The sequence below is a fragment of the Rhineura floridana genome, chromosome 4 (genome assembly GCF_030035675.1).
Source record: "Rhineura floridana isolate rRhiFlo1 chromosome 4, rRhiFlo1.hap2, whole genome shotgun sequence".
Lineage (NCBI taxonomy): Eukaryota > Metazoa > Chordata > Lepidosauria > Squamata > Rhineuridae > Rhineura > Rhineura floridana.
The window spans coordinates 173,346,167-173,418,255 of NC_084483.1; the positions used below are offsets into that span (position 1 = coordinate 173,346,167).

Sequence of the window (72,089 nt, forward strand, 5' to 3'; positions counted from 1 at the left end):
CCTCCAATATAGGCTGAACCCCTAAAATGAGATCTCTTAAATCACAGCTTCTCTACCAGTAAAAACAGGATTAGGACACATTCAGGCTCTATACAAGCCAGATTTGGGGAAAATGTGTGAGGTATAGTCAGACCAACATGGCAATTATCACAATGGATTTATGATCTTCAGTTTTCTGAGCTTGTAAACTTTTGTATATTATTTTATCTTATTTTATTTTCTTGAATACTACTTTAGTAACATTCATTGTAAAGTGGTTTATAAATCTATAGATAGATAGATAGATAGATAGATAGATAGATAGATAGATAGATAGATAGATAGATAGATAGATAGATAGATAGATAGATAGATAGATAGATAGATAGATAGATAGATAGATAGATAGATAGATAGATAGTCTAGCATGGACACAGACATGCAAAATGTGAAGTCAGAGCTCCATTGTAAATATGTTTTAAAAATTCCTGCAGGGGTGAAACTGTTCTGGGAGCATCAAGGGGTGAGCTTTTTCCACCTGCCTTGCCTTCTTATCCCTTCTCTATCTGACATCTTTCTGGGGACTACCCTTTCCCAGGAAGATGAATATATTTGGCTTTGGGATTTTTTAAATTTTTTTTTTAAAAAATGTTGTTTTAATTGTCTTAAATTTTTGTAATTTGTATTTTTTTTACTTGTATTTGGTATTTATGCATATTCTTTGTGAGTCACCTTGGGGGCCTTTTTGGCCAAAGGGCACCATAGAAATAAACTATAATATAATGTAACGTAAGAAGAATTTGCTGGATTATGGTCCATCTAGTCCAGTATCTTTTTCTCACAAAGGCCAACTAGATGTCCATGGAAAGCCTGAAAGCAGGTCCTGAGTGCACTGCACTCTCCCTTCACGCATTTCCCAGCAACTGGTATTGAGAAGCATACCACCTCTGACCATGGAGGCAGATCATAGCCATCATGGCTAATAGCCATTGATACCCTTCTCCTCCATGAATTTGTCTAATCCTCTTATAAAGCCATTCAAGTTGGTGGCCATCGCTGCCTCTTGTGGGAGTAAATTCTGTGGTTTAAATATGTGCTGTGTGAAGAAGTACTTTCTTTTGTCTGACTTGAATCGTCCAACATTCAGCTTAATTGGATGTCCGCAAGTTGTAATGTCTACTTCCCCCTATTATATGCATTTTTAAAAACATTAGCTGGAGAACTGCATTGCAATATTCGTATAAGCTGAAATTTTGAAGAATGGCTCTGTTTCAGTTCTCATATTGTTTTGGAAAGTGTGAATTTGATCAATTTTACTTTAAATGCAAACAGAATCAAATTTTACTTCCATCCTTACTTGCTATAGAAGTAACACAAGCAACTTGGCTTTGGTGTGTGAATGCATGCATGTGTGTGCACGCTTGTGTGTGTGTGTGTGTGTGTGAGAGAGAGAGGTCACATCCACAGCATACATTGAAAGCAGTCTTATACTGCTTTAAACAGTCATGGCTCCCCCCCAAAGAATCCTGGGAACTGTAGTTTGTTAAGGGTGCTGAGAGTTGTTAGGAGATCTCTCTTCCCCTCACAGAGGTACAATTCCCAGAGATCCCTGGGAAGAGGGACCGATTGTTCAGTCACTCTGAACAGTGTTGCCTGACTGAAGCATTATAGTAAATATGAAAGGGCTTAGTTGAGACCCTGCAAGAACTGATAACAGGGGAAGGCACAGAAACTTCCTGTCTCAGTTTCTTCACCATTCCTGAGAGATAATTCACATAGATCATTCCTTGTGTTCAGTGAATGTGTGGTTGGGGAGTGTTTGCCCTGCCCATGACATTGTGTGCATCACCAGTGCTGACATCTGAAAGGAGGAGCCTATGGGTGTATGGCAGTATGTGTGTAAAGTTCCCTTATCAGATGTGCTGAATGCATAGTTGGTAGAGGGTGGAGCATGAGAGCCAGTGTCTCAGAATTGGGTTTCTGCGTGAGGAGTCCATTATCAAATTAGTCATAGGTTGGATCCAGACTTAATGCTTAAGCAGACCCATTGAAATTGATGGAATTTATGTTAGTCGTCATGACTAACTTAAACTCTCTTGATTTCAGTGGGTCTACTCTAAGCATAATTCAATCTGAATCCAACTTCATAAAGCCAATTCAGTGGCCTTAGTGTAAGTAAGTGATTGTTGTCCTGGCTCTAGGGTTGCCAGGTTCCTGGCCTGAGACTGATCCTCTATCTTTAGGAGAAGAGAACATCAGCCAAGTGCAGGTGTTCTTGTAACCCTATAATGGGAAAAACCACAAGGTGGAATTCTTCCTTCCCCCTGCACAACTTTTAAAGATACAGAAGACCTCTTGGTTGCCAGGCCTGGCCTCCAAGAGGTCTTCTGTATCTTTAAAAGCTGTGCAGGGGGAAGGGAGAATTCTACCTTGTGGTTTTTCCCATTAGAGTGTTGCAAGAACACCTGCACTTGGCTGACTTTCTCTCCTCCTAAAGATACAGGATCAGTCTCAGGCCAGGAACCTGGCAACCCTACCTGGCTCCCAACCAGAGAAGCAGACTCAGGACTCAGAGGCTGGGGTTTTCTGCATAAAGCTTTATTCCAGAAATCAGAATAGGATTAGGCATCTCATCCTAGGCCTAAAGTGGGATTCAAACAGCTATAGGCATGCTAGACGTCGGAAGCAACAGCAGACAAGGCGTTGCAATAGCAAATACAAGCAGTGCTATTTCTTATATACAGAAAAAAAGGTAGGCACTTAACACTATGAATTAACTCAGGCTCTTTTCAGCATGAGCTGCAATGCAGAGGCTATGCTGGGGGGCATGAACATGGCAATCTCTGCCTTTGCTGAATTACTTTCATTTACTGCTGTTGGAGACATTCCAAAGTGTTCATTAGGGATTATCTCTTCACCCATTGTGCCTGGCCTTGATGCCAGTAGAAAGTTCCCAGCACCAGCTTTGAGGCTTCTAGAAACACATGCCCTCATTTCCTTCATCAGTGCTGGCAATGTACTCCCCAATGTTGTCCTCCCCTTCTTCATTCTCCCAACCTTGCCAGAGATTCTCCTTGGGGCCCATGACAATTGCCCCTCAGCATAGAGTTTGCGAAGACAAAATAACATTATGTATGATGTTCCTTGTTAGAAAAGATGGGACATAGTTGTGATGAACATGTAAGCGGACAGTTGATGAGGGCTGGTAGAGCTGTGTCAGTGTTCCACCCAATTCAGAAGCCAAATTGGCAGGGATCCCGCCAATATTTTTAATTGTAGCTGCAAGCGCAAAGTGATATAACACATTCAACAACCTTGTCCAAAAAGGGGCATTATTAATAAGCACATGTGACAGTCAAGAAGGCAAATCACAGAAGAGGGAGGGGGGAGAACTCGATGAATGAGAAGGTATGTTGGCAACTGTTGTCCTTCCTTAACATCTCTGAAAACATAGATTTTAATCATCAATGTGCTGCTGCTGATTGATAGATGGGTAATACAGGATCTAGAGTACAGTTAGAAAAGGACTCATCTTGCTTATATCCAGTATGTTGAATTGGTTCAGGACGCAATAGGAAACAGCGTGATGAGCCATTGTCCCTGCAAAATTATAATGACAGCCTTGCTAACTACTGTATATTTATTATGCGAGAAAGGAAATGTCTGGTAAAATTCAGCATAGGTTAATAACACCCATATAGTCCTTCTTTTCTAATGTCTTGAATAGACCTCCGACTGACTTTTACTAGATTATTAGCGTTAATTGCATCAATTGCAATATAATTGATTCTTAAATACTATGTAGAAACCTCATACAATTATGGAAAAACAAAAGTCATCTAGACATCTCAGATTTAAAATTCCTACACATTTAATTCCCGATAATCACCAGTCAGTTTGGATGTTAAGATTGCAGGGTCTCTTGTTTTCTTTCAGATAGGTTTTGACAGAATTGATAGTTTTGCAACATTTAACACATTGCACATGGAAATAATAATATTAAGCCTTCAATATAGTTTGTAAAAAAAATAACTTTATTTCTTAAATGTGATGTGTGTTGAAATATAGCATAGAACACACACACACACACACACACAGAATTCTGTATGCAGTTGTGGGATGATTGTTATTTTACTTGAAGGACTGGCATAAGGATTATATAATATGCACCAAAAAACCATATAAAAGTTAAGTGTCAGGCTTCTTGGTCTAGAGCAGGGATGGTGAACCTATTTGCATGCAGATGTTGACTACAATTCCTTCATCCTTTACCATTGGCCAATGGCTGATGAGAGCTATAATCTAACTTCTGGAGGGCTGCATGCTTGCCATCCTTAGTCTAAGGCTTTGAGGGTGAAATGCTTTGCCTGCAGATGGTGCCAGCTTCGATCTCTGGCATATCCAGGTGGGTGCAGTGCTGGGAAAGACCCCTGCCTGAAACCCCAGAGAGCCGTTGCCAGTCAACGTAGACAATTCTCAGCTAGATGTACCAATGGCATGACTCCATATAAGGCAGCTTCCTATCAGGTGGTTGTTTTTTTTTAGGTCAAAAATGAGATGCTAGTAATCATATCTTGATAAAAGTGTCGTGGATGCCAGCACAAAACAGCTGCCATGGACAGCAAAAAAATAAAAGAGGTGACGGTATACTGTGCTATTGAGTACCGCCATAACCCTTCTCCTACTGTTTTCTATTATTGATATATGAAATTAGAAATCTGTATTTCCAGATAATGCTTGATGAACTTATCAAAGGCTTTCGGTGTATGACATGAAACAGAAGTGAAGTTCTAATGCCTTGGAGGCAAGAGTTCACTGAGGCATTAGTTCACTGGGTAACTTTGACATTAGCAAAAAAAGTTCTGAAAGATTGTCCAGCATTCAAGATAAGGAGGGATCACATAGACTGTTGGGAAGATATATCCTTGGAGGCATTCAGCATTATTAAGCAGGGCCGGCATCAGCCATGCTGGAGCCCTTGGGCACCAGCCTGCCCCAGGCCCTGGCACACACACATGCCCGCACACACGCCCCACCTACCTGTCTCTCCTGTCTTTTGCAGCTGCATGCGCTGCACGCACAGGGGTCCCATTAACCAAGATGGTGGCTGAGGTTTTCCTAAGGGGCTGAAGCCTTTGCTGCCATCTTGGTTGATGGCAACCATGCATGCTACATGCACACATCCGTACCATCAACCAAGATAGTTCTTTTTCCATCCATCTTGACTCACCTATGGATGTTCTGTGGTATATGGAGCTTCAGGGACTCAGGCTCTTACACTTGTTGGAGTGAATATTAGCTAGAGATTTCTATGTCATTAGCTTCAAGCAAACATCCGAATCCAACAGAGAATGCAATTGGAGGCTCACTAGGACTTTGAAGGAAAGGTACTGGTGGGTTCAGTGATACAAGAGCCATCCTTCTTCACCAAATATGTTGTGTCCAAGAGGCGAGGCAAGAACCACCATGTTGGATGAATCCCTGTTGGAGAAAGGAAGTCTTGTATAGCAGTGATCTGCCCATCATTCTGACTTAGTATTGGATACATCTGCACCAAGACTCCTTGATGCAGCTTACCCTACAGCTAGCAGGTGCAGGAGAATCTCAGAAGCATCCCCATCATCCAGAAAGCATGGTCCCATCCCCTAACCCTGACTGACTGGGGAATATCATTTTTATTGTATTTTTATTGTATTTTATACCTGTGTTTATTTTTCTTTGTAAGCTGCCTTGAGGGCCTTTGGCCGAAAGGCAGGGTATAATATAATAATAATAATAATAATAATAATAATAATAATAATAATAATAATAATAATAATAATAATAATAATAATAATAATAATAATAGTGGCAGGGGCATCAGCACCCTAGGGAAACCTTGGCTGCCATCTTGGTTAATGGCAGCCCTGTGCAGACAGCACACTCAGCCGCAAAAGACAGGTGAGACAGGTAGATGGAGCCAATGAATGGGTGGGCAGCTTAGAACCTCCCTCCCTGCGATCCATGGAAGCAACTCTTCCATGATCACAGAAGGGGAGCGCTACTCCTCCCCCACTATATCAAGGGACCCTCGGCCAGAGCCTGACCTGGTTGCCCTTTGGCGCCAGCCCTGTTATTAAGCATCAATTACAGTCTGACAGACGTGACGTTTCTTGGCTTGCTGCTCATCCTGGTTATGATTCCTGATATGTGTGTAGTTGATTTGGTGATGGGCTTTCTTATGGCTTCTGATTGGCCTTCCAGGAAGCATGAGGTGTGTTGTACAAGTTGGCTTTTTTGTGTTCATGTGTGTTATGCTGTTAACAATCTCTACAAGGCTAAATTCAACACTCTTTATGTTACTCTATGACATTTAACAGCACTCATTTCAGCCGTTAAGAAGAAAAGGCTTCAGTCACACACCTCACCCTACAAAGCACTTCATAGGAGCAAGCTGGGTTAATGTTGTTGTATTCTTGTGTGATGTGTTATTATTTTGCTGCAAATGGTCCACCTTAATCTATGTCACTGAAACATGCTGCAAAGCAGCCCTGCGGTCAAATGGTTTCCCTAAGGAAAAATTAAGCCCTTACAGCTATCAATTATTCAAACACTACATCTAAGGGCACCATCCACCTTGTCATCCAGCCACTGCCTGAAGTGTTAAATAAATCATAACATCCTGTTCATCGTGCCGTCAGTGGGAGTAAAAAAAGTCATCGTAAATGAGGTCAAAATCACAGGGTTGGTGCCGGCGTCCAAGTTTTTGTTTGCAAGAAGTAGTTACTCAAGACATTTTGATAATTCAGGTCCTCAAGGAAAGCCTTTTTTCCCCTATCTCAACTACTTCCTGTTAATATGGAACAGGGAGGAAATGGTCATTAACCACAAGGAAGTGCCCACCCTTTTCCAGTCGTGTGCCTAATTTGTCAGGTGTAAAATTGGCACCTGAAGGCTTGTTTTGGCTCCTCTTCCATCCTTAATGAGGAAGTATCAAAATACTTGTAACCTGCTGTGTGAGGACTTCAAAGCCTTTTGTCATTGTAGATGGAGACTTAAACATAGTTTTTTTAAAAAAAGAGGAAAGGAAAATCTTATGACATTAGCTTTATAATGAATTTTTGAAAACTGTAACAGGGAGCAGGGAAAGGAATTAGGTAGCAACAGCCTATTGAAAACTATGTTTGCAAATAATGTTCACATCACTAGGAGTGATGCATCCCCATCTTGAGGATATTTTGTTTCAATATATGTAAGTTATGCTTTGACAGCATTTGACAGTTGTCAGGCAAGTCTAAAGTACTCCATTTTCATGATGTTTCAAATACCGAGGTCTAATTTGAGAATCAGAATTCATATTAGATATGCTAAGGGATTTCAAAACAATCTACTCTTGGCTCTTTTATTTTCTGCATTTTGGGTTAGAGAATACAAACTGATTAATGATTAGATGTATCAGACCCAATCATGTTACCAGGTCTGGGGAAAGGCCATAGCTCAGTAGCAGAGCATCAGGCTTGTAAGATCATAGAATCATAGGATAGTAGAGTTGGAAGAGACCTATAAGGCTATCAAGAACAATCCCCTGTTCAATGCAGTAATCCATATTAAAGCATACATGACAGGTGGCTGTCCAGCTGCCTCCTGAATGCCTGCAGTGTTGGAGATCCCACCACCGCCCTAGGTAATTGGTTCCATTGTTGTGCCACTCGAATGATTAGGAAGTTTTTCTTGATGTTCAGTTGAAATCTGGCTTCCTGTAACTTGAGCCCATTATTCTGTGTCTCGCACTCTGGGATGATTGAGAAGAGATCCTGGCCCTTGTCTGTGTGGCAACCTTTCAAGTACTTGAACAATGTTATCATATTTCCCCTCATTCTTCTCTTCTCAAGGCTAAACATACCCAGTTCTTTCAGTCTCTCCTCATAAGGCTTTGGTTCCAGCCTCCTGATCATCCTTGTTGCCCTCCTCTGAAATCGTTCCAGTTTGTCTGCATCCTTCTTGAAGTGCGATGTCCAGAACTGGAAACAGTACTCAAGATGAGGCCTGACTTGTGCTGAATAGAGGGGAACCAATACTTCACACGATTTGGAAACTATACTTCTGTTAATGCAGCCTAATATAGCATTTGTCTTTTTCACAGCCATATCACACTGTTGGCCCATTTCCAGCTTGTGATCAACAACAGTTCCAAGATCCTTCTCGCCTGTAGTATTACTGAGCCAAGTATCCCCCATCTAATAACTGTGCATTTGGATTCTTTTTCCTAGGTGTAGAACTTTGCACTTATCTCTGTTAAATTTCATTCTGTTGTTTTCAGCTCAGTGCTCCAGCCTATCAAGATTCCTTTGAATTTTGTTCCTGTCTTCCAAGGCATTAGCTGTCCCTCCCACTTTTGTATCATCTGCAGATTTGATAAGCATTCCCTGCACCTCCTCATCCAAATCATTAATAAAAATGTTGAAGAGCAATAGGTCCAGGACCGAGCCATGCGGTACCCCGCTTGTTACCTCCCCCCAGCTTGAGAAGGAACCATTAATAAGCACTCTTTGGGTATGATTCTGTAGCTAGCTGTTTATCCATCTGATAGTTGTTCCATCCAGCCCACATTTAGCTAACTTGCTAATCAGAATGTCATGGGGCACTTTTCAAAAGCTTTGCTGAAGTTGAGATATATTATGTCCACAGCATTCCCACAGTCTACCAGGGAGGTTACCCGATTTACCTTGTTTTTGTTTGTTTGTTTTTTACTGGAACCCAGAGATCCACTAAATGGTGACAGATGCCAAATGGTGGCTGAGGGGGTGGAGCCATATACTGGGATGACCCACATATAAAAGTCTATATTTGATTTACTATATATCAGCTATTCTAATTATCTAATTTAGAAGGGGAAGCGTGTTTGTTGCTGCCCATTGTTAAACAAGAAGTCAGAAACTTTGTGATCTATTGCAAATCATCCAGTTATTTATCAGCAACCTATCTTCATAAGAGCATAAGAAGAGTTCTGCTGGATGAGGCCAAAGGCCCATCTAGTCCAGCATCCTGTTCTCTCAGTGGCCAACCAGATTCCTGTGGGAAGCCTGCAAACAGGTCCTGAGTGCAACAACACTCTCCTCACTTGTGATTCCTAGCAACAGCTATTCAGAGGTGGTTTGGCGGTAACAACTCTGTATAGCTATGTTAGAGACCAACATCACACTCCACAATGGTGGGTGAGAGCTCCCAGTGGCCTTTCTTTCATTTTAGGCTTTACAATATGTTTGTCTCCAGTGAGGCCCAATTTAATTACTTCTTTCAATTCATGTCTCTCTAAAGAGCAAGCAAAAGAACCTCAGAGGATTCCCACATAAGACATTGCTTGTAGCACCATAAATGTTAGTCATCGTCATTGTGCAGCAAGGTACAGCTGTATATTGGCAACTTAATCTGTATTTCTCTGCAGTGTCTTTCCTATCATGTCAATCATTGCAGTTGTGTACAAACAAACAAACAAACCCTTCAGGGGATCCCTGACAGCTACTATAGTTTACACCTGCTCAGATTTCTGATGACACGGAGCTCATTCTAGGTCTGCTGTTCTTCCTGTAACCCTTACAATGTGAGGTTTCCAAAGCCAAGAGATAAGTGAAGATTGCTGATTTCTAGTATTATATTATAGTATAAGATCTTGCATTGGTTGCATTTTGCACCTACTAGGTCTCTCATCTGGTAAAGTTCTGATAAACAAGTGGAGCAGACTTTGGTTGTGTGTACACATCAAAGTGTTAATGTGCACATGGATCACACAGATCTGACCTTTCCATGTGCGGTTATTTGCACTCTCATCCACACAGGAGCTCTTCTCAGTGTTTCCCGTCCACACTAGGGGGCGGTGCTTGATGGGATATATGCACACTGTGTTTTGTTCTGCCCTCCCCTCAGTTAGTACTTCCCCCACCCTCCCTGAGCTCTGGAAACCTACAGTTCATTGTGGGCATTTGTTTAATTGTGTGCAGTCAATTTTGTAAAACTTTTTGAGATACAAATTTTCTGAAATACCAGACATGCACAAAACAGCGGGTTAATTTTCTTTTTGAAGTATGTCATGACCAGCCCCACCAGCAGCCTGCTGAGGTGTGCCTCACCAGTGACAGTAAGGTGTATGGTGATAGATGTCACCCAGCAAAATGTCACTGCACACATTTGAAAAAAATAGTCCCCCACACTATGCGCTTCAGTATATCCACAGTTGGGTAACATGCTGACTCCACCCTCACCCACTATCCTGAGCCACTATTTTGCACCTGGCTCTGGTTGGTTTTAGCAGGGAAATGTTATTACCTCTGAGCTTGTGCATTCAGTTTTGAGTGAAACACATACACTGCAGTTCTGTGTAACATAGCCCATGCTGTTCAGGAATAATTTGCACAGCCCTCTGAAGAGGTCTGGAGGCTGTGGATCAGTGGTAGGGCACATACATTGAATGCAAAATGTCCCAGGTTCTATCCCAACAGGGCTGGGAAAAACTCCTTATCTGGAATCCTGTAGTGCCTCTGCCAGTCAGTGTAGACAATACTGAGGTAGATGGACTAATGGTCTGACTTAATATAAGGCAGCTTCCTATTTTGGGGGGATTACAGGGGGTTGTGGAGGAGAGGGAGGAAGGGGAGGATTGGTTGCTCCAGCCGCCTTCCAGGTGTGCAACCGTTAGATACAGGCCTATATTTTTATGCTGTAAATTACAGATGAAATGGCAAAGTGCAAATATTAGGTACTTCTAGAAATTGTCAGTTTTGTCACTCAGATTTTGAATGTGAGATTTCAAATTCAAAAACTGAGTTTGCATTTTGAGCATGAACTTTTACCTCAAAATGTGAGTGTTAGGCAGCCTGCTTCTATGCATATTTACTTGAAGGTAAGCTTTATAGTGATACTTTAAGGACTGCCTGAGCCTTTATAACTCAGCCCGATCACTGAGATCATCTGGAGGAGTGCTATCAGTTGTCTCGCTTGTTAGAGAGGCCTGATGGGACTCAATCAGAAGTTGGGCATTTAGTGTTGCCTGTCTCATATTGTGGAAAACACTTCCAGCAGAGATTCGTCAGGCATCCTCACTTTAGTGTTTCAGGTGTCTCTTGAAGAAATCTTTTGTGCTGACAAGCCTATGCAGCTATATAAAAATTCTCTTGAATAGCCAGTCATTTTAATGATTGTTTTGAATTACTTTTTTGATACTGCCCTGATGTTTTGTAAGCGTGTGGTATATAAATACTATTATAAATAAAAATTAATAAAATAAATAGAGCGTTTTCTCTGGTATGTGTGCATAGGATTGCAGCCATGCAGTGCACTCCTAAGGATGTTTGCTTAGAAGTAAGTAAGTACCACTGATGTCAGTGCAACTTACCCTAGGATAGCTGGGGAACTTGTAGCACTCCCAATATTGTTAGACTTCAACCCCATCAGCTACAGCTAGCATGGCTAATGGTCAGGGATGATGGGAACTGGAGTCCAGCAACTGATTCCATACTCCTGCTCTATAAAAAGTGTGTTTAGGATGGTAACTTAGCCTTGGCATCTCTTGATAGGCTAGGCAGGCATTTAATTGTTGTAAACCGCCCAGAGAGCTTGGGCTATGGGGCGGTATACAAATGTAATAAATAAATAATATGTAAATTTGCAAGTTCTGTCAACTGTCAAAAACTACAGAGCACAAAGTGAATGTCCGCTACCAAATACTATTGCATACAAAATATTAAATATTGCCTGTTATGAAATGCTCTTGTGTATCAGCTATTAGAGGGCTTCTCCTGATGCCCTGTTTATTAAGCATTCATCCTGATCAATGGTTACATGGAGGTTAGACTTTGCCCGATCTTTAATGAGCATTTATTTTGATTGGTTTGCAGGGAGGTTATACATAAGAACAGAAGACGAGCCTACTGGATCAGGCCAGTGGCCCATCTATTTAAAATGAGTACCCGGCATATGCTGGGGGGTAAAGAAAGGCCGGGGAAGGAACTTTCAATCCCACCCCATATATACGGTCTGCCTTGTAAACGTCACAAGATGTCACCCTAAGAGTCGGAAACGACTCGCACTATAAGTGTGGGGACACCTTTACCTTTTACCTTATCACAGTGGCCAACCAGGTGTCCAAGGAAAGCCCACAAGGAGGACCCCCCTGCGGCTTCCAGCTACTGGTTTTCCGAAACATATTGCCTCCGACTATGGTGACAGAGCACAGCCATCATGGTTAGTAGCCACTGATAGCCTTATCCTCCATGAACTTGTCTAATCCCTTTTTAAAGCCATCCAGGTCTGTGACCATCACTGCCTCGTCTGGGAGCAAATTCCATAGTTTAACTATGGGCTGCATGAAGGTACTTTCTTTTGTCTGTCCTGAATCTTCCAACATTCAGCTTCATTGGATATCCATGAGTTCTAGCATTATGAGAGAGGGAGAAAAACTTTTCTTTATCCACTTTTTCCATGCCATGCATAATTTTATACATTTCTGTCATGTCACCTCTAACTCACTTTTTCTCTAAATTAAAAAGCCCCAAATGCTGCAACCTTTCCTTGTAAGGGAGTCGCTCCATCCCCTTGATCATTCTGGTTGCCCTTTTCTGAACCTTTTCCAACTCAACAATATCCTTTTTGAGTTGAGGTGACCAGAACTGTTCACCGTATTCCAAATGTGGCCACACCATAGATGTATATAATGGCATTATGATATTGGCAGTTTTATTTTCAGTACCTTTCCTAATGATCCCTAGCATGGAATTTGCCTTTTTCACAGCTGCCACACACTGAGTCGACATTTTCATTGGGCTATCCACTATGCCCCCAAAGTCCCGTTCCTGGTCAGTCACAACCAGTTCAGACCCCATGAGCATACAGTGCCTTGCAAAAGTAATCAGAATCCTGACCATTGCTCTCACATTACTGAATTACAAATAGTACATTGTAATTGCATTCTGTATGATATTTTATTTTGAAACACTGAAACTCAAAATCAATTATTGTAAGGTGACATTGGTTTTACGTTGGGAAATGTAAGAAACATAAAAAACTGAAACATGTTGCTTGCATAAGTATTCAACCCCTGTGCTGTGGAAGCTCCCAGTTTACACAGATGAAAGAAATTGCCCTATCAAGGACACAATTTACCATTGGTCTCCACTTGTGAACCATTGAAGTTGCTGTTACACTGTCAGGAGAAACCCCCCACTGTTGAAGGATCATTGTTCAGGCTGTGGATATGAAGGAAAATGAAGACCAAAGAGCATTCTGCAGAAGTGAGAGATAATGTAATACAAATGCATAGATTAGGAAAAGGGTACAAAATAATATCCAAGTGTTTGGATATCCCAGTGAGCATAGCTGGATCAATAATCAGGAAGTGGAAGCTGCACCACACCACCCAGGCACTGCCAAGAAAAGCCATCCCTCAAAACTTAGTGCTCAAACAAGAAGGAGACTTGTGAGAGAAGCCACAGAGAGGTCAACAATCACTTTGAAGGAGGTACAGAGTTCAGTGGCTGGGAGTGAAGTAATGGTGCACCAGTCAACTGTATCAAGAGCTCTGCATAACACTGGCCTATATGGAAGGGTGGCAAGAAAGAAGCCGTTACACAAAAAGTAGCATCTGAAAGCACATCAGGAGCTTGCCAGAAAGCATGAGAGTGACCTAGCTGTGATGTGATGAGACCAAGATAGAGCTTTTTGGCCCAAACTCAAAGCACTATGTGTGGCACAAACCTAACACTGCCCATGCCTCAAGACACATCACCCTTACAGTGAAGTATGGTGGTGGCAGCATCATGTTACAATTGTAAGCACGGTTCCATGGCAAACCACCCTAATGAGAAAAGGAGTCCAAGATGGGTGGGAGTTTCTAAAAAAGGAAATTCTAAAAGCGTAATGGCAAGCAATTCCAACAAGGAAAGAAAGGGGGCGGGAAGCAGAAGAAGCCAATGTGGCTTCACAAAAAGCTTAGAGATGACCTGAAAACAAAAAAGGACACATACAGGAAGTGGAAAGAAGGCCAGGTCACAAAGGAAGAGTACAGGAAGGTATCACGGAATTGCAGGGATGGCGTCAGGAAGGCTAAAGCTGAGAACGAGCTGAGGCTAGCGAGAGATGCTAAAAGCAATAAAAAAGCTTTCTTCAGGTACGTCCATAGTAAAAGACAGAGAAAAGAAACGGTGGCACAGCTGCTCAATAAGAATGGCAAAATGATAACAGCTGACAAAGAAAAGGCAGAAGTGCTCGATTCCTACTTTGGCTCAGTCTTCTCCAAAAAGAGGGTCTATGACCCTCCCAGGAAACATGAAGTAGACGGGGTAGGATTGGAGCTTGAGATTGATAGACAAATGGTCAAGGTATACCTAATCACTTTGAATGAGTTCAAATCGGCAGGGCCCGATAAACTGCATCCTGGAGTATTGAAGGAACTGGCTGAAGAACTCTCAGAACCTCTGTCTATTATCTTTGTGAAATCATGGAGGACTAGTGAAGTGCCGGATGACTGGAGGACAGCTAATGTTGTCCCTATCTTCAAAAAAGGGAAAAAGGAGGAACCGGGGAACTACAGACCAGTCAGCTTGACATCAATCCCTGGAAAAACTCTGGAGCAGATAATAAAGCAGTCAATCTGTAAGCACCTTGAAAACAATGCAGTGAGTACTAGGAGCCAACATGGATTTACGAAGGACAAATCCTGCCAAACTAATCTTATCTTGTTTTTGATTTGGTAACCTCCCTTGTAGACTGTGGGAATGCTGTGGACATAATATATCTGAACTTCAGCAAAGCTTTTGACAAAGTGCCCCATGATATTCTGATTGTCAACCTAGCTAAATGTGGGTTGGATGGAACAACTATCAGGTGGATCCACAGCTGGTTCCAGAATCATACTCAGAGTGCTTATCAATGGCTCCTTCTCAAACTGGGTGGAAGTAACGAGTGGAGTACCACAGGGCTCGGTCCTGGGCCCAGTGCTCTTCAACATTTTTTATTAATGACTTGGATGAGGAGGTACAGAGCATGCTTATCAAATTTGCAGATGAAAGAAAATTGCGGGGCACAGCTAATACCGTGGAAGACAGAAACAAAATTCAAAGGGACCTTGATAGGCTGGAGCATTGGGCTGAAAACAACAGAATGAAATTCAACAGGGATAAATCCAAAGTTCTACACTTAGGAAAAAGAAACCAAATGCACAGTTATAAGATGGGGGATACTTAGCTCTGCAATACGACATGTGAGAAGGATCTTGGAATTGTCACTGATCACAAGCTGAATATGAGTCAACAGTGCGATGTGGCTGCAAAAAAGGCAAATGCTATATTAGGCTGCATTAACAGAAGTATAGTTTCCAAACCATGTGAAGTATTAGTTTCCCTCTATTCAGCACTGATTAGGCCTCCTCTTGAATACTGTGTCCAGTTCTGCTCTCCGCACTTCAGAAAGGATGCAGACAAACTGGAACAGGTTCAGAGGAGGGCAACAAGGATGATCAGGGGACTGGAAACAAGGCCCTATGAGGAGAGAGTGAAAGAACTGGTTATGTTTAGCCTGGAGAAGAGAAGATTAAGGGGAGATATGACAGCATTCTTCAAATAGATGAAATGTTGTCACACAGAGGAGGGCCAGGATCTCTTCTCGATCGTCCCAGAGTGCAGGACACAGAATAATGGATTCAAGTTGCAGGAAGCCAGATTTCAACTGAACATCAGGAAAAACTTTCTGTTAGAGCCATACAACAATGGAACCAATTATGTAGAGATGTAGTGGGCTCTCCGACACTGGAGGCATTCAAGAGGCAGCTGGACAGCCATCTGTCAGGAATGCTTTGATTTGGATTCCTGCATTGCTCAGGGGGTTGGACTTGATGGCCTTATAGGCCCCTTCCAACTCTACTATTCTATGATTCTATATTGTGGGGCTGCTTCTCATCAGTAGGGACTGGGCATCTTGTTAAAATTGAAGGAAGAATGGATGGAGCAAAATACAGGGAAATACTGCAAGAGAACCTGCTTTAGTCCACTAAAAATTGCAGCTTGGGAGGAAATTCACTTTTCAGCAGGACAATGATCCCAAGCACCAAGCCAAAGCAATATTGGAGTGATCAAGAATAAAAAGATGAGTGTCCTACAGTGGCCCAGTCAAAGTCCTGATCTCAATCCCATTGAGAATCTGTGGCGCTCTTTGAAAATTGCGGTCTACAAGCGACATCCAACCAACCTGAATGACCTGGAGTGAATCAATCTGCCAAGGAGAATGGGCCAAAATCCCTCTGACACTGTGTGTAAAGCTGGTACATACCTACCCCAAAATAAAAGCCAATATCACCTTACTATAATTGATTGTGAATTTCAGTGTTTCAAAATAAAATATCATACAGAATGAAATTACAATGTACCATTTGTAATTCAGTAATATGAAAGCATTTTTCAGTGTTCTGATTACTTTTGCAAGGCACTGTATATATGAAATTAAGGGGGTTTTTTTGCTCCAATATGCATAACTTTACACTTGTTTACATTGAATTGCATTTGCCATTTTACCGCCCATTCACTCAGTTTGGAGAGGTCCTTTTGGAGCCCTTTGAAATCCCTTTTTGTTTTAACAACACATAACACAACACATAATGCAACAGTGAGCATCCATCCTGATTTGTGTGTGGAGTGTTTGTCCATCTTCCTATTAAACATTTGTCCATCCCACACTTTTCAGTGCATTTTGCTATTACTCCCCCAACCACAAAAGGTCTTTTTTTTTAAGTGGATATGTTGTGCAAAGGCAACAGAGCACTTTCATTTGCTTTAATTGCTTTAATTATTATTATTATTAATTGTGCAAACCTAAATTTCTCGTATGCTCTTGAATTCCTCTCACAAAATACTTATAATCTGGAGGCACCCGGATTCTGTCAATTGCTAACTGTGGTACATGGTGACATTCCAATATAGCCAAATATCATACATTGACCCCAATATTACAGGATGTCACATATAGATTTTATTTGTGTGTGTGTGTGAATATTCAACATAGGTTCAAACATTCAGAGACAAGGAGGAGAGGTATTCTATATCTCCATCACCAGTGCCAGCACCAGGAAAGAATACAGTGAAGGGTTTCCATACCAAAGAATTTATGCATTAATGACAGACAAATTTTGTCCTACACCTTAGATTTCTACAAAAGAGAAATAATAGTAGATTTCACGTTCATGCTCCCAACCTAAAAATATTTTCTCCAAAGTAAGCTCAATTGAGTTGGATAAAGCTAAACTTTCATGTAAGTGTGCTTAGGATTGCTACCTCATAAAAATGTCCAGATGATCATTGTGTTAGAATTTGTATGTGAAAAGTGCCGTTCTTTCAAGAGAGTTGGGGAGGGGATCTCCTTGTCTGGAAACCGTTTCTCTCCCTTCTGGCACCATCTATAATATTTACAGAGGATAATTTTTTAAGAACTTAATGGGTTTCAGGCCTACAAAAAAGTTTGTAATATGTAAATACGTTATCATTATTGGCATTACTTGTTACATTTTTAACCTACTGTTCCTCCAAGAAGTTCATGGGTGTACATAGCTTCTCCCCCAATCCTTTACAGACCAATTCAAACCCTCTGTGCACTGGGCTGTGGGGTTTGTGGACTGGGTGGATATATCTCTCCACTAGGCCTGCCGGAGCAGCCATCAACTGTGGGGCTATGCCACTGTGGTTGTACTTGCATGGAGCTTCCCCTTCTGCCCACCAAAAGTGCAGGTAGTGGAAGTGCCACTGGTGGGATCCCTGTCAGTGGCAGCCAGTGGAAAGTCCCAAAATAGGGCTTTCTGGGGGTGGGATGGAGCAGCACCGAGCCAGCCCAGGAGCCATTGGATGGTAAACTTGCCCTCATCTAGGGCTCATCGCTGCACCAGGCTTCCCATCTTTCACCCCAGACTCCATCTGCAGTGGGGCTGCAGATGCGGCAGTGGCCCCACCTCTCTGTAAGCTCACTTGGCCTGGGGACGGGACTTTGAATTGTTGCCTTGGTTTCTCAACAGCCATGTGAGATGGTTTAGGCTGAGAAAGTGACTGGCTCAAGGTCGGACTTTTATGTCCAAGCAGGGTGGATCCTGCTATTTCCTGGTCTTTGGTGACACTCAGTCAGTGCATTGCTGAAGATGGCACACAGCTGCATAAAGCTGGTAAGAGCCAATGTGGTGTAGTGCCTCTTGCTAGCTTTATGCAACTGTGTCGCTTCTTAAGCAATTAATTGATTGAATAAAATCTCATATGACTTACCAACTCAATTGTTTTTAATTAACAGCCCTGTCTTTCTTATAAGTGTATATGGCATATTTTCAAGAACAGTGTAGCAACTACTGTGGCAACTGAGTTCCTACTGGGAGAAAGGGCAGGATATAAATCTAATAAAAATAAATAAATAAATAAATAAATAGTAAACAAACTACTACCATTCCTTTCACTGCCTTAAAAATCCATGTATACCCCCCTCCCCCAGTAGTACAGGAGCTTTTACAAGCTAATATTTACCAAGCAAATCCCATCTTTTCCTGCCAGCTGCCCATGCATGTTGGTTTGGCACCTGCACCAAATTCACCACACAGGATAGAACGATGCCACTAAACGCCTATCATTCCTCAGCCCATTTCCACCAAGCAGGTGAAAAGTTTCCTGACATGATTCATCCTGCTATGGTTCTTTTGTTTGCGGAATGCGATTTGGAAAGAGTACTCTTCCACTGCTGTCCCCCCTTTTTTGCTTTTTTAAAAAATCCTTGTTTCAAGAGGCAGCCGTCAGCAACAAAACCACAAGGCTAGTCTTGGCTGGCTGACTACATTCAGCAGCTGCTGTGTTCCAAGTTCTGGGCAAGCCACAGTTATCCAGATTCCCATTTGTCCTGTGCATCTTCTGTCTCAGTTGCATTACAGCATCTTGAGCAAGACGGACCACTAATTGACCAGCCTGGAAAGGCTGCCAGTGTTTCAGTAAAGCCCGTTCCTAATCCCCAGCAGACCATGCCTGCCCTGTCACACAGCATTTCCCACCCCTGTTGATCTGAGGCCTGCAACATCTTCCAAGTCCTCCTTGAATGCAAGACTCCAATTTAGCATGTGGTATGTGCTGTCTGCTTTTTTTCCAGCAGGCTGCTCATGGTTATTGTATCTCGACCAAAGTAAATGTTCCGAGTGGGTATGTTCTTTCGGCAGTTATATTGTAGCAGACTAGCAAGGCAGCACCAAAAAGCAAAAGCCAATTTTTTTTTTCACAAACAAAAGCAAAAAACATCAAGCCCAATCTTTGGGCTCTACCACAATTATTCTGAAAGTGCCACACATACAAAAAATGTGGATGGCTATATATTTATCTATACTTTTCTTAAAACAAGAGATAAAATGCTGGATGCATTTCACACCCACACCCCTCCTGACTAAAGTCGGAAGCCTATTCAAGTTAGCTTCAGTGCATTTCTTCATTGTGTTGTGCTGACATGATTTGTTCAAAGAAATTGTGCTTTTGGAAGGAAAAGGTTAAAGTTTGCTACTGATATTCATCAGGAGATGGATATTTAATCTTTAATCTCTTGTTCTAGGCCCCTACTTTGGATCAACTCATTATCCCAAATAAACGATGTGTCATTCCCATTATTTATGTTTCATTGCAGCCAAAGTATCTGGACCTCGTTTGGGTAAGCACCATTCATTTTGACCCATTCAGCATTAATCTCCCTGCTAACATCTTTCCTGTCCTATGCACTGTCCCGTATTTGCTTTTATGTTTTCTGTGGAGTGTTTATAAAAGGGTAATGTTTTACAAAGCAGGCAGAATTTTTGTATGTGTATAAACTGCTGGGCTTGAATGCCTCATTGATGCACCATCTAAACTGAAGTGTTCATCAAGATTAGTGCATCCAGTGAGCTACTGAACTGGGTAAAAATAAATAAATAGAGGAACTGCGCCTTTCTTTATAGCGGGGGAAAAAAAGGTTGATGATTCCGTTACCATTCCAGGGGTATACTTTTTAAAGCAGATGGACTTGGAGAACAGGAAAACATTTGATTTTTTTTTTTTTAAAAGATACAGCCAAGGAGGTCGCTTATGGTGGCAGAGAAAAAGGAAAAGAGACAACAGCCGTATTATTTTTGTGGATTCTGATTTGCTGGGGAGTGAATGTCAAGCTGGAATGAAGCCATGGAAATCAGCAGAATGACTCCTTCTACATCATGGTAGCTGCAATCAGAAATTGCCCTCTAGCACAGCTAAATACATATGACTTTTGCTGGGGAGCAGAAGCATGTCTCTCTGTAGTATGGAAATAGGGTAATTATTTTTTTAGAAGAGAGATTCATAGATGCATTAGTGATGCATTTTGCCATCAACTCTCTCTGCCCCCCCCGCCCAATCTGTGCACTTTACGCAGCCATATCTTTGGGGCTGTTGAATGTTGGGTGCTATTGACAGACATCCCCCTGTGCAACGCAAACACTTTTTTTTGTTTTTGTTTAAAGAACACAATATGCAAGTGCTTTTCTGCCCATATTCCCCACATTTAATAGGGAAAATTCCAAAACAGACATGTGGTGGTATCATTTGAATGGCATAGATCCTTAAATACATTTGTCACTTGGTGTGCTTGCCAGATATTTCTCAAATATCCACACCATCGAAAACACTCCAAATTATATCCATCATGACACTGTCAACATGTAGCACTGTTTAGCGTTTTATTTTCATTAAACTGCACTATTGTTGTCCATCTATTATGACATAAACTAGGATTTGTGCCCTTGCTTTAAAATGAAATGAAGACTGAAAGAAATCATTGGGAAAATATTCAGAGAACCTTGCAATTTCATTTGTGTTTGTTAAGCTGGATTGGCGCACGTGGAGAAAGGGTAGGTGAAATGTCATGTAGATCAGCTGCAAATTGCAACCGTGAGTATGAAATTCCAAAGGGATTCAGTAAGAGATGTAGCCAAGAGTGTGGGATGCAAATTTTACTGCTGTATCTACTGCTTCTGTAGTGTGCCTTACTATCCCACGTTTCCTCCACAGAGCTTAAGGTAGAATACATGGTTATCCTCTCCATTTTATCTTCACAACAATCCTGTGAGGTAGGTCAGGCTGAGAAAAGAATGACAGGCCCAAGGTCATCCACTGAGCTTCTTGGCTGAGTGGGGATTTGAACTTGGTTCTCCCTGGTCCTAGCCTGACATAAGAACATAAGAAGATAAGAAGAGCCTGCTGGATCAGGCCAGTGGCCCATCTAGTCCAGCATCCTGTTCTCACAGTGGCCAACCAGGTGCCTGGGGGAAGCCCGCAAGCAGGACCCGAGTGCAAGAACACTCTCCCCTCCTGAGGCTTCCGGCAACTGGTTTTCAGAAGCATGCTGCCTCTGACTAGGGTGGCAGAGCACAGCCATCATGGCTAGTAGCCATTGATAGCCCTGTCCTCCATGAATTTGTCTAATCTTCTTTTAAAGCCGTCCAAGCTGGTGGCCATTACTGCATCTTGTGGGAGCAAATTCCATAGTTTAACTATGCGCTGAGTAAAGAAGTACTTCCTTTTGTCTGTCCTGAATCTTCCAACATTCAGCTTCTTTGAATGTCCACGAGTTCTAGTATTATGAGAGAGGGAGAAGAACTTTTCTCTATCCACTTTCTCAATGCCATGCATAATTTTATACACTTCTATCATGCCTCTTCTGACCCGCCTTTTCTCTAAACTAAAAAGCCCCAAATGCTGCAACCTTTCCTCGTAAGGGAGTCGCTCCATCCCCTTGATCATTCTGGTTGCCCTCTTCTGAACCTTTTCCAACTCTAGAATATCCTTTTTGAGATGAGGCGACCAGAACTGTACACAGTATTCCAAATGCGGCCGCACCATAGATTTATACAACGGCATTATGATATCGGCTGTTTTATTTTCAATACCTTTCCTAATTATCGCTAGCATGGAATTTGCCTTTTTCACAGCTGCCGCACACTGGGTCGACATTTTCATCGTGCTGTCCACTACAACCCCGAGGTCTCTCTCCTGGTCGGTCACCGCCAGTTCAGACCCCATGAGCGTATATGTGAAATTCAGATTTTTTGCTCCAATATGCATAATTTTACACTTGTTTATATTGAACTGCATTTGCCATTTTTCTGCCCATTCACTCAGTTTGGAGAGGTCTTTTTGGAGCTCTTCGCAATCCCTTTTTGTTTTAACAACCCTGAACAATTTAGTGTCGTCAGCAAACTTGGCCACTTCACTGCTCACTCCTAATTCTAGGTCATTAATGAACAAGTTGAAAAGTACAGGTCCCAATACCGATCCTTGAGGGACTCCACTTTCTACAGCCCTCCATTGGGAGAACTGTCCGTTTATTCCTACTCTCTGCTTTCTGCTTCTTAACCAATTTCTTATCCACAAGAGGACCTCTCCTCTTATTCCATGACTGCTAAGCTTCCTCAGAAGCCTTTGGTGAGGTACCTTGTCAAACGCTTTTTGAAAGTCTAAGTACACTATGTCCACTGGATCACCTCTATCTATATGCTTGTTGACACTCTCAAAGAATTCTAATAGGTTACTGAGACAGGACTTTCCCTTGCAGAAGCCATGCTGGCTCTGCTTCAGCAAGGCTTGTTCTTCTATGTGCTTAGTTAATCTAGCTTTAATAATACTTTCTACCAGTTTTCCAGGGACAGAAGTTAAGCTAACTGGCCTGTAATTTCCAGGATCCCCTCTGGATCCCTTTTTAAAGATTGGCGTTACTTTTGCCACTTTCCAGTCCTCAGGCACGGAGGAGGACCCAAGGGACAAGTTACATGTTTTAGTTAGCAGATCAGCAATTTCACCTTTGAGTTCTTTGAGAACTCTCGGGTGGATGCCATCCGGGCCCGGTGATTTGTCAGTTTTTATATTGTCCATTAAGCTTAGAACTTCCTCTCTCGTTACCACTATTTGTCTCAGTTCCTCAGAATCCCTTCCTGCAAATGTTAGTTCAGGTTCAGGGATCTGCCCTATATCTTCCACTGTGAAGACAGATGCAAAGAATTCATTTAGCTTCTCTGCAATCTCCTTATCGTTCTTTAGTACACCTTTGACTCCCTTATCATCCAAGGGTCCAATTGTCTCCCTAGATGGTCTCCTGCTTTGAATGTATTTATAGAATTTTTTGTTGTTGGTTTTTATGTTCTTAGCAATGTGCTCCTCAAATTCTTTTTTAGCATCCCTTATTGTCTTCTTGCATTTCTTTTGCCAGAGTTTGTGTTCTTTTTTATTTTCTTCATGCTATGCTACTAATTTCACCATTATAGTCATGGCAGTTATGTGAAAACTTTAGCCCAGTTCTCACTGAGGTGACAAACATGGTTTGAACATTACCCTTTAGACTGCAAGAATTTGCATGATTGAATGCTCCTTTACAGGAAAAAAAATAGTCATCTGAACAGAAAGGTAATTTCAGGTAATTTTAGCATACTCTCTGAAATGCTACTTTTCTACATGCAGGGGGTTTTGTGGGTATGCATAAGATGGCTTTTAATCAGTCATGTGAGCCCATACCTTCAGTTTGCAGTCATATCACCCAAGCACAGGTTGGTCATCAGCCTTATTTACCAATGGAAGGTCCAGAAGTACATTCAAGGTTCTCAGATCAACTGTTGTTGAAAGGGAGTACGTGTGTTGCAGCTAAGGAAGGGGGAGAAATTCAGTTCAGTCTGCGTTTAAAGACAAGCTATCTAATTCTCACTTCCCAAAACATTACACAAACTGAAACATAGCCATCTTTTGAAATTTGCTCTTTTCTGAATTTTGCAATACAGTTATCCAGCCAAGTAATGTGTACAAAAATGCATTTATTAGGGTAAAGTGTGCATAAAAATGCATACATAAGTGAAATGAACATACAAAATGCATTATATTAGGGGACATTGCTTGTAAAACATGTATATTAGGCAAACATTACAGTAAAATGTGTGCATTAGGAGTAATGCTGATGAATTTTCATGAGCACTTAAAAATACCAAACTAATGTGGAAATGTGGAGAACTGAATGTAAGTTTGAAAAAATAGGAAACTGAGAGAAACTGAAATTGAGATTTGCCCATCTAGGGATGAAAGAATCTATCAATTTTGGTTCTCCCATTTTTTTCATTTTTCCAGTCTTCAGTTCTCCACATTTCTGCCACAATTTGCAATTAAAAAAAGAAAAGAAAAGAAATACACTTGAAAATTCTTCAGCACTTTAGGGTGAATTTCTCCTAATTAACACATTTTGTATGCATTTCTGACTAATGTATGTATTTGTGCAAGCATTTTCTCCTAATATAATGCATTGTTGCCTGTTATTGTCACAAATATGATCATTTTAATGTACACTTTCCCTTAATATATGCATTTTTGTAAACATGGGTTGGAGAACTGCATTGCAAAATTTGGACAAGTGTGAATTTTGAAGGATGTCTGTGTTTCAGCTCTCATATTGTTTCAGAAAGTGCGAATTCGATAGCTTCAGCTTTAAATGCGGACTGAATCAAATTTCTCCCCCACCCCTTGTTGCAGCAGACTAATTATTTTGCATTCCCACAATATAAGCAACTTAATTAAAAGAAGACTACTTATAGGACCATGTGCCCATATTATAGTCTCAGGTGGAAACTTACTGAGATAATAATTAGTTCTTGATGGGGAAGCCCCCCCCCCATCTTTTATGAAAAGTGGTCTCAGGACACCGAATAACTCCAGAGATAGGTAATGGGATGTACAGTTCCCATTCTTCAGTTTTTTAGGCTGAGATTCAGCCCAGCTTGAGTGTAACCAAAGGTTCACACCTTAATTGCTGTTTGATGTTCATAATCAAGTCTTTGGTGGTCCCCAATATAACTTCCAGGGGATGTGGTCAGCCATTATATTTTGCAGAAATTGGCATGCTCAGTAAAAGGGAGTGTTGCCCGTTACTAAAATAGGATGGAGACAGAGCTCCCCTTTTCCTCCTCAACTCAGCCAGTGCTGGTGTAGCAGAATGGAGAAATCTGAGCTCTCTGGTTGCTTCTGCTGCGGTAAAATCCCTGGAGATTATTTTAGAAGCTATGCATCTTTGCTCCCAGTTTGGTTCAGTTTGCATATTTCACAAGCTCAAAGCTCAATGAAGACAACATGGAGGCAGAGCACATTCTGAAATGTGGTTGCATTTCACAATAATTGCTTAACAGAAATTATATCCTTGCCGTTCACCAGCATGCCTGCACAACTTGTGACCTACGTAGGGGTGGTCGAATCAAGTCTATTTCTGTTCACAGATATTCACCCATATGCCTCTTCCATCCTGTTTCCACATTTGTCTGCAAATTAAAATCTGTGTACAAAAAATAGTAGTTTGATAATATTTTAAAATGTGTTTTCTCCCCAAACATGCATTCTATATTTGCATTCTGAAATATATTTTCTCTCAAGAATGCATTTCTAAGCGTGCACTCTTATGTGTTATAACTTGGGAGTAAACATAATTGAACACAGCAGGATTTGTTTCTAAGCAAACATGCACAGGAGTGTCAGGTTGACTCAGCCTGTGCAGTAGCCCTGCAGCAACCTCACTGCCTTGCCTCCTTCCACTCCCAGCAGCAACTCATCTGCCTGGAGATCAGGTAAGTGTCTCTGCCCCACCATGCTGTCTGCTACTGCAGGGGGGTTGTCTAACATATGCATGAGTGGTGAACTCCATTCAGCTTGGTAGTCTCTTTCATGATGTGAAGGCCTGGGCTACAGGGATATTCACATTGAGACTGGGCTTGCTAGTCAAGGAAGAGGACCCTCCCCTCAGTGAATTCCAGAAAGGCCTGAGTGGCACTCTGGCACTTGGATGACATCAGTTGTAAATGACTCTTTAGTGATGCTTTAGTGATGCATCTTTTGGCACGCAGGTATAGATGCTGAAGTGATTGATACCATTTCTCAACAACAGGGATTTCTCACATGAACATCCCTCAGAAATAGCCCTTCATGAAATTTATGAGAGCTCCTGGCAACCCAGGTAGCCATAAAATATTAATCAAATGTATATGTGTGTGTGTGTTGCCGTAATATATATTTAAAGGACCAAAGAGCATTAAGAGTCCAATGGGACCATTAAGAGATCCATAAAAATAAAATGTTAAAAGACAGGCATTGTCAAGCTTGTCAGGATCCAGAGTTTCATTTATCCTAACATTTCTTCTTTGAGTTTCCTTTTTTTACACTAAGGAAATCTGTTGAAGTCTATCGCTCTCAACATGGCTGGATTCTTAGCCTTGGTTATTCATAAACAAGGAGGGCAGTCAGATTCATTTATTTATAAAAGTATTTATATATCATCTTGTCACAAAGCCGAAAGGATTGTGTAGAGCAACATAAAAACATCTAAACGCAATGCAAAACAATAATTAAAAATGACTGTACATTTTTAATGATTTTAATAAAATCAAAAATCTAGTCTAGATTTGTATGTTTAGGGAGACAGAATAGTATAGTGGACCTTATTACCATCATATAAAATTTTATTCTGCCCTTCCTACCAAAGGAGCCCAGGGCAGCAAACAACAAAACAGTAAAAACAATACAAAGATTTTTAAAACATTTCTAAAATTATCAAATATCCTCACAGATAAATAATTTCAAGGTTGCCAGCCATCAAAAGCCAGGGTGAACAGGAATGTTTTTCAATATGAATATTGAACCCTGATTCAAATTCCTGCTGAGTTCAACCATAACAATCATTGGGTGGCCATGGCTATGCCACATCTCTCCATCTAACTCGTTTTACAGAATTGTTTTAAGCATAAAATGGGATAATCTTGTGCACATTGCCTTGAGCTCTTTTGAGGAAAAATGGCATACAAATGCAATAAAAAATACACAGACAATATTTTGTTCTTGGGTTTCTGTCTGGGCTCCTACTGGGAGGAAGGGTGGGATAGAAATTAATTAAATAAATAAATAAAAGCACCACCACCACAGAAATTCTCTCTCCAGCTTTCTTGGGCCTTTCTTTAGACTGCTGTCCTCACCTCCAGCCAGCTGTATCAGGGCTTGATGAGTGGAAGAAGGAGGGGGTGCAGAAAAAAATGTCCTTTCTCTGTGCCAGTTCCCAGGTTGGTGCAGCGCGGGGGCCCAGGTCAGGTCTATCGTGTGATAGCTCAGTCTTATCCCTTCCGCCACCCGCCATTTGGGCAGGTGAATTGTGAAACTATTTACCGGTGGGACTTTCTTGCCAATGGCAGAGCTCCTCCATCTCATCTTTATCTAAATCTTCCTCCCCAGCATGGTGGATCAGGGGGTTGGATTGCTCTACCAGTTAAATTTTTTAAACAAATAATCTCCCTGTCTCTTTTCCCACCCGTAGGACTTTACAAGCTCCCATCTTTGGTAAGTGCAAAAGGGAAGAGAAACTTTAAATTGTATGTGCACTGCATTTTACTCTAAATTTAAATCCCTCTAGAAAAGGGATAAAAGTCTTTTATTGTGCCTTACATAGAGAGTCAGCTGTTTGCCTGCGGCTGTTTTTCCCTCTAGTTCTATGAATATATGTAGTGAGTCTCCTGCATTGGCAGTGGGTTGGACTAGATTACTTTTGACGACACTTCCAATTCGATGATTATATTCAGGAAACATGATTTCACAAACGTTAAAGAGACCTGTGTCAAAGTACCTCTAAGCAAATGGCCCTCACCTTTGGGGTGTTCCCTAAGCTAAAGAGCATGGCCTCCTAAAATACAGAGAGGCAAATGGGAATCAGGAAGACATGTGGAAGTGGATTTTTAAGAGTTCATAAAAGGGCGTCTAGGACTGGGTTAGTATATCTATGTAGGCAGAGTTGTAGGCATTTTCAGAATGTTTCATGATATGCATCTAGGAAGTGTATGCTGAAAATGTAATTTTATTTGCAAAGCTCCATTGAAATGAAAATGGACTGCCTTCAAGTCAATCGCAACTTATGGCGACCCTATGAATAGGGTTTTCATGGTAAGCAGTATTTAGAGGGGGGTTACCATTCCCCTCCACGAGGCTAGTCCTCCCCAGCTGGCTAGGGCCTGCTCAGCTTGCCACAGCTGCACAGGCCAGCCTCTTCCATGTCTGCAACTGCCAGATGGGGACCAACTGGGCTCCTTGGGACTATGCAGCTTGCCCACGGCTGCACAGGTGGCAGGGCATGTAACCCCTGAGCCACTCACTGTAGGGGTGATCTTTAGCTGGCCCTTTACACCCAGGAGACACGAGCGGGGATTTAAACTCACAGACTCTGGATTCACAGCCAGGCTCTCCTCCCCACTGTGCTATACCAGCTGTTAAGAGAGCTCCATTAGCTCTGTTTTATTCCCTGTTAAATTCTACATAGAAACCTAGGAAGCTGCCTTATACTGAGTCAGTCCATTGGTCCAGCTGACTTGTTTACATTGACTGGCAGTGGCTCTCCTAGGTTTTCAAACAGGGTCCACTCCCAGCCCTACCTGGAAATGCTGGGATTGAACCTAGGATATTGTGCATGCAAAGCAGATGCTCTACCACTGACCTTTGGCCTTTCCCTAACTGATTTCAGTTGATTGATTTCAGTTGATTTAGGCTTATGGTGTGGGAAAAGAAAATAAATTAATACTTCTGAGTTTGCATTAACTTCCCCACCCCGGTGTTCCATGGTCATTTATATACATTAGGAAGGACTGATGTAAGATGTATGATTGTGCACTATCTATATTTGGATTTTGTACATGATGTCCTACTCATGGATGCTTCTGATCTCCAGATTACAGTCTGAAAGATGGAGTGGCCTTAGAGAAAACTTTTGAGTTTAACTGCTTTCTCTTGTTTGTTTATATTTTATAGTGTTTCACTGGACACCACTCTGATTTGCTTAGGGAGGAAGCCTGAGATATGAATAATTTTAAATGAATGATCCTGATATACATGATTCAGTTCTAGCACCATGGGTTGGCATATTTGGGCACTGGCCAAGCACCACACCCCATCAAGGGTCTCGTGCCAGCTCCTGGAGCCTCCCTGACACTGCTTTTCCTCCCCCTTGCTGCCACTGCCTGCAGAAGCAAGGAGAAAGAGCCACTACCGCCACTCATCTTGGCTCCGCCCTCTGGATGCCTGTGTGGATCAGGTCCAAATAGAGAAGGGAAATGAATGGGACATAGTGGCAGTGGTGAGAAGGATGTGGGCTCACTCAAGAAAAGGGGTCCACTGAGGACATCTTGCCCAAAGACCTCCAAAGCTTGGAGGCAACACTGACACGACTGACTGGGGCTGAAACTTCTTGAGGGCACCAGTTATATTTATTTAGAATAAATATTATAAATGTGTACACATGGCAAGTATGCAGAGTGATAAAATGTGAATGTTACCTTTCTACCATGGACTGTGAAAAAGACCAATAATTGGATGTTAGAACAAATTAAACCAGAACTGTCACTGGAAGCTAAAATGATGAAACTGAGGTTCTCATATTTTGGACACAATGAGAAGACATGATTCACTAGAAAAGACAATAATGCTGGGGGAAACAGAAGGGAATAGAAAAAGAGGAAGGCCAAAGAAGAGATGGATTGATTCCATAAAGGAAGCCACAGACCTGAACTTACAAGATCTGAACAGGGTGGTTCATGACAGATGCTCTTGGAGGTCACCGATTCATAGGGTCGCCATAAGTCGTAATCGACTTGAAGGCACATAACAACATCAAGTTTCTTCACACTCCCCTCTCTGGCCTCCACCGAGGCAAGGGTTTTATTGAACTTCAAGGACACATTCTAGCAAGGGAAGGACACTCAAGGAAGGTGCAAAGCAGGGCTGGTGAGCGCTGTGGCTTAGGAAGAGGGGGTGTGACCGGGAGAGAGTCCCAAAGGCCAGACAGGTTGTCTTAGAGGTTTCCATTTGGCTCCAGGCCAGAAGTTCCCAATCTCTAATAAAATACAATAAAAATGTATCCAACAAAAATTACAGGATGAATAGTGGCATACACCACTGGTATCAACATTCTGGAAATGCCTGGGTAAAAAGAAAAGTTTTAAGCAGACATTGGGGACACAAAATAGCTAGTGCCTGTGTGATGAAGGCTTGTGCACAGTAATGGGAACAGAGAGATCAGCTCTAATAGGGCCCTGTAACAGTCCTCAGAAAAAAGTAGTAAGGAAGCCAAGCCATAAATCACATGGTCTTCTATGTCTGTATACTAATGCACAGAGCATGGGAAACAAGCAGGAAGAACTTGAACTCTTAACACAGGAAGGTAATTACAACTTGATAGGTATAACTGAAACTTGGTGGGATGACTCCCATGACTGGAATACAGCAATTGAAGGATATAACTTGTTCACAAAGAACAGAAGGAATAAAAAGGGAGGTGGAGTCACACTATATGTTAAAAATATATATCCCTGCACAGAAATTCAGGAAGATAAGCTTGGTAGCTCCACTGAGAGTATCTGGATTAAAATTAATGGGGCAAGTAATAAAAGGAATGTGGTGCTTGGAGTCTACTACTGACCACCCAATCAAGGAGAAGACAAGAATGTGACTTTTGAAAAGCAAATTGCCAATGTTTCGAGGAGACATAATGGGGGACTTCAATTATCCCGATATCTGTTGGGAGACAAATTCTGCCAAACATAGCCCCTCCAAGAAATTTCTGACTTGTGTTGGAGATAATTTCCTCCTACAGAAAGTGGAGGAAGCAACCAGATGATCAGCTATCCTGGACTTGATTCTAATCAATAGAGATGATTTGGTGGATGAAGTGGCAGTTATGGGAACTCTGCGGGAAAGTGACCACACCATACTTGAATTCTTGATTTTAACAGAAGCAAAAGCTGAGAGTAGCCATACGTACACCCTGGACTTCAGGAAAGCTGATTTCAATAAACTCAGAACAAGTATGGTTCCACGGCAAACCACCCTAATGAAAAAAGGAGTCCAAGATGGGTGGGAGTTTCTAAAAAAGGAAATTCTAAAAGCGCAATGGCAAGCAATTCCAACAAGGAAAAAAGGGGGGAAACAACAGAAGAAGCCAATGTGGCTTCACAAAAAGCTTAGAGATGACCTGAAAACAAAAAAAGGCACATACAGGAAGTGGACAGAAGGCCAGGCCACAAAGGAAGAATACAGGCAGGTATCACGGAATTGCAGGGATGGTGTCAGGAAGGCTAAAGCTGAGAATGAGCTGAGGTTAGTGAGAGATGCTAAAAGTAAAAAAGCTTTCTTCAGGTACGTCCATAGTAAAAGACAGAGAAAAGAAATGGTGGCACAGCTACTCAATGAGGCAGGCAAAATGATAACAGATGACAAAGAAGTGCTCAATTCCTACTTTGGCTCAGTCTTCTCTCAAAAAAGGGTCTTTGACCCAGGGCCAGATTAAGCTGAGGAGGGCCCCTAGGCTGATTGGTGTTTGGGCCCCCCATCCCAACACTTCACCTACCTTTCCATTGTTTTTTGCGACACCCACAGGTTTGCCATCAATAAAGATGGCGGCCGAGGTTTCCCTAAGGAGCTGAAGCCTCTGCTGCCATCTTAGTTGATGGCAGCAATGCGCGCGTATAGCACGCATGCATGCCATCAGCCAAGATGGTGGCAGAGGCTTCAGCCCCTTAAGGAAACCTTGGCCGCCATCTTTATTGATGGCAAATCTGTGCGCTGCAAAAAACAACGAAAAGGTAGGTAAAGCGGGGAAATAGCGGGGGATGGCGGTCCGCAGATGCTTCTGCCGATTGCGGAAGCAGAACGGAGGGCCCCCTGTAGCTACAGGGGCCCTCAGGCCAGTGTCCCATGGGCCCCCAATAGCTCCGGGCCCCTAGGCTTCAGCCTACTAAGCCTAATGGATAATCTGGCCCTACTATGACCCTCCCAGTAGAAAGGACAGGATTGGAGCTTGAGACTGATAGACAAATGGTCAAGGAATACCTAATCACTTTGAACAAGTTCAAATCGACAGGGCCCGATAAACTGCATCCTAGAGTATTGAAGGAACTGGCTGAAGAACTCTCAGAACTGCTGTCTATTATCTTTGTGAAATCATGGAGGACTAGTGAAGTGCTGGATGACTGGAAAAGAGCTAATGTCCCTATCTTCAAAAAGGGCAAACAGGAGGAACCAGGGAACTACAGACCAGTCAGCCTAACTTCAATTCCTGGAAAAACTCTGGAGCAGATAATAAAGCGGTCGATCTGTAAGTACCTTGAAAACAATGCAGTGAGTACTAGGAGGCAATACAGATTTATGAAGAACAAATCCTGACAAACTAATCTTATCTCATTTTTTGATTCGGTAACCTCCCTTGTAGACTGTGGGAATGCTGTGGACATAATACATCTTGACTTCAGCAAAGCTTTTGACAAAATGCCCCATGATATTCTGATTAGCAAGCTAGCTAAATGTGGGCTGGATGGAACAGCTATCAGGTGGGTCCACAGCTGGTTCCAGAATCATACTCAAAGAGTGCTTATCAATGGTTCCTTCTCAAACTGGGTGGAACTAATGAGTGGGGTACCACAGGGCTCAGTCCTGGGCCCAGTGCTCTTCAACATTTTTTATTAACGACTTGGATGAGGAGGTACATAGCATGCTTATCAAATTTGCAGATGATACACAACTGGGGTCATAGCTAATACCATGGAAGACAGAAACAAAATTCAAAGGGACCTTGATAGGCTGGAGCATTGGGCTGAAAACAACAGAATGAAATTCAACAGGGATTAGGGTTGCCAGGTCGGAACCATCCAAAAACCTGAGAAAATGGAGGTGGGCCCTAGTGATGTCATGGGGCGGGCCTTGGTGATGTCATGGGGTGGGCCTTGGTGATGTCATGGGGTGGGCCTTGGTGATGTCATGGGGTGGGCCCTAGTGATGTCATGGGGCGGGCCCTAGTGATGTCACGGGGCGGGCCCTAATTATGTCATTAAGCATGATACATTAAGTATCTACCACAGTTGCCTGGAGCATACCATAAAAAAAAAATTATCTGATTGGAAATTAAAATAGAAATCTTACCTAAAAGTGGGTGTTCCCAGGTCCAGCTGAAGTGACAAGGTCATTGCTTAGGGAGCATGGATGCAAAATGGAAATGGACTGCCTTCGTCGATCCCGAACAGGGTTTTCATGGTAAGCAGTATTCAGAGGTGGTTTACTATTGCCTTCCTCTGAGGCTGAGAGGCAGTGACTGGTCCAAGGTCACCCAGTGAGCTTCATGGCTGTGTGAGGATTCAAACCCTGGTCTGCCAAGTCATAGTTCAACACCTTTAGGGAACATTTAATCTAGCTTACTTGCTTCTGGCAAGAAGGGTTTACGTACCCTCAGGCCAGGCCATTATAGGAAGAAAGGAGCTTAGTGTTGCAGAGATGTTAGATGGGAGCACAGATGGATGCTGTAGTTTGTCATGGGTGGCGGGAACTCTAACTCTGAGGGGGAAATACACTTCCAAGGATTCTTTGGGGGAAATCATGCACTTTAAATGTGAGTTGGATGTGCATTATTTCTTGCTGTGAGCTGCCTTAGTTTCCTCTGGAAGCTAACAAGTAGGGCCCCAGTACCAAAACAAAAAAATAAAAATTAACACATGGAAGGAATACACCAGGCATAGGGAACCATAGGACTTCCAGTTATGCTTCTGGTCCTGGGGAGTTGCAACTCAGAACCATCCAGAAGACCTAAAAAAAAAAAAGCAAAGCCCCCCCTTTTTAAAAAAAAATTGAAATAAAAGAACATAAGGTTGCCAGTGGTAAACTTACCAGAGCCAAAACCACAAAATTTTAAAGGAATTTATATACCTACACACCTGATCATGTGTAAACAATTAAATAGCTGAAGTTAGTTCAAAGCTTGTAACTAAGCTACAATCCAATACATACTTACCTGGGAGCAAGTCCCATTGAACCCAGTGGAGCTTACTTCTGAGTAGACATGTATTGGTTTGTAGCAAGAAGTGGGGGATGATTATATTGGATGGCAGCGGTGAAAACAACCCATAATCCTCTGCTGAAGCTTTCCTCTGAGTAGCTGCTTTTTGTATTTATTTATTTAAGGCATTTATACCCCACCCTTTAGCCAAAAGGGCTGGGAGTAGGGTTGCCAGGTTCAGGGCCTGAGACTGATCCTGTATCTTTAGGAGAAGAGAAAGTCAGCCAAGTGCAGGTGTTCTTGCAACATTGTAATGGGAAAAAACACAAGGTGGAATTCTCCCTCCCCCCTCCACAACTTTTAAAGATACAGAAGACCTCTCGGAGGCTGGGCCTGGCAACCATGAGGTCTTCTATATTTTTAAAAGTTGTGCAGGGGGAAGGGAGAATTCCACCTTGTGGTTTTACCCATTATAGGGTTGCAAGAACACCTGCACTTGGCTGACTTTCTCTTCTCCTAAAGATACAGGAACAGTCTCAGGCCAAGAACCTGGCAACCCTAATCTGCATCAATGTATACAGTGTTTCTGGGCAAATTAAAATAGTGTGTGTACACACAATATATTTAAAGCATGTTTCTCCTTCCCCAAAGAATCCTGGGAACTGTTGTTTGTTAAGGGTGCTTGAAATTTTAGCTGTGAGGGGTAAACTACATTTCCCACAATTCTTTGGGAAGCCGCGCACTTTAAATGTATGGTGTGTATGCAGCCTGGGATCTCACTGGCACTGCAGTTTGCTGCCCTATGAGCAAAATAAAAATAAACATGTGTTTTTAAAAAGTGGGGAGTAGCAGATCTGGGTCTAGCAGAAAAGACCCAGGGCTCAACCTCCCCTGATAATGCCCCTAGCGATTGCAGATTATTATAAATAATTAATGCAGTGTATGGCAAGCAAAAAAGACGGGTCTCTGCCCTGAGATGTTTAGAACAGAAAAATAAGATGAAGTCTTTTTTTCTGGTTGACCCAATTTGTTTTAGAGGAAAAGACTCTAAAGCCCATCCCAAGCCTAGTTACTCCAAAGCAATCCTCACAAAATTCAGTGGGCTTTCTCCCACCCAAGCGTGTTTAGGATTGCAGTCTTCATCCTGGAGGAAGAACATGCTTTCTTGGAAGTAACTATCGTAGGGGGGTTCCCAAAGGGGGCACAAGGCTGCAGCAGGTTTTTCTGAGTAAATGAACACTTACAGAGACAGAAAGAAAGAAAGAAAGATTTCTGGTTTCACCAGCCCACGTATCTCCATCCCGAGCAGAGAGTGAGTCTGCTACAGGCTGCTGGTGCTTGGGAGAAAAAGGCTCCCAAGCATGCAAGAGAACAGTGGCGTCACTAGGGTTGGTGTCACCCAGTGTGGTAACTCATGGTGTCACCCCCATGGACCTCCTCCCGTACCAGACCATACGGAATCCTTAGTAATGTTTTTTGTACTAATGTTACTCGTAAATCGTAATTCCCGTATATCACTGAATGTAATGGCAATAGTAGTGACATAAACAACTAGCAAAATTAAAATTACACCTTTAAATTACAATATCATACGCACAGCCTAAATGTATTTACATTTATACATAGTTTCATGTGGTTAACGTGAAAATTCGGTAAGAAAACAATAGAATTCAAAGTAAAAACATTTAAGAACTACATCAAAATTATGTTCATTTTAACACAAACACAATTCTTTGTTATGTTTACTCAGAAGTCCCATTAATTTACAGCACAATCCTAACCATGTCTACTCAAAAGTAAGTCCTAATGGATTCAATGCGGTTTACTCCAGGTACATGGGATCAGCATTCCTTTACTCCCAGAAAAGCAAGTATTGGATTAAAGCTTTCATATTGGAAAGGTTTTCAAAGCACTGCCCTCTCCAACAGCCCAGGGTCTGACTGCGTGCTACACACAAGAGAAAAAAAACTTTAACCCATATTCTTATTATGTGGCCCTGGGAAGATCTATTGCCTTGTTAAGCTGAGTTGGGACTCTGAAAAATGCTTGTCAAAGTTGACTTTGAAAACTGGGCAGCACTTGACAGTGAACTTGGAGGTGTGTGTCTCTGTGTGGTCACTTCTACTCCTTGTTTTTGAAGTATCCTGACAAAAGTGGTGACTTCCTCTTCAGTGCACAGTTAAACTATGGAATTTGCCCACAGATGTAGTTATGGCCATCAACTTTGGTGACTTTAAAAGAGGATTGGACAAATTCATGTAGGATAAGGCTGTCAACAGCTACTAGTCCTGATGACTATTTACTACCTCCAGTATCAGAGGCAGTATGCCTCTGAACACCAGTTGCTGGGAATCACAAGTAGGGGGAGAGGGCTACTGCAGTCAGGTCCTGCTTGTGGGCTTCCACTAGGGTTGCCAGGTCCATGGTCTGAGACTGATCCTGTATCTTTAGGACAGCCTTTCCCAACTAGTGGGCCACCAGATGTTGTTGGACCACAACTCCCATCAGCCTCAGCCAGCATTGCCAATGGTCAGGAAAGATGGGAATTGTGGTCTAACAACATCTGGTGGCCCACCAGTTGGGAAAGGCTGCTTTAGGAGAAGAGAAGGTCAGTCAAGTGCAGGTGTTCTTGCAACTCTGTAATAGGAAAAACCACAAGGTGGTCTCCCTCTCCCCTCCACAACTTTTAAAGATACAGAACATAAGAAGATAAGAAGAGCCTGCTGGATCAGGCCAGTGGCCCATCTAGTCCAGCATCCTGTTCTCACAGTGGCCAACCAGGTGCCTGGGGGAAGCCTGCAAGCAGGACCCGAGTGCAAGAACACTCTCCCCTCCTGAGGCTTCCGGCAACTGGTTTTCAGAAGCATGCTGCCTCTGACCAGGGTGGCAGAGCACAGCCATCACGGCTAGTAGCCATTGATAGCCCTGTCCTCCATGAATTTGTCTAATCTTCTTTTAAAGCCGTCCAAGCTGGTGGCCATTACTGCATCTTGTGGGAGCAAATTCCATAGTTTAACTATGCGCTGAGTAAAGAAGTACTTCCTTTTGTCTGTCCTGAATCTTCCAACATTCAGCTTCTTTGAATGTCCACGAGTTCTAGTATTATGAGAGAGGGAGAAGAACTTTTCTCTATCCACTTTCTCAATGCCATGCATAATTTTATACACTTCTATCATGTCTCCTCTGACCCGCCTTTTCTGTAAACTAAAAAGCCCCAAATGCTGCAACCTTTCCTCATAAGGGAGTCGCTCCATCCCCTTGATCATTCTGGTTGCCCTCTTCTGAACCTTTTCCAACTCTATAATATCCTTTTTGAGATAAGGCGACCAGAACTGTACACAGTATTCCAAATGCGGCCGCACCATAGATTTATACAACGGCATTATGATATCGGCTGTTTTATTTTCAATACCTTTCCTAATTATCGCTAGCATGGAATTTGCCTTTTTCACAGCTGCCGCACACTGGGTCAACATTTTCATCGTGCTGTCCACTACAACCCCGAGGTCTCTCTCCTGGTCGGTCACCGCCAGTTCAGACCCCATGAGCGTATATGTGAAATTCAGATTTTTTGCTCCAATATGCATAATTTTACACGTGTTTATATTGAATTGCATTTGCCATTTTTCTGCCCATTCACTCAGTTTGGAGAGGTCTTTTTGGAGCTCTTCGCAATCCCTTTTTGTTTTAACAACCCTGAACAATTTAGTGTCGTCAGCAAACTTGGCCACTTCACTGCTCACTCCTAATTCTAGGTCATTAATGAACAAGTTGAAAAGTACAGGTCCCAATACCGATCCTTGAGGGACTCCACTTTCTACAGCCCTCCATTGGGAGAACTGTCCGTTTATTCCTACTCTCTGCTTTCTGCTTCTTAACCAATTCCTTATCCACAAGAGAACCTCTCCTCTTCTTCCATGACTGCTAAGCTTCCTTGGAAGTCTTTGGTGAGGTACCTTGTCAAATGCTTTTTGAAAGTCTAAGTACACTATGTCCACTGGATCACCTCTATCTATATGCAGAAGACCTCTTGGTTGCCAGGCCCAGCCTCCAAGAGGTCTTCTGTATCTTTAAAAGTTGTGGAGGGGAGAAGGAGAATTCCACCTTGTGGTTTTGCAGAGCTTGGAAAAGTTACTTTTTTGAACTACAACTCCCATCAGCCCAATCCAGTGGCCATGCTGGCTAGGGGTGATGGGAGTTGTAGTTCAAAAAAGTAACTTTTCCAAGCTCTGGGTTTTTCCCATTACAGAGTTGCAAGAACACCTGCCCTTGGCCGACCTTCTCTTCTCCTAAAGATACAGGATCAGTCTCAGGCCATGGACTTGGCAACCCTAGCTTCCACAGGCATCTGGTTGGCCGCTATGAGAACAAGATGCTGAATTAGATGGGCCTTTGCCCTGATCCAGCAGGGCTCTTCATATGTTCTTTTGTTGTCCAACCAGCAAGCAAGAAGCAATCATCAGTTTTTCTGGGGTCAGCCTCAATCATGAACTTCTTAAGATGTACTGATGTCTGGAGCTAAGCTTGGAGTTCATTTGTTTTTTCATGTTCTTTCCTGCAGTGCTGTCCCATAATGGCCCACTTGCAGCTCTCAGAAGTGTAGCCCTGCAAAGAGAATATTAAGTTGCAGAAGCCCAAGGCAGTGCCTAGCAACCATCTGCTGTACCCTGCGAGTACTTACCTGTTTTTATCGGCCTACCTGCTTGTCAGTCTGTTTTCAGGCAGAATTGTTTCCACCTGCAGCTCTCAGAGGTGTGGCCTAGCAAGAGGATATGTAGCTGCAGAAGCCCAAGGCAGTGGCTAACGGACAGTGCCTGTTTGATGCCAATGAGGGACCATGCTAAAGCTGGCAGGGTCTACCTCAGCTGGGGTGAGGGGCTTCTGCTGGTGTAGGTATATCCTAGTTCCCTCAGCCTGGCATAAATACAAGTTGGATTGCACCTTAATTTGTCTGAATGTATGTCCATTTAAAACTGCCTTGAATATTGAGGATAAAAAGCAAGCAATAACAATGAGGGAGATAAAGATGAAAAAGAGGACAGACCTCCTGTACCTTTAATTAATATCATTTGTAGACCACTTCCCATCCAGGATCCCAAATTGGCATACAGAATAAAATGCAACATTAACATGTTAAAAACATATAGAATCAAACAAGTACTGAAATATATATAATATTAAAATATCAACAGCAAAGAACAAACAAATGCCAGGGATATGCACAGTATCTAAAATGGGCCAGTGACCCAGCTGGGGAAAGCATGAGCAATCCAATGTGTTTTTCACACTTTTTCAGAAGCTCTCTGCTGTGGATGCCTCCCCTATAGGAGTGGGGGAAAGAGCATTCCAAAGCATGAGTGCCACTACAGAGAAGGCTTGTTTCTATGTCATCAACAAGCAACACATCATAAAGTGGGATGACCCTAACAAGGCCTCTTCTGATGACCTTTATGTCCTAGCAGGTTTGTATAAGGTGCTCTTCTAGGTATCCAAGTCCCGAGTTCTTTAGGGCTTCATACATCAGCAACAAAACTTTTAAAATGGTTCAATAGCTGATAGGCAGCCAGTGCAGTGCTTTTAGCACAGGCGTAACATGTGCACGACTGGATTACAACCAACATCTTGTCCGTGCCCTCAAGCCTCAAAAACTGGAACAGATCCCATAAAACTAGGTAAGGCTCCATTGGACATCCATCTGATACTGTATCAATAGTATCAATTCAAGTTGGCATAGGTTTTATCTTCAGAGTGTTTTAAAATTTGTCACAGCATGACTCAAGAGTGCAAGCATTCAATTTGCTGGGGTATATGAGAATAATCACCACACCACTCAGAAAAGCAATGCTGGATGGCTACTCAAGGCTGTGATGGAAGCAGCAAAACAAGCTTCTCTGCAGCCTTCACTGTCATGCAGTAGGTGCAATTATGTGCTCTAGCACATGTCCAGTTGGCTTCACTTTGAATCTTACACCACTTGCACTTTAGTTTTCATTGTCCTGGTATACCGCAGAAAACCAGGAAGCAATCTGGGCTCTACAGTGCAGGACAGGACAATTGGGAGCAATCATGTTAAGCGCCCACCCCCATCTGCATTCCATAGTGACACAAAGACCTCAACAGGACCACCACCGGGTTTGGTTTTGGATTCCATAAGTCTCCAAGGGCAGACCATCTTAATAGGTCCCCCAATTCTACCGAAGGTGACTAGTACTATAAGTCCAAGCTTTACCAGAAAGTGGTCTGACAGTAACAATGGGGTGAGTTAAGCCCCCCTCAATGTCCAGATTGCCCTGTTCACACACTGAGGCAAAGACCAAAACAAAGGTATGCCCTTCCTTACACTTTGGCCCAGACAGACAGCCCCATGGTTGCAGGCCATGAAATTCCAATGCAGCTTCAGTGTGGATACTGAAGTCCCTCAAAACAAATGTAATGGGGTTCTCAAGCTTAAGACCATCTCTGCCTGCTCAGTTAGGGTGCGCAGTACACCAACAGCATCCCCAGCCTGTCTTATTGCCCCAGTGTCATGTACAGGCCCTCATAGCCAACAGCAAGCTGCCCCCCCACCTGTGTCTCTCTTACAGCCCTGCCTCCAACAATGGCCCAATATAGAGGGCTGCTGGAAACTGCTGATTCACTTGTAGTCCCCTCCAACAGAAGCCCTCTGACCAGTTCAGTAAGTCTACTTGGTGCCTGCCTGTATAGAGCGCAGTATTGTGTGGTGTGTTTGGTTTTGAATGAATGCTGGTGTGTATATGTGATTGTGTTTGATGTGAATGAGTACGTGTGTTTGTATATAAGTTTTATTATGTGCTTGGGAAAGAGGCTTTTTCACCAATCGGGGGGACTTGAGGGGGCCCCAATTAGTGTAGTGACGGGCAGAGGGAGGTATGGCGTTGTGAGAAGGACGTGCCAGGTAAGGGGAACGCGGCCCAGACATGTTGTGGCTGTGCCTTGTTCCGGTCTTTCTCACACTCGCAGGGTTGTTGGTTGTCCTCTCAGCCAACTCTCGGATCTCCAGCTGCTGCTTTTAAATGCTAGATCGGTACATAATAAAACCTCCCTCGTCCATGATTTGATTGTGGATGAGGCAGCCGATCTGGCATGTATAACCGAGACCTGGGTGGGTGAGCAGGGAGGAGTTAGTCTTTCCCAGCTTTGCCCACCGGGGTACTTGGTTCAGCATCATGGTAGATCTGAGGGTCGGGGAGGGGGGTCGCTGTGATCTATAAGAGTTCCATCTCACTCATCAAGCACCATGTCCATGTAGTTACTGGTCTGGAGTGTTTGCACCTTGTGTTGGGCCAGAGGGACAGACTGGGAATCCAGTTGGTGTACCGCCCACCTTGCTGCCTAACTGAGCTGACGGAGGTGGTCTCAGAGGTCTTGCTGAGATCCCCCAGACTACTGGTACTGGGGGATGTCAACATCCATGCCGAGGCTACTTTATCTGGGGCGGCTCAGGACTTCATGGCTTCCATGACAACCATGGGGCTGTCCCAATATGTTAGTGGCCCAACACATGTGTTGGGGCATACTCTAGATCTTATTTTTGCTACTGGACATGGAGATGGTGATCTGGATGTGGGGAGTTTTCCATCTCTCCCTTTGTCATGGACAGATCACTGCTTGCTGAAGTTTAGACTTACAGTGGCTTTTCCCCTCTGCAAGGGTGGGGGACCTACTAAATTGGTCAGCCCCCGGAGACTACTGAATCCTGAAGGCTTTCAAAGGGCTCTGGGGGATTTTCCGGCTGATAAGACTGGCGCTCCTGTCGAAGCCCTGGTCGAACTGTGGAATGCGGAGATGGCCCGGGCTGTTGACACGATTGCTCCTGCACGCCCTCTCCTGTGTAGAGCTCATGCAGCTCCTTGGTATACTCCAGAGCTGAGAGCGATGAAGCAAGATAGGTGGTGGCTCGAGCGGAGGTGGAGGCGAACTCCTGACGAATGCAACTATGCGCTGGTAAGTGCTTCTACTAAGCTGTACTTAGGAGCGGTGAGGGCGGCGAAAAAACAACATTTTGCTGCCACTATTAAGTCATCTCTTTCCTGCCCAGCGGAGCTTTTTAGAGTTGTCCGAGGGCTACTTCACTCTGGCCCTCAGGACATGGTAGGGTCATCGGTGGCCCGCTGTAATGAGTTTGCTGGACACTTCCAGAATAAGATCTTATGCATCCGCCGGAACTTAGACTCCCAGTTTACAGCAGTTGATCCTATTGAGGTGTCCGGAGCACAGTCTTGTCATGTTTTATTGGATGAGTTTCAGCTGGTTCAGCTCGAGGACGTGGACAAGGTGCTTGGACAGGTGCGTGCAACCACTTCGGTACTCAATCCTTGCCCCTCTTGGCTTATAAAAACTAGCAGGGATGGAACAGCTAGTTGGGCTAGGGAAGTGATAAATGCCTCTTTACGGGAGGGAGTGGTCCCTGGCTGTCTGAAAGAGGCGGCAGTGAGACCACTTCTGAAAAAACCTTCCTTGGACCCAGAAAATCTCAACAGCTACAGACCAGTAGCGAATGTTCCATTCCTGGGCAAGATCTTGGAGCGAGTGGTTGCTGGCCAGCTCCAGGCGCTATTGGATGAAACCAATTATCTAGATCCATTTCAATCGGGTTTTAGGCCCGGTTTCGGCACCGAGACAGACTTGGTCGCCCTGTATGATGACCTATGTCGGGAGAGGGACGGAGGGAGTGTTACTCTGTTGATTCTCCTTGATCTCTCAGCGGCTTTTGATACCATCGACCATGGTATCCTTCTGGAGAGGCTCGTGGAGTTGGGAGTTGTAGGTACTGCTTGGCAGTGGTTCCGTTCCTACTTGGCGGGTCGTCTCCAGAAGGTAGTGCTTGGGGAACACTGCTCGACACCGTGGGTTCTTCAATGTGGAGTCCCACAGGGGTCAGTTCTGTCCCCCATGCTTTTCAACATCTACATGAAGCCATTGGGTGCGGTCATCAGGAGTTTTGGAGTGCGTTGTCATCAGTACGCTGATGACACGCAGCTCTACTTCTCCTTTTCATCTCCTTCAGGTGAGGCTGTCAATGTGTTGAACCGTTGCCTAGCCGCGATAATGGACTGGATGAGAGCTAACAAGCTGAGGCTCAATCCATACAAGACTGAGATGCTGCTGGTGGGCGGTTTCTCTGACCAGATAGTGGATATACACCCTGTCCTGGGTGGGGTTACACTCCCCCTAAAGGAGCGGGTTCGTAGTCTGGGAGTATCTTTAGATCCTTCCCTGTCACTTGAGGCTCAAGTAGCCTCGGTGGCACGGAATGCGTTCTACCAACTTCGGTTGGTAGCCCAGCTACGCCCCTATCTGAGCAGGGAGGACCTCACATCAGTTGTCCATGCTCTGGTAACCTCACGTTTGGATTACTGCAATGCGCTCTACGTAGGGCTGCCTTTGATGACAATTCGGAAGCTACAGCTAGTGCAAAACACGGCGGCCAGATTGATAACGAGGACCAAGCGGTCTGAACACATAACACCTGTTCTGGCTCGCTTGCACTGGCTACCAATACGCTTCCGGGCCAGATTCAAAGTGTTGGTTTTAACCTATAAAGCCTTATACGGTGCGGGACCACAATACCTGCTGGATCGCCTCTCCCGATACGAATCTGCCCATACACTGCGTTCTACATCAAAGGCCCTCCTCCGAGTTCTGACTCACAGAGAGGCTCGGAGGGTGGTAACAAGAACTAGGGCCTTCTCAGTGGTGGCCTCCGAACTGTGGAATAGTTTTCCCGATGAGGTGCGCTTGGCGCCGACATTGCTGTCTTTTCGACGCCAAGTTAAAACCTTCCTCTTTTCTATGGCATTTTAATCAAACTTTAAATTTGTTTTAAGTCTGCTGTAACTGATTTTAGATTTCTTATTCTTTTATATGTTTCTGTTGTATCATATTATGGAATTTTATTGTATATATTTGTATTCTTTGTTGTACACCGCCCAGAGAGCTATGCTAGTGGGGCGGTATAAAAATCTAACAAATAAAAGTAAAATAAATAAATACTCAAGAGGAAGAAGATGCCACAAAGAGGTAGCAAGCAAATAACAAGCACAGTCTCTCAGTTCAGGCGGCTGGTCTTACTTCTTTCCCTCCTGCTGCTCTGGCTTGAAGCTACACCTGCTGAAATTCCTTCTTTTACACAACTTTGAAAAGTGACATAACCCTGCCCTTTATTTTGAATCTGGCCACTCTAATGACAAAATGAAATGTAAAACTCAAACAGATTTATAACTGGTTTTCAAAGCACTGCCCTCTCCAACAGCCCAGGGTCTGACTGCGTGTTACACACAAGAGAAAAAAGAATTTAACCCATATTCCTACTTACTCAAACTGAAGACCTCAAAACCACCATTTTGACGTTGTAATGAAGCCTAAGCACTGCCTGGGTCAACAAATCACAAGCCTGGCTCCCCTTATTGGCTACAATCCTGAAAGGGCGAGATTAGAGGCCAGAGCCTGGAAAAGTTATTTTTTGAACTATAACTCCCATCAGCCCAATCCAGTAGCCATGCTGGCTGGGGCTGATGGGAGCTGTAGTTTAAAAAAGTAACTTTTCCAAGCTCTGTCTAAAAGCTGCTATACAGATCGGTTAAAAAACAGATTAAACAGTTGTGGGGGGGCTGACGTTTTGGTGTATATCTCGGGAACCAGATGACCTAGAAACTTAGTGTTTTCTTTTTAATTGAAGCTGAGAGTCCGGAGATTAAGGTAGGGGCAGCTTTGGGTGTCACCCCCCTTTTGGTGTCACCTGGGTGCAGTCCGCACCCCCCGCACCTGCTTAGTGATGCCCCTGCAAGAGAAGAGGTGAGGGAGCCCTCAGATCAGTGAGGAAAAGAAGCGGAAGGGGGGGTAGAGAAGGAGGAGGGAGAGAAATACCAATGTTTCTCACGCAAAATAAAAATAAAAAAATAAACAGACAAATCAAAGGGGGAGGGGAGAAAAGGGAGGGGAGTCAGGGACAGGGAGACAGGATGCCTCTAAATGCAGGGGGGAGATGGGACGCTATCCTGGGTGAGCTGGAGCTGGAAAAGAGACAGCGCCCGATGTGTCATCCTCTTATTGCCTGCACTTGGAATGCCACTGCTCCCTGGCACTGCTCATCAGCTCTAGAGCAGTTAGAGCTCCCTAAAACCCTCAAAGCCGGGGCATTTGCCAGCCAGCCAACTCACCTCCTACTTGCTCCAATTTCCTCCCTCACTATGCTCCGCGCCTTGGAGGACACCTGGCCTCGGCTCTCATTGGGTCTCAGGGGCAGCCAATGAGAATGCGAGTTAGTGTTTGGGAAGGCGAATGAGAGAGAGAGAGAGAGAGGAGGCAAAGCAGATAGAAGAAGCAAGGGGAAAATTGGCGTCTGCATGTCTGGCTCCTGGCTCCTGGGAGTCCACAAAAGCTGGAGATTAAACAACATGGGGGCAATTCTGGCCGGAGGTGAGAAAAGCAAGGGCAGGGCCAGGGTCTCCGGCCGTTTGCCGGAGACCTGGCATCGCTAACAGGGATAAATGCAAAGTTCTACACTTAGGAAAAAGTAACCAAATGCATAGTTATATGCATGGGGGATACTTGGCTCAGCCATACGACATGTGAGAAGGATCTTGGAATTGTCGTTGATACCAAGTTGAATATGTGTCAACAGTGTGATGTGGCTGCAAAAAAGGCAAATGCTATATTAGGCTGCATTAACAGAAGTATAGTTTCCAAATCGTGTGAAGTATTAGTTTCCCTCTATTCAGCACTAGTTAGGCCTCATCTTGAATACTGTGTCCAGTTCTGCTCTCCGCACTTCAAGAAGGATGCAGACAAACTGGAACAGGTTCAGAGGAGGGCAACAAGGATGATCAGGGGACTGGAAACAAGGCCCTATGAGGAGAGACTGAAAGAACTGGGTATGTTTAGCCTGGAGAAGAGAAGACTGAGGGGAGATATGATAGCACTCTTCAACTACATGAAAGGTTGTCACATAGAGGAGGGCCGGGATCTCTTCTCTATCGTCCCAGAGTGCAGGACATGGAATAATGGGCTCAAGTTGCAGGAAGCCAGATTTCAACTGGACATCAGGAAAAACTTCCTAACTGTTAGAGCCATATGACAATGGAACCAATTACCTAGAGAGGTAGTGGGCTCTCCAACAGTGGAGGCATTCAAGAGGCAGCTGGACAGCCATCTGTCAGGAATGCTTTGATTTGGATTTCTGCATTGAGCACGGGGTTGGGCTTGATGGCCTTATAGGTCCCTTCCAACTCTATTATTCTATGATTCTATGATTGCAAGAATATTCCACAGACTAGTAGCTATGACACTGAAAGCTATCCTGTGAGTAGCTGCAAAGCAAACCTCTGGAGTATGTGCCACCCCAAGGAGGGCCTCATCTGATGGTCTCAGTTATCCAATGAGTCTGTAAGGGATAAAGTGATCTCTTCGGAATCGTGATCCCAAATTGCTTAGGGCTTTGTAAACGAATGACAAAACCTTAAATTTGGTCCAGTAGCATATTGGCAGCCTGGCAAAGGCTGACTGTGGTCATATCCACACCATATATTGAATGCACATTGCTTGCCCCAAACTATCCTGGGAAGTGTACTTTACCCCTCACAGAACAACAGTTCCCAACACCCTTAACAAACTACAATTCCCAGGATCCTTTAGGGGAAGCCATGTGCTTTAAATGTACTGTGTGATTGTGACCAACAATGTAAACTGAGGGATAGTTTTTGATGGCAACCTAAATTTTGCAAGGGATTTTGAGAAAATGTGTGTTAAAAACAATTACGCTTACTCTGAATGTATATATTTTTCAGATGAAGCTTGAGAAAGGGAAACAAAAAAAAACCCAGTTAATCTTTGTCACTGCAGTCCACGGTCTTCTTCTCACCCTCCCTTTTCAGAAGTCCCCAAAGATCTAACTTTTCAGTCTTTTGGGGCCTGTTATTTGATGAAAGCTGAATCAGTGAGCAGAGTTTAAAAAGCTGGGTTATTAGGGAATCCTTGTCTTCTCAGCTAACAATAGAAAAGCTGAGAAATGAATTGATTTGACAGTTGAATAGATTCCAAAAAGGGGGGGGCATTTTCTCACATGACCAAAGAATATCACAGAGGTACACACGGGTATATGTGTACCTTTCAACACCTGCTTAACTCTAAATCCTTTCTCTGGTGCCTAAGAATAAAGGCTGGAAACCCTAAACTCCTTATTCCAGAGAAGGACTGTGGAATGCAAACCTGTGCAAAATTATACAGATAGGCATTGACTGTTTTAACTAGCACTTTAATGGGGGTTTGAAATTTTGGTGATTTCATTTGATCAAAAGGACAACTAAGATATAAGGGATTGATCTTTAGGCAAGGAGTAGCTAGCATTTTGCGGGGAGTCCGAGGCTTACATTTGCCTCTTGAGCTGCATGCCTGGATAGGTGTGGCCAAAGTGCCACCCCACACTTTTGCATGCATGTATACACAAGCACACACATACACCCTGAGCCGATCAGCTAAGGAAGAAGGATTATAACTCCCTTTCTCTACACACCCCAGCTGTTTTCTTTATGCTACCACTCTTGGAGTGGGACAGAAATAATTGCTTCAGAGCTGGATCAGGCCCCTGAACTGTGGGATAGTCACCCCTGCTTTAGGTGAAATTTCCAAGGGATCAAAAGAATTTCAAGGAGACAAGTGACATCTCTGAAGGTTAGCAGAGGGAGGGTAGTTGTTAACAGATTTGACCCAAAGTACCATTTTAAATGACTTCAGCAGGTCTTGCTCCAGCAAAATATTGGACAGCTCATGGGGGCAGCCATCTTTCACCCCATACAAGGCCACACAATTACATTGCATGTTGTAATACATATTCACCCAGCCATTTTCAAAGTGTACAGCAGCCAGGTGGGCTTGGAGGCAAATGACATGGTACTTTAACATGTTTTTATTTTATTTTATTTTTTAAAAAAGAAAAAAAAACACAAATGGAAACTTCGGCCATCTTATTTAATCCCATCCCCATTTCAGATGCTTAAATCCGCACACCAGCCTTTTATCACTTCCTCTCGATGTTTGTAGGAGGAAGGGTTTTTGCTCCCCTACCTCCTAATTAAGGATAGGGGAGAAATTCAGTTCAGTTAATTCAGCATTTAAAGCCAAATCTATCTAATCTGCACTTTCTGAAACAATATGGGAACTGAAACACAGCCATCCTTCAAAATTCACACTTATCTGAATTTTGCAATGCAGTTCTCCAACCCACGTTTACAAAAATGCATATATTAGGGAAAGTGGCATGGAAATGAAGCTATTTGTGAAAATAACACACAAAAATGCAACAAAATTGTGTACATTAGCTAAAACTGCATACAAAAATTTGTTCTTTTAGGAGAAGTTGACACTAAAATGCTGAGGAATTTTAATGAGGATTCTTTTTAAAAAAAATTAGCAAATTGTTGCAGGAATGTGGAGAACTGAAGTTAAGACTGGAAAAATGAGAAACTGAGAGGACTGAAACTGAGAGGACTGAAGGGGAGATCCTTCCATGCCTACTCCTAATGTATCAAAAATGTTCAGTGGAGAAAGTTTACCCTAGCCCCTGGAATGACCCCCACCCCACTGCCACACTAGATCCTTTGCATGAATCCTTGATCACAGAGATGATCAGTTTGTGTTCCCCTCTCCCCCTCCCCATTGCTTTGAGAGGGAAATTTAACAAAGTTTGGTCAGTATTCTATATCAGCTTGTCTTCATTCAGTATCATACACAGTCACATTATACTTCTGTGGGCATATTAATGTAGCAATGATCTGCTGCTTTCTGAAATGTTGTGTACCATATCTCTTCAATCTCTACCCATCTGTTATGACAGCATCCGTCTTGGCATCTGTGAGGAAAGAAACCAAGTTAAAAAAGGAAAGGGTTTTTTTTTTATAAAAAGAAGTATTATTTTAAAGTGGATTTTAAACACCCACAAGTGTGAATTAAAAATTGCTCTCCTCTTGTGGTATTACAGCAGTATTACATGAAAAGGGGAGAAAAATACGGCGACTGTTTCAGTGTTCAAGCGCTGCTAGAAGCTCTTTGTAGTGACCTGTTGATAGGATTCATGTCATTTGCAATCCATTTGCATTAATAAAAAGCAAACCTTAAGCATTGTGATTTATAGTAATATAAAAGCTATTAGGGAGGACTGTCATCATAAGCATCTTTGTCATAAAGCTATTGTATCTTGCTTTCAATAACTAAACACTATTAAAAATGTCCTAATACTGGAAGGCTTGATGTAATGCATAAAATTCCAATGCTGCAAAGAATGGTCTTAAGAAACCCTACTTGTGCATTCTTAGAAATAAATCACAACTCCCTCATGAATTTGGCTTTAAACTGAAGGAAGAGGTTTGACTCACAAATGCAAAAGGTTGCAACACCCCCTCCCCAATTTACTTTAGATAAGTGAACTTGTCTGAAAGTGAAACCCTCAGAACATATTCAGAGATTTGAATTGCTTTTCAATGGTTTCTCTCACTACTTACATGCTGCTGTGCCCCCACAGTTCCAATGTTTGTTTTGTACAGAGCACACATGTGTGTGCATGCTCAGGTGTCCAAATATCCATAAATTTATTTGTATCTAAGAATTCATTTGGTAGCCATAGGCGAGCAGGAACTCCATGAGTGAGCAGGCTGGTGGAGAAAGGACAGATCACTCTATCCCTCCTCCAGCAGCCAACTTGGTTTCCATTCTAGCCATGGAGGAAGAAAAATCTCTTCCTCCATAATCATTGTTGAAATAGACAGCATGGAAACACAGGCTACTTAGAATGCTAGTTTTTTAAAAAAAAGCAAGCTAGTAACTTTGTTGATTTATTTTCAAGGTGGATTGAATGTGGTTGCAGGACGGGAACAGCTAATGATTTGCTTTTTTAAATTGTTGATGTAATTTTATTGGTGATTTTATGTTTTTCACTGCCTTGATGTCATGGTTGTTGTTTTAATGTGGGTGGTATATAAATAAGTGCATATAAATAATAAAGGGCCTACGGCCATACTACCCTAAGCACACGGGATCTCGTCTGCTCTCGGAAGCTAAGCAGGGTCTGGCCTGGTTAGTACTTGGATGGGAGACCGCCTGGGAATACCGGATGCTGTAGGCTTAGAGGAAGACAATGGTAAAACACCTCTGAATACTTCTTACCATGAAAACCCTATGAATGTATCAAAACAAGATTCATAGGGTCACCATAAGTTGTAATTGACTTGAAGGCATAGAACAACAACAAATAATAATAAAGGGCAGTTTTCAACTAAATAATTGCACGAGCAGAATGATTTCCACTTGTGCAACAAAACTTCTTCCTTTCCTCCCCCCACGGGCAAACTGCACTGTCCCCAAACCTGCTCTGGAGGGTTGGAGGAAAACCCAGAACAGATTTAGAGGGCACGCGGTGGGGAGGAGAGGGAGAAAATGTGTCATTGTGCAAGGAGAAATCCTTGCACTGAGGAGATGTTTGCCTTAGCACGATGTTGAATATAACCCAAAATAAATAAATGTGTTGTGATTCTCCCAGATCTCATTTTCTCCCCAAAATCATGACCCTAAACCTACATATATTCACTGAATATAAAATATATATTCACTGTCACTAAAAGACATGACTTTATTTATTTATTTATTTGAATTTCTATACCGCCCGACTAGCATAGCTCTCTGGGTGGTGTACAACAGAGGAATATAAATATACACAATAAAATCCAATAATTCAGTGCAAGGAACATGTATGTAGACATCCACAAATCTAAAATCAGTTAAACATATTTAAAAGACTAAAATAGACTAAAATGCCTGAGAAAAGAGGAAGGTTTTAACTTGTCGCCGAAAAGATAACAACGTCAGCGCCAAGCGCACCTCATCGGGAAGACTATTCCACAGTTCGGGGGCCACCACTGAGAAGGCCCTAGTTCTTGTAATCATCCTCCGAGCTTCCCTATGAGTCGGAACTCGGAGGAGGGCCTTCGATGTGGAACGTAGTGTACGGGCAGGTTCATATCGAGAGAGGTGTTCCAGTAGGTATTGAGGTCCTACGCCGTATAAGGCTTTATAGGTTAAAACCAGCACTTTAAATCTGGCCCGGAACCATATTGGTAGCCAGTGCAAGCGGGCCAAAACATGTGTTCAGACCGCCTGGTCCTCGTTATCAGTCTGGCCGCCGCATTCTGCACAAGCTGTAGCTTCCGAACTGTCTTTAAAGGCAGCCCTACGTAGAGCGCATTGCAGTAATCCAAACGCGAGGTTACCAGAGCATGGACAACTGAGGTCCTCCCTGTCCAGATAGGGACGTAGCTGGGCTACCAACCGAAGTTAGTAGAACGCATTCCGTGCCACCGAGGCTACTTGAGCCTCGAGTGACAGGGAAGGATCTAAAGATACTCCCAAACTACGAACCCGCTCCTTCAGGGGGAGTGTAACCCCGTCCAGAACAGGGTGGACATCCACCATCTGATCAGAGAAACCTCCCACCAACAGCATCTCAGTCTTGTCTGGATTGAGCCTCAGTTTGTTAGCTCTCATCCAGTCCATTATTGCAGCCAGGCAACGGTTCAGCACATTGACAGCCTCACCTGAGGAAGATGAAAAGGAGAAGCAGAGCTGCGTGTCATCAGCGTACTGATGACAACACACTCCAAAACTCCTGATGACTGCACCCAGCGGCTTCATGTAGATGTTAAAAAGCATGGGAGACAAAACCGACCCCAGCGGGACTCCACATTGGAGAGCCCACGGTGTCGAGCAATGTTCCCCAAGCACTACCTTCTGGAGACGACCCGCCAAGTAGGAACGGAACCACTGCCAAGCAGTACCTCCAACTCCCAACTCCGCGAGCCTCTCCAGAAGGATACCATGGTCGATGGTATCAAAAGCCGCTGAGAGATCAAGGAGAATCAATAGAGTAACACTCCCTCCGTCCCTCTCCCAACATAGGTCATCGTACAGGGCAACCAAGGCTGTCTCGGTGCCAAAACCGGGCCTAAAACCCGATTGAAATGGATCTAGATAATTGGTTTCATCCAATAGCGCCTGGAGCTGGCCAGCAACCACTCGCTCCAAGATCTTGCCCAGGAATGGAACATTTGCGACTGGTCTGTAGCTATTAAGATTTTCAGGGTCCAAGGAGGATTTTTTCAGAAGTGGTCTCACTACCGCCTCTTTCAGACAGCCAGGGACCACTCCCTCTCGTAAAGAGGCATTTATCACTTCCCTGGCCCAGCCAGCTGTTCCAACCCTGCTAGTTTTTATAAGCCAAGAGGGGCAAGGATCTAGAGCAGAAGTGGTCGCACGCACCTGTCCAAGCACCTTGTCCACGTCCTCGAGCTGAACCAACTGAAACTCATCCAATAAAACATGACAAGACTGTGCTCCGGACACCTCATTCGGATCAACTGCTGTAAACTGGGAGTCTAAGTCCCGGCGGATGCATAGGATCTTATTCTGGAAGTGCCCAGCAAACTCATTACAGCGGGCTACTGATGACACTATCAAGTCCTTAGGGCCAGAATGAAGTAGCCCTCGGACAACTCTAAAGAGCTCCGCTGGTCGGCAAAGAGATGACTTAATAGTGGCAGCAAAATATTGTTTTTTCGCCACCCTCACTTTTCCAAGCTCTGGCCTTGCCACATCCCTCTGCCTGGACCTTATCAGGAGGAGCTGCAGACTGAGAGGTGCTGCTGTAGGGGTGAGACTGTGCTGGGACCATCAAGGGGCTGCTTTTCCACCTGCTTTGCCCCCTCACCCCTGCTCTCAGTGACATTTTTGGGGGACTGTCCTTACCAGGAAGATGAATGCTTTTGGATAGCTGTTGAAGCTTTTTAGAAATGCTATACTTTTGTTAGTTTGATTTTTTGTAAATTGTATTGTTTTTATTTGTATTTTGTATTTGTGTTTTGTATTTGTGTGTAAGCTGCCTTGGGGGCCTTTTTGGCCAAAAGGCGGCCTAGAAATAAAACATAACATGTTTATTATCAAATTGATACGCCAGCCTTCAAAAATATTTCCCTCAGGACAGCTTACAAATGTTTTCTGTGGTACACATAGTGCCTTTCATTTGCTGCCCATGGCAACCATTTTGTTCTGGCACCCATGGCACTTTCAGCAAGATATGAGTACCGGCACCTAATTTTTCACCAAAAAAAGCACTGGGTACACATAATATAGAGATGTATTTCTGGCTGAAACCAATAATCCCAGTATCTACTAAGAGGTGTGGACAGGCCACACACAACAGGGCATAAGTGAAAACAAAAAACAGGGCTATGAGCTATGAGGCAATGCAGGCTTTGTTATAGGCAAAAGTAGATGTTCAGCAGCGAAGCAGTGGCATAATCTCAGCATCTGCCCACAACAAGAAGCCAATGAATACAGAAAGTGGAACCATCTAGGAAGTGAAATAACTATTATTATTATTTATTACATTTATATCCCCCATTTCTTTTTTCATGAAACCCAAGGGGGGTTACATATGGTTTCCAAGCGGTTTTCCATCCAGGCACTGACCAGACCTGACCCTACTTAGCTTTAGCAAGGAGCTGGCCTTATATGCCTTTAGACCACAGCCTTGGACCAACCTAGAACTAGCAATAGAACCTTCTAGTTCAGGGAGGGTAATCCTGTAACCCTCCAGATCAGCCTTTCCCAACCGGTGTGCCTCCAGATGTTGTTGGACCACAACTCCCATCAGCCTCAGCCATTGGCAATGCTGGCTGAGGCTGATGGGAGTTGTGGTCCAACATCTGGAGGCACACTGGTTGGGAAAGGCTGCTCCAATTGTTGTTGGAACTCCTTCTCCCATCAGCCCCAGACAACATGGCCAATGGTCAGTTGGAGTCAGATGGAAATTGGAGTCCATCAACATCTGGAGGGCCACAGGTTTCTCATCCCTGCATGGCTGCCTGATTCTGAGCTTCTTTTTGTGCAAGTTACAAGTGTGACACATTTTTCAGTAGGATTGAAGTCCTAGAATGGAATTTGGCAAGAGCCACCATGTTTTTTATTCCTGTGCTCATGGTTACAACTTCAGCAGTCACTTTTGCCTACAATTAGATATGTATCACAAATCCTGTTTATGATCCAAACCCTCCGGGGGGGGGAGAAGATCCCCCCATTTAATTTTAAGGCATTAATTCAGACATTTAGGAGACAATTCACTCACCTCTTACTCTGACATAGATCAATTGAAATCCTGCTGTCTTCATGCATCTCAATCTAAAGATGTCACTAGATAAAAACATTTTTTTAAAAAAATAGAGACTTTTACAGTGACTAAAATGTATATGCCTCATTTAGTCCAGTACTGTTGATTGCAGCTTGCAAAACATTTGGAGCTTCAGACTAACAAAATGAAAAATTTCTCAGTCCCCAATGTCCCTTTAGAGATGCTGGGGCAGGCTGTGATTCCTTATAATGCAATATTCCTCTTAGTCAAAGCCCCCAACATAATTGTGTTCATACAAACTACACATATATTCTTTACTGGGTGAAGACTAAATTCAGACCAAGACTGACCTTGTGGCCTCCATCCAGCTACGAAGGGCCAAACTATTATTTATTACATTTATAGTCCACTTTTTTTCAAAGAGCTCAAGGGGGCAGATATGATCTTCCCTCTCATTTTATCCTTACAACAAGCCTGTGAGGTAAGTTAGGATGAGACATAGTGATTGGCAGAAAGTGAGCCCCTATTCCACCACTGTCTGCCGCTTGCAGGGAGTGAGGAAATGTTGAAATGCAATACTGTTACACCATACTTCTGAATTAACAAAGATTTAGTTAACAAACATTACCAGGGGATGCAGGGATGAGATGAAGGCCTGCAGTGGTCACTTATTTAAGGTAATATGTAGTTTATTCCTAACTTTAGCTATGTTAGGGCTGTGTAGGTAACCAGAATGATTGTCCAAATACCTGTAAAATATATGAAAAGAATATAAATTCAATCAAAACTCTGGAAGCATGAGCAAATATAATAAGCTTCCAACCAATTTCATATTATTATTGTTACTGTTATTTAGTTCTTCCATGGCAGAGAAACCTTAGTCTGATGTCTAGGACTGGAAGGATCTGTCATTTTTGGTTTCTCTCAGCTTCTTATCTTTCCAACCTTAGGCTGTGAACACACGAGTCGCCTACCCCAAAGCATTTTCATTGGTCACACCTGGCGGGAGAATGGGTTGATCTACCAATCAACTGTGAAACCTCTGTGAAGCTGAATTTTTAAAAAATGCACTCAAGCTGATCTCACCAGGTTTTAAAGTAAAAAGGGGCAGGGTTTGACAAGCGTCATGTGCCCCTGTTTTCAGAAGAGAGAGCTGGAGATGCACAAGAACCGGCAGAACAGTGGATGTGTGTCTACCTTTAAATCCAGTTCTCTACATTTCTGCAGCAAGTTTTGTTCTTTAAAAAAAATCCTTTCCCCTAATATATGCATTTTTGTACACGTTCTTTGGTTGGAGAATGGCATCATAAAATTTGTAGAAGTGCAAATTTTAAAGGACAGCTCTGTTTTAGTTTGTGTATTGGTTCAGGAAGTGTGAACAAAACTGAATTTCTCCCCCATCCCTAGTGATATCCAACCCAATCATACGCAAGAGTAGATCCATTGAAATCAATGGATCCTGAGTGTGACTAACACTGGGTATTATCTATAGTCTAAGTATATAACCAGTATATGCATTGTAAGTATATAACCAAATGCATTCTCTAAATACCCCCACTAAAAACTGCTCTATTGTGCACTGTTTTCTCCCTTTTTGTTTTATTCAGTTACTCACTTTCATTTGACTACATAATCATTGCTCCCTCCCCACCTCCAGCTTGCTTGGGAACAAAATCAGAAAGCTATGAATGGCCATGCTTTATAGGGCTTTGGCAGATCCTGCATTTCAGCTCTGTCGAAAAGTGCCTGGTGTCTGGCTTAGTAGGACCGTGACCTCCAGTCTTGCTGCAGGGAAGAAAGAGCAGAGAGATCTTGTGCGTATAGGGGAAGCCCGGCTTATGCAGGCATATCATCCAGCTACCTGCTTGGCATACTTCTCCAGGAGCTGAATATTCTTAATGCTCCTTCTTTCCCATCCTTCTGTTCTGTCTTCCTCCGCAATAGAGTCAACAGCTGTAACAACACATGGAGGATACTTGGCAGCTGCAAGACACAGATGCCGGGTTTTGTAATGTACTTTTCCTGTCGAATCAACTGAGTGTTTTGCTGGCTGCTCGAATGTCTTTATTGCTGTCTGAGTGGCTTGCTGTGGCACTAGTTACAGTTATGCTGATGGTAGTGTGCAGCCCCCTCCAGGGGACTGGAAATCACATTGATGGCAGCACAAGCTGACTGACTGGGCTTGTCCTTTAAGACACTTGCTCGCATTTGCACCTCTGTCCTCGGAAGAGAACTGAAAGCTCTTTAAGAGCAAAGTCTTCTGCAAAAAGCAGTTACACTAAATGGAGAATGCACATTTGATGGTGGAGTCTGTCCCATGTCCATTGTGTTTAAAGGACAAGTGATGCCACGGTGTGTATTTTGCATACATTCCAGCTCTAAATGAATTGTTACTGTCTGTACGTTTTGCATTTCATTTCCCTCTGAACTCATTGCTTATAAATCTATCTTCCTGTGCAATGGCGGCTGGCATCTGCTGAGGCTAGTGGGAAGAGGGCAAGGCAGCTAATGGTAAGTGAAGTCAGGGATAACAATATGCAGAGCTAGGGATGGTGGAGAAATACGACTCACTTCACACTTAAAGATAAACCTGCCTAATTCTCACTTTGTCAAACAATATGCAAACCAACACACACCCATCCTTCAAAACTCACACTTCTCTGAATTTTGCAATGAAGTTCTCCAGCTAGGTAATGTGTACAAACATACACATACTAGGGCAAGCTGATATATCAGTGAAAATAACGTACAGAAATGCATTATATTTGGGAAATTTGGTTTGGAAAACTGTGTATGTTAGGCAAAAATTGTGTTAAAATGCACACTGAAATGCTGATGAATTTTCATGAGGGCTTTTGAAAAAATAATCATCGCAAACTGATGTGGGAACACGGAGAACTCAATTTAAGATTAGAAAAACAAAAAAACGGAGGGAGACCAAAAGTGACAGATTTGCCCACATCTGCTCTGAGCTCACTGCTTAGAAATCTACTCCCATGGTGACCACTGGGGTTGGTGGGATAGAGGCCAGGGCAGCTCATGGTAGGAAGAGTCAGAGATAACAATAGGCAGTGCTAATGGGTGGGTGGAGGGCTGCAAGGCTACAGTCTCATGCACACTCTCACACTTAAGAGTTAACTCCTTTGAACAAAGTAGGACTGATTTGATAGAATTATAGGATAGTAGAATTGGAAGGGGCCTATAAGATCATCAAGTCCAACCCTCTGTCCAATGCTGAGAAAAGAGCTCTGGACTGTCCACACAAAAGGCCCTATGCCCACTTCAGAGAAAGTAACGCACCCTGAAGACTTCTGAAAGCAGAGCTACTTCCTCCAGTCTGCCGGAGGAGGGAGAAAAAGCCGGAGGAGGAGGCGGCAGCAGCAGCCGCATCTCCTGGAGGATGGGACAAGACTGCAGAGGCACAAGCTGCAAGATGAGGACCAGTAGCCTGAACATAAGATACTAGCCAACAGGATATCAATGGAGCAGGCCAACTCGCTGGTGGAGAGGAAGAGCATAGGCCCTGGTTGGCTGCAACAACCCCAGGCTCTGGTTCTGAGTGTTCAGCAAAGAACTCAGTAAATTCACGTGTGGCAGAAAAGATCCAGCATTCAAGATAGTTCCCAGGCTTATAAAATGTGGGTCCTAAGTGACATCTTTGGGATCCCCTGGGAACCTGCTTTTTCTGTGAGACTTTGGGGAGATTTGTGTTTGTTTGGGCCCTGGGTGAGAGGTTGAGAGATGTTGAGTGGGGAAGTGTGAAGGAATTTGTGTCAGTATTTATTTATTAATAATTTGTATTATGTGTCTATGTTTTGTATTATGGTTTTATTGTGTATTTTTATAATATGTACTTGTTTTACTTTTTTGTACACCGCTTAGAGATCTTTTTATATATTAAGCAGTATAGAAATAGTCTAAATAAATAAAATAAATAAATGCAAGAATCCAAGTTAGACATACTTGATAGGTGGCTGTCCAGCTGCCTCTTGAATGCCTCCAGTGTTGGAGAGCCCACCACCTCCCTAGCTCATTGGTTCCATTGTAGTACTGCTGTAACAGGAAGTTTTTCCTGACGTTCTGCTGAAATTTGGCTTCCTGTAAATTGACCCCATTATTCCATGTCCCACATTCTGGGATGATTTATGGAGAAAATACACCAGATTGCGTAGTAATCACAACTAAGTCATATGTCAACAGTGTAATTAGTTATTATACATAGTGGCAATAATCATTCTTATAGACAAGCCAGAAAATACTGCCTTCAGTAACAGAAAAGGCAAAGATAACTGTGTCGGTCCATAAGAAGTAAAAAACCCAAAATCCCACAGTTGGGCAACACCTTTATTAGGACCAACCAAAATGTCACAAAACAGCAGCAAAATTCTTCATTTCTTAATCAGGCTGGATATTACAATGCAGGGGCTGGAGGAACATAGAAAAAGAACAAAAAAACAAAAATTAGGCTGGATGCTTCTGGATGCAACATCCAGTCTGATTTTTTATTTTAAAAAAATACTGAAAAAGCATGCCTGTCACCCCTTGTCTTGTACGAGCAACTAAGGATTATACTTCATGAATTGGATGAAGTAGATTATAGTCCATGCAGGATTATGCCATGGACTCACTTTCCTCCCTTTGTGAATCACTTCATTAATTCATTCCCCCTCCCCAAGACAGTGTATGATTTTTTTCAACTCAGCAGTGAGTTATAAGCATCTCCATGTGATACCTTTCCATTTTATAACCCCAATCCTACCCCCTGCAAATTAGTCTTCCAAGCTAATCTGGCTCCAAAGCCCTCTTGGCCAGCCCTCCCCAAACCAAAACCAAACCCAAACCCAAATGCTGGCCAGAATGAATCACTTTGGGTAGAAACACACTCACTGTTCTGCCGGGGCATACAACCCTAGTCAAATCCTGCCCCTTTTTACTATAAAACCTGGTGGGAGCAGCTTGAGTTTTTTTTAAAAAAATTCAGCTTCAAAGAGATTTCACAACCAATCAGCAGATTAACCCATTCCCTCTCCAGGTGTGGCTAATGGAAACACTTTGATCTGGTGACTAGTGTGTTTACAACTTAAGTGTTGTAAACGCCTGACCAGCTTACTCTTCACTGTTGCACTTCTGCCTACTTGCTTTTCCCCCCACTCATGCTGAGCAGTTTTTTAGAGAGGGGGATGTCAAATATGGAAACAGTTTCCAAAGAGGGTGATGCAGAAAAGGTAAATGTGCTTACACGCATGTGCAACCATGTTCAAGGAGAAGGGCACAGGAAAGGCAAGCCCTGAAGAGAGACAATCATCTTGGCAAACAGGCGCTTCGGCTACTCTCAGGACACTTCCAGACCTGTATGCTGAGCATTCAATCCTGATTCATTTGCAGGGAGATTAGATGACATTGGCTATTTAATGAGCATCCATTCTGATTTGTTGGTGGGGAGGCTAGATGACATTGTGTCAAAGCCAGTGTTATCTCATGCTTTCCAGGGCATTTTCCCTGTCATTTTCCTTATTGCAAAGAGTCCAGTCTTTTGGGGAAGCAGCTTTGTTGCGCAAGACCTTCCAAACAACTCTGGATGCACAACCTGAAATTCGCAGTATGTGATTGAATCCCACCTGAAAATAACAAAATCCTGGGAGCGCCATTAATCAAACTTCATCAGCAAGTGTTCATGAGGGTTCTGAAAGCTCTCTAAACATGGATATAGACTGAATGTCAAGGTGTGCTCCATCATTAGCAGCCCTCCTTTCCTCTACGTTCATATCCTTGTTCCAGTAATGCTGTGATGCTGTGCAATGTTTGCGGCAGCTCTCATTCAAGATTGTCTCCTTTTAGCAGCTGAAGCATCGCAGTTAGCTATTAAGTAGAACTTGTGGTAGCCATGGAAATTTCTAAAGACAAACAAGGAGAGTTCCAGAGGACTCCAGAAGCCCTCTGAACACGGAAGTAAGTGTCAAAACTAAGCCATTTTTTTGGGGTGGTGGTGGTGATGGACACTGGGGTGTTTTTTTTGAGGAAGCACAATGGTATGGCCCTCTTCCCATTAGCAGCAAGGCACTTAGGAGGGCCCTGGAAATACTGTAGGAGGTTGAACAAAAAAGCATGGGAGAAGAATAGAGGGAAAATCTTTAAAAACCCATCACAGCCACTGTAAAATATTGGGGGGACTTTGTGGGCTGCAAAAAACTCCTGGTGGGCCATATAAGGCCCACAAGCCACAGGTTAGCCAGGCCTGCTATATACTCATTCTTAAGGGTTGTCTCACTGAACTCAGTGGAGAGTTAGTGTGCCATGCTATGCATGATTGCATGGTAATAATTCCATTGAACTCTGTGAGACTTTCTTCATGCAGGACTACAAAGGCAAAGAACCCTGGGAACTGTAGTTTGTTAAGGGTGCTGAGAATTGTTAGGTAAACCCCTTTTCCCCTCACAGAGCTACTCTTCCCTGAGTGGTTTAACAATTGCATAAATCTAAATTTAAGGTATGCAATCAAATCTCTCCCTCAAAATACTGATAGTCTGGAGGCAATCCGTGTCTGTAGTCCTTTTTCCTTATGGAGATATAAGGGATGGAAGCATGCAAGAGGAATTCTACTCAGTTGCTTCCTGAGAAATCACACAGACACATTACTTTAAATATAGTCGACTGGCAGCACTTATATACTAGGTATTCTAACATGATTCCCACTACTTTTGACCCCCTCACCAAAACATTTCAGCCACAGGCCTATATCATCCCTTCTTTGTTTATATTATGTGATATTATGTTGAACTTGTCAAGGATTATCAATACCTCAGCAGAGTCATTAACCAAAATGGAGACAACAGTCAAGAAATCAGAAGAAGGCTAGGACTGGAGAGGGCAGCTATGAGAGAACTAGAAAAGGTCCTCAAATGCAAAGATGTATCACTGAACACTAAAGTCAGGATCATTCATACCATGGTATCTCTATGTATGGGTGTGAAAGTTGGACAGTGAAAAAAGCGGATAAGAGAAAAATCAACTCATTTGAAATGTGGTATTGGAGGAGAGCTTTGCACCTACCACGGACTGCGAAAAAGACAAATAATTGGGTGTTAGAACAAATTAAACCAGAACTATCACTAGAAGCTAAAATGATGAAACTGAGGTTATCATACTTTGGCCACATAATGAGAAGACATGATTCACTAGAAAAGACAATAAATGCTGGGAAAAACAGAAGGGAGTAGAAAAAGAGGAAAGCCAAACAAGAGATGGATTGATTCCACAAAGGAAGCCACAGACCTGAACTTACAAGATCTGAACAGGGTGGTTCGTGACAGATGCTCTTGGAGGTCACTGATTCATAGGGTCGCCATAAGTCATAATCGACCTGAAGGCACATAACAACATGTTATATACATTGGGGTACCGTAGTAGGACTACTGACACTGACAGGCAGCAGCTCTCCAGGGTTTCAGGCAGAGGACATTGCCAGCCCTACATGAGGGTAGCAGGGATTGAACCTGGGACCTCCTCTATGCAAACCCTGGAGAGAGCTGATGGGGGAGGGCAGTAGCTCACTGGCAGAGCATCTGCTTTGCACGCAGAAGGTCCCAGGTTCAGTCCCCAGCATCTCCAGGTAGGAGAGTCTCCTGCCTGAGACCTTGGCAAGCTGCAGCCAGTCACTGTAGACAATGCTGAGCAAGATGGACCAATGGTGTAAAGTGTCATGGTGTAACAGCTTCCTTTGTTCCAAAGCAGATGCTCTACCACTGAGCACTACAGCCTTTTCCCATCAGTAGCAGCAGTAGCTGCAGTACGACTGTAATTGCCAGTTATCACCATCATCAAAGCTGTAGGCACCTTCAAAAACACATTGGAAAATAATATATTAACGTAAATGACATCTCTGACTAATTTCTTTCTCCCTGTCCCCTCCGCCCAAGTCTAAATAAAACCACAAGTAAAATAACCGCCTCCAAAAGTGACACAGAGTTAAAAGCCTGCTCCAGCAGGTGCCTGTGTGCTCCTTTGCATCTGTGTGAAAACATGTGCAATATTTATTTTTCATTCATACTATCTCGGTATTGCAGGTTTCCTTTACAACAACCCTAGTTTCAAAAGAAGAGAGAGAGAGAGAGAGAGAGAGAGAGAGAGAGAGAGAGAGAGAGAGAGAGAGAGAGAGAGAGAGAGAGATTCCCAATGATTTTTATCTGAGTCTGAAATTTTCCAGTAGTGGTTGATCACACAAAAGCGGCTTTGGCCCTAACCAATACGTTTTTGTTTTTATTGCTTCTTTCATCAAGTTGGATGCTCACCAGGTGAAAAATATTATGAGCTCCTTCCCCCCCCCCCGTGCTGAAGAGAAATATATTACAGACAAAAGCAATCCGAGCGTCTGAAGAAAAACCTGAAAGTGGCTGGTTGCAACAGGAAAACATTAGAAACCAGATGTTGAACTGTTGGCTTTCAAGAGGTGCTTATGTATGCATATTCCTGTTAAGTATGGAGAAAACTGGATATGCATATAACCAGTGGAAGCTGGTCCATTGGGGCAAATGAGGCGCTGTTCCACCAACCTCAGTCTGCCCACAGCAAACCCCCACCTTCCTGCCTTAGGAACATTGGAAGCTGCTTTCTACTGAGTCAGACGATTGGTGCATCTAGCTCAGTAATGTCTACACTGACTGGCAGTGATTCTCCAGGGTTTCAGACAGGATCTCTCCAAGCCCTACCTGGAGATGCTGGGGATTGAACCTGGGACCTTCTACATGTAATACAATTGCTACAGTACATCTGTTCCTCTAATTATTTACAGCCAGCCCGGGGAGCAGCACTTCCTGTTTACTTCCTCAAACTCAGACCCTTGGAGAACTTAGCAGGCAGGAGGATGGGGACAAAACTAGAATGAGTTGGAATGAGTTGGCTCTCCCTGTCATTGGCTCTGGCTGCACCTACAATTGGGCTCCCTGCCTTTCGCCCCCCTAGCCCCAATGGGCACCAGCCACTACTGCATATAAGAAAGCCCTGGTGTGGTCTTGTCTTTTCTTCTGAAAGGTGAAGAGTAGGATTGGGGGGTGTAATGTTAAGTCAGGGATGGGGAACATTTTTCAGCCTAAGGGCTGCATTCCTTCATGGGCATACTTCCAGGGGTGAGGCCAGAGGCAAAAATATGGGAATGCCCTTGGGCCTGCTCCAGAAGTTCCAGCTGGACTAGCAGCTAGACTGGTGATGGGGGCAGACAGCCAATAGCATGTGACACCCCTGCTAAACCATCTGCACTGGCTGCCCATATGCTACAGGGCCACATTCAAAACCCTGAACAACTTGGGTACAGAATACCTTAAGGACTGCCTGAGCCCTTAAATCCTAGCCCAAGCGCTGAGATCATCCAGAGGAGTGCTGCTAGTTGTGCCCCATGTCACAGAGGCCCAACTAGCCTAGTGGCAGTGTGAGCGGGTTCCTGAGACGGAGCCAGAAGCCTCCGCCTTCTTCCTCTTCGAGCCTGTCATCTCCACCTTTGCGTTGGCTTACGGGAGCAGTCTGGCCAGCCAAGGCAAGGAGATTGTGGGCAGGAACATCAACCACTTCATCCCCGTGACCACCTGTGATGTTTCCTCCTTTGGCTCCACCTGTCAGGTTCCTACCTGCTTGTGGCTACTGCCTTTCACTAGGCACCACCTCAGGACACCACCAGTCAGGATCGTCATTTTTATTTTTTCTCACTCCGCTCTAGCACAGATCCCTCAAGATCCCACTGCTAGGCAGCACCACCAGCCACTCCCTGTAAACAATACTGCTGGAGACTTCGCCTGAGTCTCCCTATGACTTATTGTTATTTTGTGTCTGGGTGCCCTTGTTGTCCACAACCCTCCTGTATCTTTCTCTATAAACCATACAATCCTGGGTTGCTCTGGATACTTGACGATGTTACATTTCTTCCTTCACTGCTGCCACCATATGATACAGTTTCCCTTCAGCCTTGGTAATTACCCTGCCCTCCCTTCTGGTCTGTGTATTCCCAGCCAAGGATCAGGCTTTTGGTAAACCAATACAAGAATACCTCACATTAATGTACTCAATGGGACCAGAGCGAGTACGTAAACCGATAATGTCCTTAAAGTGAAGCACTACCTTTTAAAACTTTTTTTACCTCTCCTTCATGCGGAGCCTCAAAGCCCTGTGCTAAAGCCTCTGCTGCTGCGCTGCCACGCCTCTCAGCTAATTGTGATCGCGCCTCCCAGCTGATTTGCGGTGGCGCGATCGCGTCTATTTCCACCCCCACGCACTGTTAAGTGTCCGTAAGTGTGAAGCAAGCGTACGTAAACAGGGGCATGGTGGAGTATGTAGTATGTCCATAAAGCGAGTGTACGTTAAATGAAGGTCTGTATAGCGAGGTATTCCTGTAAAAGTATTTATTTGATAACACCAAGAAATAACAAGATTACTTTAGGAATGTTTAACAAGCGTATGGTTTCATATAGTGTCACTCTTTATGTTTCTGGTCATATATATACTGTCTAAATATCAGCCAAATATAATCCAACCCTCCCTCAGAACTCTGCCAACCAACCCATCCAAATAACTCTCCACTAACGACTCTCCAACAATTCTCACAACCGACCCCCTCTCAACTGTCATCCTCCCATTTATACCTTCAGCCATTCAAACACTCAGCCAATCATCATCCAGCATTCTCCAGCCTTCCAACCCATGCTCTCCCCCCTCTCATTCAATTCACTTACCATATATCCCTTAATAAACCCGCACTTACCATATTTACAGGTTTTAACATATAAGGACATCACATTTCCCCCCCTTTAAATAAAAGCAAAGTATTACTCCTGTTCCCAGGAATAATATGACGCGTTATATAAGTCTCTGTCACCCAGGGGTAAAGTATCCTTGATCACTTGATTGATTGATCATCTTGATCACTTGATTGTAGTATCAGCAATCTGCCTTGAAAGTCCATCCGCCTGCACGGTGTCCTTTCCCTTGATGAAAACAAAGTCTATTTGATATTCCTGCAGTGCCCAGGACCACCTTTGCAGCATGGTGTTGCTGTTTTTCATAGTGTCCAGCCACAGGAACGCGCGATGATCCGTGATGACCATGCACTTCCTTCCCCACATGTAGGGACGCAGCTTTCCCAGGCCCCACATGACTGCCAAACACTCTTTTTGCACCGAAGAGTAGTTTCGTTCTCTCGCTGACAGTTTGTGACTTAGGTAGGCAATGGGGTGCTTGATGCCTTCCCTCTCTTGCATCAGCACAACTCCAAGAGCCAAATCAGATGCATCTGTTGCCACTATAAACGGTTGTTCAAAGTCCGGAGCTATCAATATCAGACCCTGACACAGCGCTTGCTTCAGTTGGTCAAAAGCTTTTTGACACCTTTCATCCCATCTCATGCACTCAGCACACTTTTTCTGCGTTAACTCATGCAGTGGGGTTGCTATTTCTCCAAACCCTTTATAAACTTTCTACAAAATCCAGCCATACCTAAAAATGCTCTCACTTGTTTCCTGATTTCCTCAAGCACTCTTCCATTCTGACTCGCTCGTTTGTGTAGTGAGAAAGAAATAATCGGGCTTGGCTCCTTGAAACTGCTGGGATGCTTGGGTAAGATACATGTTATGTCTGCACCAGGAGGCTTTTTAAACTCAGGATCTGGAGTCATTAGGATTTCTACTTCTCTAGACAGACTAGTGAAAAAATCCTTCAAGAAAAACAGGGCTTGCTGATCAATATTGAGACGAAGTGGCATAAATGACACTCGTAAACAACACTCTTGTGATCTGCTCGACTCAGGACGCACATGCAACGCTTTGACTGTCAACATATTAGAATGTGCCTTTCGAAGCATTTCCTTACTACAGCAAAGGTAGAGAAATTTATTCATCTGAGATGTAGCCAAGCGATCTCTGATCTCAAGATCTTGAACCACAAACACTTGACGAGAAACTGGTTGCTCTAACAAGTTGACCTCACACTCTGATTCGCCAGATGGATATACCTCAGGCTGGAATTTCACCCTGCTTAATTGTATTTCCATCAAGAAATCTGGGTTCCTTCCTCTTCCCCCACAGGCTGTATTACACCCATGCCTCGTGGGTGTGTGAGAAGGAGAACTCTGAGGACTGATGTAGTTTTTAGCGGAAGATGTAGGTGGTACATTTCCAAAGTCCTTCCTCCCATAAAGGTGCCAAATGGGTGAGGTTTCTTTCACAACATAGTGCACCAATGGAATAGGAAATCTCAGTGGAGCTTTTGTCTTTACCCCACTTTTCCCCACTTTTTGGCATATGATACATAATGAACAATATTGTTTGACATCTTTAGAAATGTTTGACCAATAATAATGAGCAGTCAACCTTTTCTTAGTCTTTTTTATTCCAAGATGCCCTGAACAAGGAACATCATGTGCTACCTCTAGCAATCTGGATCTAAATTTGCTAGGTACAACCAATTGTTTAACTGGTTCACAGTAGTTCTCTCTCTCATTAGGTAACCACAGCCTATACAGTATACCATTCTCCCACACAGTTTGATCCCTCAGAGTTTCTGTAAAGGGAATTCTTTGTGGAAGGGCTTTTTCCTTTATTATTTTCAAATTGCTATCATTCTCCAGCTCATCTCTGAACTGTTGTGTTTCTGCAGTAGAAAACATTCGTAACAAAGTTTCATTCACTCCAGGCACACTAGGGGTTGCTATGGCGACCTCAGGCTCGATTACAGATTTCACCCTGTTTTGTTCAGCGTCAGATAAAATAGCTTTTGCTGCTTTGCCAAGTTGTTGTCTGGTCACCACATAAATTTTTCCTTGTGCCCCCATAACATCTCTGCCCAAAATTACAGGTTCTTGTTGCTGGGCATTGATATCCACTTTATAAGTCTCCTCCTTTCCTCTCCATTTCAGTTTTATTAGGGCCATGGGAATGCTTTCTGGTTCACCTCTCACACCTTGAATTACCAACTTTTCTTGAGATAAAATTTCTTCAGATCTTATCAAATCTGGCCTCAGTAAGGTCTGAGCAGCACCAGTGTCTAGCAAAGCCCAATATTTTGTCCCTTGTACACACACTTCTTCTCTCAAGCTTGAGTCAAAATCTTGAACATTTGACCAGCTTATTTGACAGAATTGTATTTTCTTCATTTCTCTCTCTCTCAGTTTACTTTTCACTGTTCTTCCTTGAACAGGATTACTGATGGGGTTTATATTCTCACATTGAAAATGGAGATGGCCTGCCTTACCACATTTGTAGCAGAGTTTCTCCTCCATTTTAGGAAACACAGACCCAAACTGGTGTCCTGTGCCCTTCTGATTTTATTGGAGGGTTTACTCTCTGTGGTGCCACATCTTTTCTGCCATTGTTATTTGGTCTCGGTTTAAAATCTCTTTGTGGTTTCCCCATCCAACCAGTTCGGTTTGAGGCAAAATGATCTGCCAGCTCTGCTGCTTCCTGCACAGATTTAGGGGAACGATCTTTCACCAGCAACCTAATTTCAGGCGGCAATTGATGGTACAACTGATCTAATATCATGAGGTTTTTCACCTCTTCCACAGACTGAGCTTTAGCACTTGTCAGCCATTTTTCAAATATATCCATCAGTTTTGCCCCCAGCTCCACGAAAGACCTCCCTGTCTGTATCTGGCCGTTTCTGAAAAGTTTTCTAAAATAATCAGGCCCCTGCTACTGAGTGTCCCATCCTAGAGCAAGGTGCTCAAGCAATGCAGAAGAAACAAATGCAGCAGAGAACACAGTCTCCTGAAGCATTTTTAGCTGGCTGTTTTATGCGGAGCTCCGACCAGCCTGCGGCACCCACCGTGTGGCTCACCATACAGCCACCATATGGCCCACTGGCCTCTCCGTTCAGCCCAGCCAGCCCAGCCAGCCAGTGGCCTCAAGGCAGCTGAGCGTCTTTTTTCTCCTTCGCGAGCATTGCCGTCTGGGAAACCCTCGCCACCGCTGCCGGAGGAGGAGGAGGCCGACGGATGCTCCACGCTGCGGTCGCCCTTAGTACAGCCTCTTGAGCTCGGCACAGAGCAGCCGCCGCCAGTGATCCTGGCCTGATGCCAGTGGGTCTACTCGAAGCTGGAGCAGCACCGCCTCCCTTCTGTTGGAGGGCTTTTCAAAGTGATCTTGTGGCGCAGCCGCTTGACTGTATGGGGGACTGTGCCGTGGCTTGCCCTGCGCCCCTAAGCGGGTTGTCTGCAGTCCGAGAAGACAGACTTGGGACCCCTGGTTTTAGTGGGTCTCTTTGAATAAAATGCCTTTTACCAGAGGATAGCAGTTTCGGGGGAGGGGGGCCTGCCTAACTGGTGGATAATAAGGGGGGCATGTGCAGACTGAAGGGGGGTACCATGGGGGGAGCCATGATATTAAAAGGCTAGGCAGCAGTTCCTGGAAAGGTGCGGGTGGCAGGCCACGCCAGTTTAGGGGAACAAGGGATAGATGCATAATATCTATCCCCTGTTCTGGGCCTGTCCATCGCCAGAAGACAACTGGGGGACGCAGGACTCCATCCGACCTTCGACTGCTGTTGTGTAATGCCAGGTCTGTGGTACAGAAAACAACGCTCATCCATGATATGATCCTGGATGAGAACGCAGACCTGGTGTGTATTATGGAGACCTGGCTGGATGAGGCCTCAGCTCCTACACTTGAGGCCATGTGTCCAGCCAGTTTCCAAAACGCTCAGCAGCCGAGGGCTGGTAGGCGGGGAGGGGGAGTAGCAGTCATCTATCGAGGGTCCTTGGTCTTTGCCAGGCCCACCCTCCATAAGACCAAGTTTGTTGACTGCATGTACTGGAGGTTGGGCCCAAAGGGCAGTTTAGGGATTCTACTTGTGTACCGCCCACCCCGCAGCACAGCAGACTCCCTGACTGAGGTGCTCGAGGTGGTCTCGGGTGTATGAATGCTCTCCCCCAACCTATTGGTTTTGGGGGACTTCAACGTGCATGCCGAGACCGTCCTCACTGGAGCCCCTCAGGATTTCATGGAAACCATGACTTCCTGAGAACTGCACCTTAGTAATATGACGCCCACCCATGTAGCCGGTCATGCTCTTGACCTTGTGTTTGTCTCAGGAGGGGAGGGAAGTGCTCTGAAAATGGGGGTTGTTTCTTCTAACCCCGTGTCATGGTCAGATCACTACCTGGTGAATATGGACTGCTCAATGCCACACACCCTCCACAGGGGACAAGGACCTATTCAGATGGTCCGCCCCAGACGCCTGATGGATCCTAAAGGATTCCTGAATGCGCTGGGAGATTTGGAGCCAGCTGAAGGCCGCCCGGTCGAAACCCTGGTGATGGAGTGGAATAAGGAGATCACTAGGGCAGTAGACCGGGTGGCTCCGAAACGTCCTCTCCCCCTGAACAGAGCTCAGATAGCACCCTGGTATACACCATGGCTCCGGGGTCTGAGACAGGAGGTGAGATGACTAGAGCGCCGGTGGCGGAAATCTTGCTCTGAAGACGATCGGACACTGGTTAGAGCAGGAATTCTTTGCTGCCTCTATTTCATCCGCAGAGTGCTGTCCCAGGAGGTTGTTCCAAGTGGTCCGAAATCTGGTCGGTCCAGTTGTTCAGGAACCCATGGAGCATTCTAAAGCCTCCTGTGACACATTTGCTAAACACTTTGCCGATAAAATCGAGCGCCTGAAGAGCATGATTCCGTGCGCTGTGGATACAGGAAGTGAGTCAGAGCCGACCAGTTGCATTCTAGTATGTTGGGATCGGTTTCAGCCTCTTCCCTCTGAGGAAGTGGACAAGGTGCTCTCTACTGTGAAGCCAACCACCTGTCTGTTGGATCCTTGCCCCTCGTGGCTCATTATGAGCTGCAAAGAGAGACTGAGCGAAGGGATCAAGGCAATAGTAAATGCATCCTTGGAAGAGGGTGCAATGCCATTAGCCTTCAAGAAGGCAGTCATAAAGCCCATCCTGAAAAAGTCCTCCTTGGATCCCCAAGAGTTGAATAACTTTCGCCCAGTCTCTAATTTACCTTTTCTGGGCAAGGTGATTGAGCGAGTGGTGGCTAAACAGTTACAGACACACTTGGATGAAGCAGATTATTTAGACCCATTCCAATCGGGTTACAGGACTGGACATGGAACGGAAACAGCCTTGGTCGCCCTGGTGGATGATATGAGGAGGGCGTTGGATAGGGGAGAATTCACCTTCCTCGTCCTCCTGGATCTCTCAGCGGCTTTCGATACTGTTGACCATGGTATCCTTTTAGATCGCCTGGAGGGATTAGGAATAGGGGGCACTGTTTTACGGTGGCTCCATTCCTATCTCTCAGACAGGCACCAACGGGTGGCATTGGGGGATGAGGTTTCAGACCCTTGGCCTCTCAATTGTGGAGTGCCACAGGGCTCTATCCTCTCCCCCATGCTATTCAACATCTATGTAAAGCTGCTGGGGGCCATCATCAGGAGATTTGGGCTGCGGTGCCACCAATATGCGGATGACACTCAGCTCTATCTCTCATTTAAGTCCTCACCAGAGTTGGCAGTGGACACCATTTCCAAGTGCCTGGAATCCATAAGTGAATGGATGGGAAGGAATAGGCTGAAACTAAATCCCGACAAGACCGAGGTGTTGCTCGTGGGAGACAGGGGCAGGTTGGGGGATATAGACCTGGTGTTCAATGGGGTAAAATTGCCCCTAAAAGACCAGGTCCACAGCCTCGGGGTCATTCTTGACTCCCAGCTGTCCATGGAGGCTCAGGTCTCGGCAGTGAGCCGGGCAGCTTGGTATCAATTACATCTGATAAGGAGACTGCAACCCTACCTTCCTGCCCATCTGCTCCCACGGGTGATACATGCCCTGGTCTTCTCCCGCTTAGACTACTGTAATGTGCTCTACGTGGAGTTACCCCTGAAAACGGTCTGGAAATTGCAACTGATACAGAATGCAGCGGCATGTTTGATTAAGAACAGCCGTCGCCGTGATCATATCACTCCGGTGTTAGTAGATCTACACTGGCTACCAGTTGTTTACTGGGCCCAATTCAAGGTGTTGGTGTTGACCTTCAAAGCCCTATATGGTTTCGGCCCAGTTTATCTGAAGGAGCGCCTCTAGCATCACCAATTATGCCGCCTGAGGAGATCAGCCACACAAGACCTTCTCTCGGTCCCACCAGTTAAGATAGCGAGGCTGGTACGGACCAGAGAGAGGGCATTTTCGATTGTGGCCCCTACCCTCTGGAATTCCCTTCCTTTTGATCTTCGCCATGCCCCTTCCCTGATAGGTTTCCGCCGGGCCTTGAAGACCTGGCTGTTCAGGCAGGCCTATGGGATCTCTGGGGTAGGTTGTCTTTAACACTGGTACATTAATTACTGTTTTGGTTTTCATTGGCTTTTATTGCATTTTACTATGTAAATGTACGTCGCCTAGAGTGACCGTTAATTCGGCCAAATAGGCGACTCATAAATAAAATTTTATTATTATTATTATTTAAACACTGCTTCTTTGAATTCAGCATATGTCACTGGCCTGTCTGAGGGGAAATACTGATACACTTCAGCCAAATCCCCTTTAATTAGGTTTGATAAATACTGCATGTATTTATCCTCAGGTAGCCCCCTCATACGAGCTGCCTTTTCAAATGTTGTGAGGTAAATTTGTGGATCTTGACCAGACTCATACACAGCAAAGTCTTTTGGAGTGACTTTTATTTTTGCTTCATCTCTCTCTTTTCTTGTTTCATCAGAATGAAACTTCTCTCTTTCTAATTTTAACCTTTCCACTTGGATCTCAGCCTCCATTCTCAACCTTTAAATCTCCAACATTTGCTGTTTTTCCTTCTCCTCAGCCTCCATCACACATTGCTTTTCTTTCTCTGCAGCTTCAACGACCCATTGCTTGTCTTTTTCCTCAGCTTCCCTTCTCAATTTTTCAGCCTCCAATTTTAAACTTCTCTCTTAAATACTCCACAAAGGCAGGATTACTTAAGCACCCTTCTGGGGTCTCTTCTCTTACAGGTTCTTTGGTTTGGATTGACGTATATGTTATTAATGCCACCTGCAATTCATCCACCCCTTTACCCTCATGAGGTAAATGAAACGCTATACATTTTTCCACCAGCTCCTCTCTCTTCATCTTCAT

The 72,089-nt window shown here is 43.8% G+C and overlaps 1 long non-coding RNA gene and 1 pseudogene across 1 annotated transcript; both read left to right on the forward strand.

Annotated features, from left to right (window-relative positions):
* Nucleotides 1-19,587: 19,587 nt before the first annotated feature.
* LOC133384498 (uncharacterized) lies at nt 19,588-29,040 on the forward strand. Its single transcript, XR_009762588.1, has 4 exons — nt 19,588-19,650; nt 20,040-20,188; nt 27,328-27,350; nt 28,806-29,040. It is a non-coding gene; the product is annotated as an uncharacterized LOC133384498 (long non-coding RNA).
* A 20,789-nt stretch (nt 29,041-49,829) lies between these two features.
* On the forward strand, nt 49,830-49,948 carry LOC133384622 (5S ribosomal RNA; annotated as a pseudogene).
* The last annotated feature ends 22,141 nt before the right edge of the window (nt 49,949-72,089 follow it).